Here is a 68,433-nt window from a genome sequence, read left to right as displayed (position 1 = left end):
CAGACATGGAGAATGAATTTGTCCTCATCAAGAAGGTGAGGGAACACTCCTCCCCGACCAGACATGGGACGCGGGGCTTAGAGACTCGGATTAGGAGGTTTTCCGGGTCCTGTCCCTAAATGTGTCCAAGTAATGGGGCATTTGGGTGCCTCCCAGCCTAGAAAGATAGACAAGGACTGAGGGATACTTAGGTACATTGGGACAGAACTCTGAACATTGATGTTAGGACGTGGTTAAGAAAACGGAGGTCTGGCCATGGAAGGGCCTCTTCGTGGAGGAGGAGGAGGGCTGCAGAAACTGAGGTAAACGTGTTTGGGCTGGGGATACAGGTTGATGGGGCTGAGGCTGGAGAATCGGGCCATGGAGTGAGGTGGCAAAGTCAGTTGGCTAGAGGTTCTGTGTCTGGGCCATTGAGTGTCCCTGGTTGGGGTTGTGTGTGGACACTCAGCTCAGGCTGCCCCTCCCCTACCACCCAGGATGTGGACGAAGCTTACATGAACAAGGTAGAGCTGGAGTCCCGCTTGGAAGGGCTGACCGACGAGATCAACTTCTTAAGGCAGCTGTACGAAGAGGTATGTTCTTGGGGGCTGAGGACTGAGGGTCCCCCGCCCTGTCAGAGGCTCCTCCCAGCCCCCAGTGCATCAGCAGACAGCATATCACCAACGGAACGATTACAATTATTGACATAACCCAGCATGATGGTTCTATATGTTTTGCCCCCCCCTGCACGAGGGTGAGGGAGGCTTTATTACCCCATTTCGTAGGTGAGAAAACCGGCTCGGGAGTGAAGTATCTCGTCCAAGGTCTTCATACAGAGTGGTGACCCAGCTACACCTTGAACCTGCTCTGTCCCCAGAGCCTTTGTTCTGAATCTTTGGGCCTTCTAGAAAGCTCTTCAGGGGCTTACTATTGGTAGCTGAGTGTGGAAGGGCGCTGCTGCTCAGGTTACTCACCTGAAGCCAGGTTGCCTTATTAGCCTTATCTTCTTTCACCTGTACTTCCCCCCAGGTTTCAGGTCTTTGACATGTCTTCCTTCTTCAGGAACGTGGCCCTCTCCCCAGCTCTAACTCCACCTGCTTCTCTCCTCTGTTGCTGGCCTCCTTGTTTTGTCCCTAAAGAAGTCCTTTCTGCCAGAGGGGACTTCTTGGGTGCAGGCACAGGGCCTTACCCCCCCCCCCCCCCCACCCCACCTGGCCCCTACAGGAGATCCGTGAGCTGCAGTCCCAGATCTCGGACACGTCTGTGGTGCTGTCCATGGACAACAGCCGCTCCCTGGATCTGGATGGCATCATTGCCGAAGTCAAGGCCCAGTACGAGGAAATCGCCAACCGCAGCCGGGCTGAGGCTGAGACCATGTACCAGATCAAGGTGAAGAGTGGGGTCCCTAAGTTGGCCCTCCCCTCTGGCTGGTTCTGTGCCCTAGTACTTAAGGAGGGAGCAGGATTTCAAAGTTGACCTTGCCTGCTGTGAGCTGGGCCTGTTGAGTGGGTACTGTGGAGACAGGGATATACGTGTGCCTGGAGGTCTGGAAGAAGGCCGGCAGCGGTGTGTGCGTGCGTGTGTGTGTGTGTGTGTGTGTGTGGTGGGGCAGGGGTGAGGTGAGATGAGCAGGGCACTTGCCTCACTCCTGCCTCATACCTGCAGTACGAGGAGCTGCAGACATTGGCCGGGAAGCATGGGGATGACCTCCGTCGCACGAAGACGGAGATTTCCGAGATGAACCGGAACATTAACCGACTCCAGGCTGAGATTGAGGGCCTCAAAAACCAGGTATGGGCTGGGCTGGCGGTGGGAGAGGATCCCTGGACATGTGTGGGTGACAGCGAGCAATGCAGCAGGGAGTGAGGGGCCTGGGAAAGAATCCTAGACCGGACTTCCAGGTTCTCAGGCTGCTCCTGGGAGGCTGAAGGGTGCGGAAGAGGTTCCTGGGGCCGTCGCAGGGGCCAGAGGGGGTGCGACAGACAGGTTGGGGTCCAGAATGGATTCTCCCAAGCCTGCTTTATTTTATTGTCTTGTAAATCAGGGTGAGGTCAGGCTCTGCTGCTTTTAACACAGTCTGGATGGGGCGCCTGGGTGGCGCAGTCGGTTAAGCGTCCGACTTCAGCCAGGTCACGATCTCGTGGTCCGTGAGTTTGAGCCCCGCGTCGGGCTCTGGGCTGATGGCTCAGAGCCTGGAGCCTGTTTCCGATTCTGTGTCTCCCTCTCTCTCTGCCCCTCCCCCGTTCATGCTCTGTCTCTCTCTGTCCCCCAAAAAATAAATAAAACGTTGAAAAAGAAAAAACAAACAAACAAACAAACAAACAAACAAAAAAAAACACAGTCTGGAAAGCAGAGAGCTGGCCTAGTTAGGGCGGGGATGAGGCTTCATGGCGTCCCAGGTGAGAAGTTTGTTCAAGGGAGAGTCTGGGAACTGCTTGGATTTCCCTATTCTGGTTCCTTTTTTTTTTTTTTTTTTAAATTTATTTATTATAAGTAAACTCTGTACCCAACGTGGGGCTTGAACTCATGACCCTGGGATCAAGAGTCACATGCTCCACCACCGCCAGCCACTGCCCCGCCCCACTCTATTTGGGTTCCTGAAGCTCATTGGTAGCATTTTCTTGGTGCTAGGTGGAGTTGGTTAATCTAGGTCAGGGAGAGGCTCTGGTCCCTAAAAAAGGGAAAGGGAAGGTGGGTGCAGGGGGAGGAGATAACCAGGCTCTGCCCTGACCTGCTTACCTTCTCCCTGCCCCCACAGAGGGCTTCCCTGGAGGCCGCCGTAGCTGATGCCGAGCAGCGTGGGGAGCTGGCCGTGAAGGACGCCAATGCTAAGGTGGCCGAGCTGGAGGCCGCCCTGCAGCGGGCCAAGCAGGACATGGCCCGGCAGCTGCGGGAGTACCAGGAGCTCATGAACGTCAAGCTGGCTCTGGACATCGAGATCGCCACCTACCGCAAGCTGCTGGAGGGCGAGGAGAGCAGGTGGGTGTTGGGGTCTCTGAGCGGCCCTGGCGCCCCAGCCCTGGGACCTGGCATGGGGAGGGGTGGGAATTGAGTCCCGTGGTCCTGGAACAAGGGCCAGGAGTTGGGTCTGATGTTCCGTGTGTCCTCTGGGTCCAGGCTGGAGTCCGGGATGCAGAACATGAGTATCCACACTAAGACCTCCACCGGCTACTCAGGTGAGTGTCCTGGCCCTGGGGTGCAGGGCAGGAGGGTGGGGCCTTTTCAGCCAGCTCCTATACGTCTCCCTCTTGTACAGGTGAGGAAACTGGGGTGCAGTCAGATGTCTTGTCCAAGGTCACGTAACTAATTCAAAGCTCTGTCCTACCCTGCTCCTGGTTTCCCCCCAGTAATCCTAAAATAATGAAGCAGGGTGATTTCCCAGGCCTGCGGACTATGTAGGGAGTGACAGGGAACGGGGGACACGGAGGCTGATGTGTACATGGCCTTGTGCGCTCATGTGACGGCTTCTATCCCTGACCAGGTGGGCTGGTCTCAGCCTACGGGGGCCTCATGAGCCCTGGCCTCAGCTATGCCATGCAGTCTGGCTTCGGCTCTGGTGGGAGCTCTGCTTCCTCCAGCCGTGTCAGCTCCTCCAAGGCTGTGGTGGTGAAGAAGATCGAGACCCGTGATGGGAAGCTGGTGTCCGAGTCGTCTGACGTCCTGTCCAAGTGAACAACCACTGTGGTCTCTCCCAGCCTCCCCGCTCCAGTGGCTGCCATAGAGCCTGTGGGGGAAGGAGCTGTGCAGGGGAGCATCGGGAACGGGAGGCCCACCTAAGCCTCGCCCCAGTCCTCGGCCTACCCTTAGGGGGAGTCCACTGCCCTGGGTACCCCCTCTTGCCCCCAGCTAAAAGCCAATTCAAGAGTCTTTTCCCAAATAAAGCCTCAGATGGCTCTGCCAATCCCACTTGGCTGTGTGCAGCCCGTGTTAAGGGGTGGGATGGGGTGAGGTGGGGGAGAGGTGGTCGGGAGGCCTCTCTTGCGACTCAGAAGCTGGGGGGAGGGGGTCCTGGAAAGTAGGGCGCACCGGGGAGGAAAGTCTGGCCTTCTCTAGGCTGTTCCCAGAGAGACTTCTTTGCCGAAAGCCAGATGACGCCTTGCCCATTAACGTACTCTTAAATACCCGTTTCATTTTATCTGTGCAACAAACCCTTCGAGGCCAGCAGAGCAGGTTTTGGGTGGAATTATCAGGAGAGAGTTCAGTTTCCTTTCTATAGCATCACAGGACCCCTTGCACATAGGGCCAAGTAACTGGCCCAGCTAGAAAGAGGAGGCTCTGGCATTGGAACCCAGTTCAGTTCCCAAGCCTCTCCTCTTCCTCCTCAGCCAGGCACATGGCATTTTCTTGGTGGCCACAGATGTCTTTTTACCATCGTGATTCCTTTGCAGCTGAGGACCAAGGAGTCCTGGTTTTCCCATCCCTTCAGAAGCCCAGAGTCCATTTCTAGTAACTGGGTGTGTGTCACACCTGCAATTTCTAGAAGCCAAGATCGTATAGGACTTGGCATCGGTAAGTGGGCTCTTCCCTGTTCCACTCACGGTTGCACCCACCCTACAGTGGTCTTTGCCCCCCCCCCCCGCTTTCCACCCTTTTAAATGCACTTTTTATATTATAGATACAGCTGAGTATGCGAAGGGCGTGTGCGTTCTGTGTTTGCATGTGGAGGGTGTGCTGTGTGTATATGGGTGTGGATATATTCTGTGGAATGTGTAAAGGGGTTTGCCTGTTTTTGCTGAAATGCAGCCTCCAAGGTCTAGGGCAGGACCAGAGGTTTAGGACACAGCGAGGTGGGGCAGCGCATCCCTGGCCTGTGGTTTCACTGCCACGACCAGGGAGTTCTAGGCTGATATGTTGGCCCCCTAGACTAAGTGTGGACAGGCCCTTATTTACTTTCCGAAACACCAAGGGAGGATAAACAAGACAATATAGAAGTGTGGACAGCTGGCACTGGAAGTTCAAGTTCTGGTCCTGCTTGTGGGTCTCCAAGTTTCTGTCCCCAGACCTTGGTTTTCCAGCCTCTGGACTCTATCTTGCTACCTCCCTAGCCACCCACCTCAGTGAAGCTGCTTCCAGACTGATTCCCCTCATTCTACTGCCCCACCCCCTCCCGGGGCCAGGGTTCTGGACTCTGTTGCAATAAAGGACTTCCCTCTTCAATGATAAAACTAAGCACCATTATTTAGAACAGCATTGGGGGTGCCTGGGTGGCTCAGTCTGTTGAGTGACTTGGGCTCAGGTCATAACCTCATGGTTCGTGAGTTCGAGCTCTGCGCCGGGCTCTGTGCTGACAGCTCAGAGCCTGGAGCCTGCTTTGGATTCTGTGTCTCCCTCTCTCTCTGCCCCTCGCCCGCTCATGCTCTGTCTCTTTCTCCCTCTCAAAACTAAAGAAACGTAACCAAAAAATTTAGAACAGCATCATCTCTCTAATTATTGTGGCAGCAGCTTGAAGTAAGAAATTCATTTTTGTCGCAACTTGCAAATGTATATATGCAACGCTAACCAGCTTTCTGCTCCCAGAAAAGCTGGGACTTTTCCCAGCTGGGACTGGGAAAAGTCCCACAGTCCCACAGTCCCAGCTGGGACTGACTCCCAGGTCCCAGGAGGTGGCAGGGTAGTGTTAGAGCCCAGAGCAGGCCCACCACGAAGTGAAAGGGACCTCTTGCCCACTGAGGCCCCGAGTCAATATTTTCTATTGTGCACCCCCCAATCCTTCTTGAAGCTAGCCACCTGTCTTATTAGGCCCTGCCCCCCGGGACAGTGGGCATGCAGGGGGCAGCCAAGGGTCCCACCAGTAGCCTCCTAGAATTTCCTTCTACACCCCAGGTGTTTGTTTGTTCAGGGAAAGACAGAAAAGCTTCGGGGAGAATTCCTTTTCCCTCCCTCCCCCTCCTTCCTGTCCCAGTTGCTGTGTACTTACTATGTGATCAAGGTCACTCAGGAGATAACAAAATACCAGAGCTTAGACAAGGACACTGAGGAAGGATGGAAATTTCAATACCCACTTGAGGGCAGAGCTTGTCCATCACATTCCAGCCCTCCGAGGGGCCTGGGTATTAAAACCCCCATTTTATGCACAGACTTTGCATAAGGTTACCCTGTAAGTGATGGAAGTGATGTCTGATGCTTGGACCAGCGGGCGCTTTTTTGACGATACTCGATTTTTATCATATGTACGCGTGTCACGCGCAGCTAAAAAAATTTAAGCTTGTTTTTGTTTTTGAGTAGATCTAAAGGTCCCCCATACACAATTCTAAGTACAAACGGCCTCCTTCCTCACCAGCCACCCGGTTTCTCGCCCAGAGGGTAACTAACATGACCTGTTCCTTGTAATTCATCTCAGCTAGAGTTTATGTACATATTAATTCCTTAGGTACATACATATATACAGGTGTACTTTTCTTTCACAAAGGGTTTTACACTATATGTAGTATTGTATGTCGTGCTTTGACATTCAGTCAGTGCCTGTTCTTCCGTATCAGCATGCAAATTGTTGTCTTATGCTTTTTCAAAGCTGCATAATATTCCGCCTATGGATGCTATGTATGTATTAGTGTCAGGAAGTAAGTAAGTAAGCAAGCAAGCTCTATGCCCAATGTGGGGCTTGAACTCACGACTCTGAGATCAAGAGTTCCGTGCGCTACCGATCGAGCCAGCCAGGTGCCCCATATTACAAAAATTTTTTTAATTGAGTTTTTAATTTTAATTCCAGGATAAAGTCTCATATTTTATTTAACCAATCCTCAAATTGTGGGTCTTTTCAATCTTCTGCTATGACAGCAAAGTTGCAGTTAATGACCTTGGATACATGGCATACTGTACATGATGAGGGTATCTGAATAATTCCCGGAGTTGCTGAGTCAAAGTAAATGTACATTAAAAAATTTTTTTAAGCTTTTATTTTTAAGTAATCTCTACACCCAGCATGGGGCTTGAACTCACAACCTCAAGATCGAGAGTTGCATGCCCCACCGACTGAGCCAGCTAGGCACCCCTGTACGTTTAAATCTTCCATAGATATTAGAAAAGAAGCTTGTGTTCTTATAGGACTGAATTTTAGTTTTCTAGAAAATCTATGGGTATAGAAGGCCCATGTTTGACTATCCCAGGGAAATCAGACATTGCTCCTCAACTCTCACCCCTCCAGGAATAAAAGAATGAATCTTCCAAGCATTTGTGGGCCATTCTTCATACATTGTTGTTTCAAGGTTTGCCCCGCCCTCCAAAGGTGATCTGGGCTAAGATGGCCCGTGATCACCTTAGGTGATCTAAAGCAGGCTCAGGAGGAGGTCCGGACGGAACTAGGGTGCAAGGTGGTGGGAAGGGAGGAGGCCACTGGGAGAAGTACCCCGTGAGGAAGAGAAGAGGGGGCTGGAGATAAGCTGGCCAGTGGGCCAGCCACAGGCTGCTTCTTTGCATATCCTGGTCAGTGTTAGCTGCTTTGCCTATCCGGCACCCCTTCTCCTGTTCTGGTACAGAACAAACACTCCGCCCACCTGGCCACTCCCACTGTATCCCCCTTCTTTTCAGGAACTGTCCTTTCCAGCTCTAGCCTGTGGTTCTGGTGGGCCTGCCAATCACAGTACCTCTTCTCTGGGCCCACGGAGGGCTGGAGTCAGCCTGGCCAATCAGAGAACAAAGCCTTTGTTCCTTTTTTGCTGAAGTGTAACATAGATGTAATAAAGGGCAGAAAGGGCTTGATGGATTTCTGCTTATCTTCCCACGTACAACATAGAACATTTCTTGTATCATAGAAGATTTCCTTGGACTCCTTGCCAGAGTGCGCTTTTTTTCTTTTCTTTTTTTAATGTTTATTTATTTATTTTGGAGAGAGAGCACAAGCAGGGGAGGAGCAGAGAGAGAGGGAGACACAGAATCCAAAGCAGGCTTCAGACCCCGGGCTGCCAGCACAGAGCGGGACAGTGCGGGACTCGAACGCACGAACTGCGAGATCAAGACCTGAGCCGAAGTCGGACACTTAATCCACTGAGCCACCCAGGCGCCCCCAGAGTGCGCTTTTAAAAGTACAGATGAGGGGCGCCTGGGTGGCGCAGTCGGTTAAGCGTCCGACTTCAGCCAGGTCACGATCTCGCGGTCCGTGAGTTCGAGCCCCGCGTCGGGCTCTGGGCGATGGCTCAGAGCCTGGAGCCTGTTTCCAAATCTGTGTCTCCCTCTCTCTCTGCCCCTCCCCCGTTCATGCTCTCTCTCTGTCCCAAAAATAAATAAACGTTGAAAAAAAAAATTAAAAAAAAAAAAATAAAAAAATAAAAGTACAAATGAGGGGCACCTGGGTGGCTCAGTCAGTTGAGCATCTGACTTCAGCTCAGGTCGTGATCTCATGGCTCATGAGTTTGAGCCCCGCATCAGGTTCTGTGCTGACAGCTCAGAGCCTAAAGCTTCCTTCTGATTCTGTCTCTCTCTCTCTCTGCCCTTCCCCTCTAGGGTTCTGTCTCTCTCTTTCTCTCAAAAATAAATAAACGTTAAAAAAATTTTAAAAAAAGTACAAATGAAAAATAAAAGTACAGATCAGACTTGGTTACTCTCTTACTTAGAACCCTCTAATGTCGGGGTGCCTGGGTGGCTCAGTGGGTTAAGTGTCCAACTCTTGATCTCGGCTCAGGTCATGATCTCATGGTTCGTGGGATCGAGTCCTGCGTCAGGCTCTGTGCGGAGAGCGTGAAGCCTGCTTGGAATTCTTCTCTCTCTGCCTCTCTACGTGCACACACGCACTTATGTGTGTGCCTTTCTCTCTCTCTCTCTCTCTCTCTCCCTCAAAATAAATAAACATAAAAAAAAGAACTCCTTGAGGTCGACACCCCCCACGTCCTGCCTCGGCCCACAGTTTGGGCCTGCTCGGCCTCTGCCTACTCCTCAGGCCTCCTCCTGGCCACTGTCTCCTGTGTTCTCGTTGACTCAGTGATGTGGGCTTTTTGGTGCTTGGTCACACTTCCTTCTGCCCAGGGCCCTTGCACATGCTGTTCTGTCTTTTTGGGGACATGTTGCTTTTCTATGCACACATAGCAGTTTCCTATTCTTTTTTCATGGTGCAGCACAATGCAGCTTCTGCAGGAAAGCCTTCTAGACACGTGGGCTGGGTGGGCTATTTCTTTAAAAAACAATTTTTTAATTAATTAATTAATTTTTTTTTCAACGTTTATTTATTTTTGGGACAGAGAGAGACAGAGCATGAACGGGGGAGGGGCAGAGAGAGAGGGAGACACAGAATCGGAAACAGGCTCCAGGCTCTGAGCCATCAGCCCAGAGCCTGACGCGGGGCTCGAACTCACGCGCCGCGAGATCGTGACCTGGCTGAAGTCGGACGCTTCACCGACTGCGCCACCCAGGCGCCCCACAATTTTTTTTTTTTTAATGCTGATTTATTATGGAGAGACAGAGAGACAGAGCATGAGCATGGGAGGGGCAGAGCGAGAGGGAGACACAGAATCCGAAGCAGGCTCCAGGCTCCGAGCTGTCAACACAGAGACGCACGCGGGGCTGGAACTCACAAACCGCGAGATCATGACCTGAGCCAAAGTGGGACGCTTAACCTCCTGAGCCACCCAGGCGCCCCGGGGCTATTTCTATAATAAGTTCTCAAAGTATCCTGTACTTTGTCCTTGTAGACTATCACCCTCTGCTCCTCTGTAGTGATGCCTTACTCATGTCAGCCGTGCCTGATAGACTGGAAGCTCCATTGGGGCAGGGACCACATCACATCTGCCCAGTTTTTCCTTATCTTCGGTACCTAGCAGAGTGTCTGGCATAATGTAGGTGATCAAGAAAAAAAATTATTACATAAAAGAATAAGTGAGCCATTTCCCTATTGATGGTCATCTGTTTTTTATTTGTTTTCTGCTATTTTAATCCTTTAAAAGTCCTTCCTGAGGGCTGCCTATCTGGCTCAGTCAGCTGAGCATGTGACTCTTGATCTCAGGGTTGTGAATTCAAGCTCCCTGTTAGGCATGGAGCCTACTTAAAAAAAAACAATGTCAGGGCACCTGAGTGGCTCAGTCGGTTGAGTGTCTGACTTTTGATTTCGGCACAGGTCATGATCCTAGGGGTCGTGAGATTGAGCCCTGCACCTGCTTGAGATTCTCTCCCTCTGCCTCTCTCCCCCACTCATGTGCTCTCTCTCTCTTTCTTAAAAAAAAAAGAAAAAGGTTGAAAAAAAAGGGTGCTTGGCTGGCTCAGTTGGTGAAGCACGTGGCTCTTGATTTTGGGGTTGTGAGTTCAGGCCCCCACTGGGTGCAGAGATTACTTAAAACTAAAACCTTAAAAAAAAAAAAAAAAAACAAAACAAAAAATCTCTCCTTCTTTTAGGGGAAAAATGATCAATTTGCTCATACCTCGTCCAGAAACTGCTGATGTAGTGGTCTTTTTTTTTTTTTAAGTTTATTTATTTATTTTTGAGAGACAGCGCGAGAGAGAGAGATAGAGCAAGAGTGGAGAAGGGACAGAGAGATAGGGAAAGAGAATCCCAAGCAGCCTCCCCCCACTGTCAGTGCAAAGCCCTACTCGGGGCCTGAACTCATGAACTGTGAGATCATGACCTGAGCCGAAATCAAGAGTCAGATGCTGAACCAACTGAGCCACCCAGGTGCCCCTGATGTATTGGTCTTTTAAAGCATGTCCCTGCAAAGTGGCCTCGGCCCCACATCAGCAACTGTGGCCTTCGGTAAGTGCCTGGGAAGGAGTGGGAAAGCAGGCTTGGGACCAAACTTGGCCCAAATGTGCCTAGCTAGCTAGCAGTGTGTGCCTGGGGCCTGGAGGGTGGGGACGAGGATGGCAGAACTGAATCCAAAGACACCTACGACGATGACAGGGTCCTTGGCTTCAAACGACTTCCAGCTTACCCGGGAAGACAATACACCACCCAGAAAAGTCAACTTCACTTGCTCATTCAGCAAGCCGTTGGTCACCTGGGAGGAGGCGGACGGTCAGGCACAGGGTGGAAGAGGGCTGGACGTTTGGCACGTGGCAAGGTGAGAAGTCGCTGTGCATGATGGACTCAGCGATGATTTAGGGAGCACGGACCACGGGTGGGCCCCCAATTCGCGTTCTCTCCCCCTTTCCTCAGTAGTTTGAATGCCATTTTTAGGTGGGCACATAAAGACTGCATACTTCTGCCTTCCCTGCAGTTAGCTGTGGCCACGTGACAAAAGGATAGAAGTGGAGGGTGCAACTTCTGGGAAGTATCCTAGAAGGGAGGGAGTGTGAACTGCTCCCTTCACCCCTCCCTTCTGCTGGTGGGAATGCATACGGAATGGCTGCAGTTCAGCAGCTATCTTGGACCATGAGGTGACCTGGGGAATGAAAGCCATCCTTAGCAGAGCAAAGGAGAGATGAGACCTGGGTCCATGGCACCATGGGATGCCATACTAGCCTTGGACAGATTATTTCCATGTCTGGACATCGGGAGAGAAATAGACTTCCATCTGCACTGAGGCATTGTTATTCTTTTCTTTCTTTTTTTTTTTTTTTTCTGTTACGCTTACCTGAAGCCAATCTTTTTTTTTTTTTTTTTTAATTTTTTTTTTCAACGTTTATTTATTTTTGGGACAGAGAGAGACAGAGCATGAACGGGGGAGGGGCAGAGAGAGAGGGAGACACAGAATCGGAAACAGGCTCCGGGCTCTGAGCCATCAGCCCAGAGCCCGACGCGGGGCTCGAACTCCCGGACCGCGAGATCGTGACCTGGCTGAAGTCGGACGCTTAACCGACTGCGCCACCCAGGCGCCCCTGAAGCCAATCTTAATACAGTGAGCATATTAGCCTGACTCAGGGGTATAGCTGCCAGAGGAGCCTAGAAGATGATCAGAGAGGGGGCTGGCTGCGGTAAGCAAACTGGCTTCCAGCCCCGTCCTGCCTTTGACCTGCTCTGGAAGGTTTGGAAAATCTCTGTCTTCTCTAGGCCTCAGTCCGCTCTTCTTGAACGGGGTTGTTGGACTCTTTGGCTGCTAAGATCTCTTCTTCCCCTGCCATTTTAATCTTCTGGCTATTTCGGTGAGCCCTGGAGGCCCAGAATGCTGCGCTGGGGAAGTTGTACTTGATCTGAGAAGCAGTGGGGGTCACTGGGGATTTTTCCCCGTGGGGGGGGGGGGTGGGCAAAGAAGTGAAGTGAAGGAGGAAGTGCTTTAGGAACATGAACCTGGCAGCTCCTGGCAGGGACGCGTGGTGACATGGGGTGGGCACTGGGTGAGCATCAGAAGGCCGGCTCTCCCCCTCACAGGGTCTGTGGACACCCTGCCTGCCCTCTCCGAATGCCAGTTTGCCGCCGGTGACATGGGAATGATCGACACCGTCCCCGGGGGGGTTGGGGCTGGAACTCGGTAATGAACGTGAAGGTGTTCTGTGAGCCATACATGGTGGTGCCTGCTCTTTCCCTCAGGAGCCCTTTCAGGATGAGTCCTCTCTCTGCCTTCCCTTCTGTGACCCACTCCCCAATAAGACCGGGGAGCCCCACGAAGCATGGCGCTGGCATTATGGCCGAGGGGCCCTCAGGCAACTGCCCACTCCAGTCCCCTCTCCACCTCCACGCCCCAGTTTCGCCCTCTCCTGTGTCGGGCTTCTTCGCAGATGTCAGAGAGCTTACGAAGGCTTCACTGGGTCTGGTTCTCACATGTTCTCTGTGAGGAAGGGTCACGTCTCATTTTACAGGCGAGGGACGGGGTCTGAAGCCAGGGAGGGAAAGTCATTTCCTCAGGGTTGCCCGGCTGTTTGGTGGCACAGAGTGGGTTGGAAAAAGGAGCGCTAAATCTGGATTATTATTTGACCTGTCCAGACCCTTCTAACCTGGGGGGGATCTTGTGGGTTAAGAGGAGAGGACTGTGGAGTAGGCCAGGCTGGTGGGCCGCCGCGGGGCTGGGGCAGGGGCAGCTGGGCTTCTGTGACCTTGAGGCCCGTGCGTCACTTCGGGCAGGCTTCAGGTGCCCCCTGGCGGGCACTTTGGGGAGTGCGCAGCCGATCCGTTTCCTCGCTGTAGCCTGCTTCTGGCTTCTGGATGGTTCCCCTGACGCTACCTTTCCTTCCAGCTGCTGGTCTACCTGTGGGACTTATTGCAACAGTGAGAACGTGAGCAACTTGGAGGATTTTTTTGGTGGAGGGGGTTAAAAATTCAAATGCCAATGGGGGCCAGACAGCTAAGGTAAAAGAGGCAAGTTGGTCTGGGGTGAGAAATTGTGGATGGTCACAGGTTGTTTGCACATAAAAATTGCTAGGGTAGGGGCGCCTGGGTGGCTCAGTTGGGTTAAATGGCCGACCGTGGCTCAGTTGGTTAAGCAGCCGACTTTGGCTCAGGTCATCATCTCACAGTTTGTGAGTTCCAGTGTCGCATCGGGCTCTCAGCTGTCAGTGCGGAGCCTGCTTCGGATCCTCTGCCTGCCCCCCGCCCCCCGCCCCTCCTCTGCTTGTGCTGTCTCTCTCTCTCTCTCCCTCAAAAATAAATACTAAAAAAATTGTTGGAGGTATTCTTCACATTCACAAAGAACTATGCTTTCCCACTGTCTTTTTGGAAACATCCGGCTGTTCATCCTCCCACTGTAGACTGAAAGATAAGCATAGGATGGGTTCCTTTTCTTTCTCTATCTCATCTTTTCTCATTTTCTCATTCTTTTCTCTATTTCGTCTTTACTCTAAGATGGCCGAAGTATAGACATGACATTGGACACTCGGCTTCAATATGGGGACAGCAAAAGGGCATGGTGAGGACTGTGGCAAACCAGAATTACTTACAGTACCTGAGCCAGAGGCACCCCTTGCCAGGCGTTTTGACAGCCCTGCCCTGTTATCCTCTGCCTGTGCCCCTGCATCCCTGGTGGTGAGTCCGAGGGGCCAAGGGAGTGTGCCCACCCACAAAGCCTGGGTCTCCCCATCCTGTCCACATGGCCTTAAGCTCACTTCCAGGAACTGCTTGGGCTTCTTCCCTGGGTCCTGCTCCCTTTGCACCTAGTCCTGGCGAGGGGATGGCTGATTTGGGGGTGGGGGAGTCTCTAGAACTGCCCTGTCCCACCAGGCAGCCGCCAGCCACGTGTGGCCAAGAACTTTGAATGTGGCTAGTCTGCATTGAGATGTGCTGTAACTATAAGATACACACCAGCTCTTGAAGACAGTGTGAGGAAAGATGAATATAAGATATGAATAATTTTACATATCGATTACATGTTGAAATCATATTTTGCATATATTGGGTTAAATAAATACACCATTCAAGTTAATTCTACCTATTTCTTTTTACTTTACGAATGCGGCTACTAGAAAACTAAAAATTCAGGGGAGCCTGGACGGCTCAGTCGGTTAAACGTCTGACTTCGGCTCAGCTCATGATCTCAGGGCTGGTGGGTTTGAGCCCCACGTCGGGCTCTGTGCTGACAGCTCAGAGCCTGGAGCCTGCTTCGGATTCTGTGTCTCCCTCTCTCACTGCCTCTCCCCTGCTCGCACTCTGTCTCTCTGTCTCCTTCTCTCAAAAATAAACACACACACACACACACACACACACACACAAAGAAAACTAAAAATTCGTATGCAGCTTGCATTTGTAGTTCACACTGTATTCCTGTTGGGTTGGTACAGCCAGCCCTTGGAAGAGTTGTCCTGGTGACCCCTCCAAATGTGGGGTGAGGTACGGGATGGACCTGGGTTGGAAGGGGAGGGGAGCTGCAGGCCTCCTTTTGTCCCCTTTGGTGCCTGCCCAAGTGTTGGTGCCAGGCCCTGGGCAGCATCTTTACTCAGCCCCTGCCTGCTGTAGACATGCAGGGTCTAGAACTTTTATCCAGAATTTTCAGAACTTACAACTTTGCAACAGAAATTGGAAATCGGAATTTTTGCATGAAATCTGATTTTAAAAAGTTTTTATTTTATTTTATATATATAGAGAGAGCACAAGTGGGGGAGAGGGGCAGAGGGGGAGAGAGAGAATCTCAAACAGGCTCCCCACTCAGCACAGCCCGACGAGGGGCTTCATCCCACAACCCTGAGATCATGACCTGGGCCGAAATCAAGAGTCGGTATGCTCAACTGGCTGAGTCACCCAGGCGCCCCATGGAATCTGATTTTTCAATGTTGACAGCTAATTCAAATGTTTAGGAAAAAACAGTCTAAGAGCACACAAGCCAGGGAAAACACAAGCCAGGCTCTGGTTCAAAGAGGGGAGACTGAGGTCAGAGGGACAAAGTTGGAATTGGTTCCCACAGCAAAGGAGCCCACACCACCATTCAAGGGACTGTGGGAAGCATAGAAAAGGAGCTGGAAAATCTCCAATACCGGTCTCCACCCCCATTTGCCACACTCTGAGTCCAGTATTGATGTTAGGGGCCAGTGCAATGGTGGGGACCCAAGGGACGCAGAAAACCTTGGATTTTCATCGTTCCCTGAAGCCCACTGCTTAGCCCGTCTGGACCTTGGAAGACTGGGCACTAACACTGGGCCATAGTCTGAGGGAAGGTTGAATTTGAGCGAATAGAAGGTACCTCAGATGTCCACTGGGGGGCAGCAGAGGAGTAGGGAAGAAGCCCGTCTACCCGCTCCTTAGAGCTGAGTTGGCAGGACGGCCCCGCCCTCCCCACTCCAGGAGCCAGACGCGGGGCGGGGGGAGGGGGGGGGCGGGGGGAGGGAGGCCCCTGGGTTGCAGGGGTGGGGGGCGGGGGGAGGGAGGCCCCTGGGTTGCAGTCCACCACAATCCCACAAGGTGCTCTCCTGCAAATCAGAGGACGTTCCCATCCTCCTGGGGGATTCAGCCCTGGGCACGGCTTGGTGAGTGGAGCTTGGGGAGGATTTCAGTCCCCACTTACCTATGTCTTACACACCTGACAACCTAGGGGCCAATGCTGTGGTGGTGGGGAGCTGGGGGACGAGGGCCCCCAGGAGCTGAGTGGGGTGTGTCCCCTGCTACAGGGCACTGGAAGGTTGAGTTCCATGAGAGAGGTGGCACGGGCTCCCCTAGAGGGCGCCATACTGCCAGGTGCCAGTCCACTGGGTCCCGCCTCTCCAGCAGGTGGCAGGCTCCAGGCTCTGTCAGCAAAGCCCGCGGAAGCCAGGGTGGGAGGGCTATGCTGAGGAAGAAGGGCTGGCTGGTGAAGCTGGGGACAGGACCCAGGAGGATGTGCACAGCAGGCGTAGCGGGGGCGGGTCTTGGTTCTGGAAGAAGGGACATCTACCCCATCAGAACGTGGCTGCCCCCCCGGCCTGGTCAGCAGCACAGAGCCCTGGTACTCTTGTTTTGGAGGCTCAGAGAGGGGAGTCACTGAGTGTCTCAGCAGAGCCAGGGTGAGGACTTGAGTGTCCGTGCTCCCAGGCAGTGCTCCTGTCTCCACAGCATTCCTTTGGGTTGATTCTGATCATGTCGCCCCCTGGCCAAATCCCTTCATTGAAGCCAACCGAGCCCCTGAGCTTGGCACCCAAGGCCCTGCCTGCCCTGGCTGAAGACCATCCCTGCAGCCACAACCCCTGCCATTCCCCATCCCCACCATTGCAGGTTCCTGGAGGAAGGCTCCTGGCGCCTCTCAGTCTTTGTGTGTGCTCTCCCCCTGTCCGCGATGTACATCTCCTGTCCGGCCCCTCTGAGGCTGGGCTCCCTCGCTGCCCTGCACTCCACCACGTGGCCTGTGCACTGGGTTGCAGCTTCCCCAACAGACGGTGACGTTGGTGAGGGCCGAGTCGGCCTGGAATGCATCCTGTGTCCCCGTGCCTGGCACAGAGCGAGTGATCGTAAATATCTGTTGTTTCAATGAAAGGGAGGCCTCGCCCTGCCGGCTGCAGCCTCGCCGTCACGGAGAGAAAACAGGCGTGTGCGTGCATGCGTGTGCACGTGTGTATGTGTGTGTGTGTGTGCACTTGTGAGCACACATGTATGGGGTGCAGCGCACACACAGAGGGCCTCGGGCAGCAGAGATAGGGAATAATTCATGGGGGAGGCTGTACGTGCACAGGCACAGACAGGCACAGACAGATGGCATTGACCCAGGAAGACACAGCGCTCTGTACGCGGTGGGGGATTTGCTTTTTAACCAATATTGTCCTTGTTGTATACCATACACACAGGGGCGCTCATGCCATGAGTATATAGCTTGATGGGTTTTCACAAACTGGGCACCCTGATCGCGAAAGAGCAAGGCAGACCCCCAAAGCCCCCAGTGGGGGCTTTGAAAATGCCTGTTGCTTGACTCTCAAGCCAAGAGAGGGAGGCAGAGAGGAGCGTGGAGAGGAGAGAGTCTGGGCCTTCAGATCGCCGCCTCTCCCGCTTGCAGGCTCTGGGCCCCCCAATTTTGCCAGAGGAGCTTTACTGCCTTTTGGACGCAGGCCCCGTCCCTGATGCCTCTGCCACCATTTTGTCACTGTCCCTCTTCCGTCAGCACCCGGCCTGCTGGGCCCTTGCGGGGCCCCCTCCCAGAGCCTACTCCTTTTCCTTGTCCACCTCAGGTACCAGAGGGTGTCTATGCTCACATCAGCCCCCTGGCCAGTTTTGCTTCTCTTCCTCATGCCTGGGCGGTGGCGGGGGGGGGGGGGCGGTCTGTGAGAGGCCATGGCTTCTGGGATGACATCCCCCAGCCCTCTGCCCTGGCCTGACTGATCAGAGCTGCAGAACAGGAATAAGACAGGGATCACACGAAGCCCACCCTGACGTCTCGGAAGTGCAAACACAAGGGGTGTGTGTGCGCGGAGCCCTGCGCCCCCAGAACCAGCTGTCTCAGGGCACAGCTGGCATGACCGTTCGGGACGATTATAAACACCCAGCGGTCTGCGCACGTCTGTGTGACGGGCCACGCGCAGGGCACTGTTTTCGACCGTGTATATTTCCCGAAGGCTGCCTGAAACTCTGTGTCTGTGATGGGGCTCTGGGTGACTGGCAGTGCCGGGGCCCCGGCTGTGATGGGCTGGGAGCAGACGACTGAGTGGTCGCGTGTGCGCGGCTGCATGTCGTGGGGTCATGAGACAGAGTGCTGGTTGTGTGTGTGCTTGAAAGCCCGTGAGTATGGACAGATGCCCGCGGGCTAGGGGACAGTGTGATGGAGCTGTGGCTCTGGGTGTGTTTGCTCACTGCAGTCGGGAAGTCACTGGTTGCTGGGGGACCCAGGATTGGTGAGGGTCAATCGGGGGCACCTGATCATCTTCAGGTCAGTCTGAAGCAGAAGGGAGCAGGGCGTTGTGGTGGGGACTCTGGAAGGGCTGTCCCTTTCCCCTAGGGTCTTGCCAGCAGGCCCTTCCTTGTAGCCACCCCCCCACCCCCCACCGGCTCTGGAGATCAGGCGCTGTGCCGACTGCCTGAAGAAATGGGCTAGGTGGAGCTCAGGCTGGGGCCCAGATGCTGAGGTGGCAGGCCTAGGAGGAGGAGGTGGGGCCAGCGACATGCCAGAGCGGCAGCCGGGAGCTAGGGCGCCCTGCCCTGTGCTGAGCTGGCAGCTGGCGCTGGGAGCGGGCGGGGCCCCACCCGTGCAGGCCAGGGCAGGCCAGGCAGGGTCTGTCTCAGGCCAGGGAGGAGAGACAGCTAATGGGGCAAGCCTGGGCCTTGTTTGGTCAAGATGCAAGCTTGAGGGGCAGTGGTCCCTGCTGGGGGAATTAATTCCTTGTGTGAGGGGGGCGGTGTGCCTGCACCCTCACTCCTATTGTATGTGTGTTTGATTCGCGTTATGTATTTGTGTGTCTGTCTCGCTGGGTGCGTGTATCCGTGGGCCGTGGGCGGTGGTGTGTGTGTGTGTGTGTGTGTGTGTGTGTGTGGCTGGCACCCAGGCATGTGTGCGTGAGGGTCTTGCTCGGATGTGTCTGTGGACAGGCCGTGTGCCCGCACGACTGCTTATGTCATGCTTGTGGAAGACATCTGTGTACGGCAGGGCAAGCTTTCTCCAAGGCCTGTGTGTGCACGCACATGATTCACGAAGGTTCTAGGTGCAGATTGCCGAGGGGCGGTGGTTGGCAGTGGCCTGTCCCCGGTGAGTGGGCACAGAGAGTGCAGGGGGCTGGGCTTCCTGGGTTGTTTGTCCAGGACCTGGAACCTGCTTGTTTCTGCAACAAATCCACACGTTCTTCCTGTTCCCCCATCACCCCCTTTGTGGGAGTTCTGACGGCGTGTGTGTGTGTGTGTGTGTGTGTGTGTGTGTGTAATGACCTACAAACCATTTACCATTCTGTGTAACCACTCCACTGGTTATATGTGTTTGTAGCAATCCTAAAAACCACGTGTGCCGTGTGCAGCGTGTGAAATATACGTGTGTAAGTGTGACACATACCCCTGTGTGTCCATGTGCAACAGCCCCCACAAAACATCGGGTATGTGCATGTGTGTGTGTGTGGCTTCTGTGCAGTATAAGGATCTAGCTGACCGTGTCCCTCAGCCTTCTCTCTGCTGGGAACCTGGCACATACATTCTGTTGCTCCTCCAAAGCCCACATGCCCTGACACTCAGCTTCTTTCTGTTCCGCTCCCTGGTCCCCACCCCACTCCCTCTCACAGCCCTCAGGGATCCTTCCCTGGGATAGGAAATTCTGGGCCCTTCTGTGGAGTCAGTGGTTTCCCCCAAGTGTGCCATGGTACAATGGGGCCAAGTGGAGGCTGCCGCCAGCTCAGGGGTTTAGGGAGCAGCCACAGCCAGCGGCAAGAGCGTACGTTTTGCCGCCAGACAGACCTGGGGTCAAATTCAGACTCTCACAAACTATACGTGTGTGACTCTCTATGCCTCAGTTTCTCCGAGGCTTATCTTTAGAGTTGCTGTGAGAAGCAACGGATGAGAGGAGAGTGAAACTTCTAGCATAGGGCTTGGCATGCAGTAGTCTCTGGACATGGGTCCTTTTCTTGTCAAGGGATGGCTTTTTTTTTTTTTAATGTTTATTTATTTTTGAGAGAGAGAGAGAGAGAGAGTGCAAGTAGGGCAGGGGCAGAAAGAGAGAGGGAGACACAGAATCCGAAGCAGGCTCCAGGCTCTGAGCTGGCAGCACAGAGCCCGACGCGGGGCTCGAACTCACGAACCATGAGATTATGACCTGAGCTGAAGTGTGATGCTTAACCGACTGAGCCACCCAGGCGCCCCTCAAGGGATGGCTTTAAAAGCACTGTGAGATCTTGCAAGTAAGGCCCAGGGGATGGAAGGATGCTTTGAGCCTCATGTGCAAGGTAGCATCTGGTCTCTGACCTCCAGGGGCCCTGTAGCATGGAGGTGGGCAGAGCCGGAGCCGGAGAACTCTCCCAAGGTAGCCTCTGACAGACTGGTCTGGGCCTCTCTGAACCCAGGCCTCAAAGAGGCATGGAGGTGGTGTCCAGGATGTGTTTGGAGGGCCTTGTGTGTGTGTGTGTGTGGGGGGGGGGGCGGTGCAGAGATGATCTTGAAAGGGTGGTCAGGGAATGACACTCCAAATGGAGACTCAAAAGAGTACCATAAACATCGGCGGGACCCACAAAGATCCGGGAGAGGGAGACACAGACACTTCCAGAAGGATAAGCACGGCTTCCCGTTTCAGAAGGACAGAAGTCCCCACCACCCCAAGGGTAGACACTCGGATCACCCAGAAAACCAGTCACCAGACTGTGCGCCCTACAAAGGACCCAGTTTAGATGTCCCGTGCGCTCTCCCTGCTGAGTCAGGCGGTCCTAGCTTAGCAGCGGGCAGGTGTTGGCTGGAAGCTACTGGGCATTCGTCCAACTCCAGGGGTGGGGGATGGGGGGTTAGGGTGAGTCACCGAGAGGTGCCCCGCCGCCGCCCGCGGGAGCCGCCCTGGGCCCTGGGGCCGCCGTGGGAGCGCTGGGGCCCAGCCAATCACCGGCTGCCACCCGGCCTGGCGCTCTGGCCCCGCCCCCGCGGGGGTGGGGAGTGCGCTGGCTTCCCAGCTCCCAGGGTCCTTTGCCGCCCAAGGGACCTCTGATGAGACACCTGGCCCGATCCTATGGTCAGTGCTTCCGGAGGGAGGCTGTAGGAGACAGCACTGGGCTCTCAGGAAAAAAGAGCTCCCAGCCGGAGTCAGCTCCTGTCCCAGAAGCCCCCTTCCTGTCTTCGCAGGGGTTGGTTAGGGAACCGGCCAGGGGTGGGATTGCCCCCTTCTTGCTCTGAGTCCTTCCCAGGTTGTCTCTGCAGGGCACTCAGCCTCTCTGGGGAGGGGACAGACTGCCCTCGTTTCCCAGGCTAAGGGGCTGTGCACTGGCATTTCCTCCAACAGTCTCCACGGCACTAGTCCTTGGCCCGCAGTCAGGCACACGGCTGTATTCCGAAAACACAGGCATTATTTTCTAGAGGGTCATTGTTCCTGAGGTTCTGGTGGCCCCAGCTACTGAGCCTGGCTTGGCTGGGGCCTGGGCCTTGACACAGACCCACGTGCAGACATGCATAGACTCCCTGAGCAGGTATGACTGTGCAGATACATGGACACATACAGACAGACGTGCAGATGTCATGTCTCCTATATCTGAGAAAACACACACACACACACACACACGCACACTTTGAGCATGAGAGGCAGGCATCCCAGCTCTGTCCCTTACTAGGGACTTTGGGTCAGTTATCAAATCTCTCTGTTTCCCTACCTGTGAAATAGACATTGCTAGAATACCTTCCTTAAGGGTCGTTGAGAGAATTAAAGGCAATAAGAGGTGGACAGTGCCCGGCGCATTGTAATAGTTCCATAATGGCAGCTATGATGATCACTGAGGCCCACACGAATATACCCACACAAACACGCTTAAGGACACATACCAAGGCACGCAGACACAGCAAACCTCAGACATCGATACATACATAAGGACCAGGTGTGTTTGCACATAGATACACAGACACAAACAGCACCCCCAAGGAAAACAGCAACCCCCACGACAACCATAAAAGCAAGTTTTACTGCTCTGGGTGTGATGGGAACAGTCAGCCCAGCTGGGTGGGGGGCGGAGGCCTCCGCGTCGGGCGGTGCCTGCCTGCTGAGCTCCTGCTCCCACTCAGCCCCAGGGAGAGGACGCTTTCATTCTTCCAACACGCCCCTCTCTGTCCCCCTAGAGCAGTCACCCCATGCTCTCTCCACTGTCACCTGAAATCAAACCCCACCTTCTCCTAACAGCCTGAGTCCCAGGGTGGGGCCCCCAAGGATTTGGGCTCCGGGTGGTTAGTGGTCGGGCATGATGGCCTGGCTTCCTGGGGAGGGCTTGGGGGTTGTCAGCGGTAGCCCTGTCCCCACCACGTCTCTGGGCCGGGGGGTTCTGGAGGGTAGTGGTTGTGGGGATTTGGCTGCTGGGTCCTGGAAGCAGCCAGAAGTGGACCACCTGCAGCGGGGGACACCCCTCTGGACTCAGGTCCCCTTGGGCTCTGGACAGGATTCGGATAGCTTCTCTCTACTTTTTAATTTTCTTTCTATTATGGTAAGAACTCTTACCATGAGATCTACCCTCCTAACCTTTACATGTTCAGTACGGTATTGCTAACCAAAGGCAGAGCTGTGTGTGACAACTCTCTAGAACTTACTCGGGGGCCCAACTGAGCCACCCTCTACTTTGCCTTGTGCCCCCCCTGTCCCCAGCTCTTGCCTGTCCTCAACCCTCCCCAGGGCCGAGGACATTGGAAAATGGGTCTTTAGTCTCAGGGAAAGCTAGAAGGAATCCCTGACCCCGGCTTTGGGAGTGAGAGTCCTTCCCTGTGGAGTCATGGCCGCCCCAGCCTGGTTTTCCAGTTAGTGCTTTGCTGTTTCACTGGAGTCCCCTCTCCTCATGGATGCATTAGGATTCTGGATAATTTTAGTACCCCAGGCTGTCGGAGCTGGAAGGAACTCCCAAGGTTACTGAGTCAAAACCGGAGATGCAGGGCCTCATGTCTGAGGTCACACAGTGATTCTGTAAGGGCAGCAGTGGGATCATCCAGAGGAACCCCACTTCTAAGTGCTTCTGTCTCCCCTGCCCCTCTAGTCCATTTTCACAACGAGCAGGTCTGAGCTCCTTCCCTGGCCCCTTGGTCCTAGGAGCTGTGGTTGGAGACTAGAGCAATGGGGGACTCAGACCCTGTTCTCTGGAGCTCCAGCCTGATGGCGGAGGAGGGTGTCAGATCCAGGGAACAGAGGCACGTGCCATAGCTGGGACTTGAACATAAACACACACCAGACTGGAAGGGTCTCACAGCCTCTGGGAGGTTTATCAAGCAGTTGCCTGGAGGAGGGTTTTGGGGGGCATGGACAAGTCCAGGGGATGGCCTCCAGACAGTGGGGTTGGGGGTCTTGAGGGAAGATGGATGAGGCTTGTTCTAGCCACTTAAGGAGTAAATCTCTGCTGCTTCTACCCTGGGGACTAGAATCCGGGGATTGACTGGGTGACTCTTTGCTTCAAATGTTTGGCGCAACTAAAATGGCCAGAGAGAGGCTTGTATGTCTTACCCAGGCCTGGACCTGGGCGTAATGCCCTGTAGTGTAGGACACTGGAAACGTTCAGGGATTGGTCTCACTGGCGGAGCTGGGAGCAAGGAGATGATGGTTCCACCAATTCCTTGCCAACTGCCACTCGCCTGCTCCAGAAAAAGCCAATCTGAACTTCCCGGAGGCATGCTGGCCCTTGGTTGTGGCCCTGTCCTGCTGAGGGGTCTTCAGAGGACCGAGAAAGCCTTTCAAACACCCAGGCGTTCAACAGACCCCTTCCTTCCCTGCTCTCAGATTTCCTGCCCCTTTCTGCCCCCAGGGCCTGGATGAGCCAGAAGGGTGGGGCTCCCAGTTGGCAAGACTCAATTTTGCTGGCTGGGAGTTTTTCAGGGTGCTAATTAAAAGGAGCCACCCAGAGAGAATGACTTCACTTGTTCACACACACACCCTTCTGCCCTGCCCTCTCCTCTGCCCCCATTCACACGCCCAGCCAAGGCAGGGGCGGCAGGCAGAGGGAGCCCAGCGGCGAAAGCAAGGGTTGTGAGTATGTGTAGATGTCAACAAGCAAACTGCAGGCTCAGAGCATTTTTGACATTTTTTTTGAGAGTCAAATGTTGCAGGCACTGCATTTCTCCGTGGCTCCCCTCCCATCGGAACTGAACAGGCAGAACTGACCTGGACGGTCAGTTCTGGGTGTCTCCCAGAGGCCCCCAAAGAGCCCCATTGCTGTGGGGGAAATCCTCCCCTGGCTTGACCTCAATGCAGCCAGCTGCTGCCCCTCCCTAGTGGTTTCATCCCCCATGGGCTGAGGCCTGGGCTGGAGAGACCTCGGCCTTGGCTGTGTGAGGCTCTCCCCACTTCCTCAATCTTCTCTGTATTCCCTAAATTCTTCCAACAGTAAAACCACGACCCCTTCTGTGGCCGGGGCCGCAGGATGGGAGCGTGGGTGCCCAGGTGGCCACTGGTGCAGATCCAGGGGTATCTGGGGCCACGGGTGATGCCGACAGCTCAGAACTCCCAGTGTTTCTGCTTTGGTGCTTGCTACAACCCCGCTGAGCCCTTGGTCTTGGCTCGTCGGGGGCGAGATGTGAGTTTCCAGATTCTATAAAGATCTAGTGGGGGACGACCCTCAGTCTCCATGGGGCCGGGGAGCATTGGAGCGCCCGGGAGGCTTAGGGGCTGGGCGGCTGCGCCCACGTGGGGCCTGGAGGGGAGGAGCGGCCGCTCGCTCTCCTTCCTCCCCCTCCATTCTGGGAATGCCCTGCAGGGGTCGCCCTAAGCCAGGCTTCCTGTCGGCGGCCGGCGGTCAGGCCCTGTTGAGAGGCGGGGTCCCGTCTCAGCCCCCTGCAGCCAGCACCGGCTCTCTTCTCCCGCTGGGGTCCTCCAGCAGTGTAAGAAGGGCCAGAGGCACCACGGGGCCCAGGGACTCTGAAGCGACGGGAGTGACAAATGTCTGGGGTGGCCAGACAGAGAGCTTGCAAAGGACATGCAAATGAGCCTGGCTAGCGCGCCCAGGCCTGAGCCAGCGGGTGTTTGGGCCCAGGCCCCTCTTCCCTATCGGAGGGGTGTGGAGAGAAGTTGGCGGCCTGCTGCCTGCCGGCCCCCGTGGGTGTTAGGATCCCATCCTGGCTGCTTGCGCCTCCGAGAAACTGTGCCAGGCACGCGCTGGGTGCTTTAGATGCTGTGCTTACTTGTCACGATAACCCACTGGCAGGGAACGTCACCCTCATTTACACCCGTGGGCTTGGCATGAGGTTTCCCAGTCTCTCCCTTTTTCCTCACAAATCAGCAGATACCGAATGGGCTGGAAAAGAATGTGACGCGGCCCCACCCCCCACCCTCTGGAGAGCTGGGTCCTCCTGGGAGGTCCCTGAGAAAGGGGGCTTCCGTTTGCCCTTTGCCACAAAAAGATTCCTGGGGGTCAAGCCTGGGAGAGGACTCTAAGGAGGTCATCTGAGCATTCCCCTGCCTCTGTGGGGCAGCCTCTCCCGGCCTGATTCGGGTCTCCCAGCCCCCTCTCCCAATGCTCCTTGACTCTGACCTTTCCTCATTGTCAGCTGTCTGCCCCCAGGCACCCTTGCTGCAGCACTAGCCCTTTACCCTGGCCGGGCCAGGCTTGCCAAGGAACTTTGAAAAGGGGTTTGTATTTCTTTTATTTCTTTATTTTTTTTTAATTTTTTTTTTCGACGTTTACTTATTTTTGGGACAGAGAGAGACAGAGCATGAACGGGGGAGGGGCAGAGAGAGAGGGAGACACAGAATCAGAAACAGGCTCCAGGCTCTGAGCCATCAGCCCAGAGCCCGACGCGGGGCTCGAACTCACGGACCGCGAGATCATGACCTGGCTGAAGTCGGACGCTTAACTGACTGCGCCACCCAGGCGCCCCATTTCTTTTATTTTTTAATTTTATGTTTTGAATTTGCAGCCAGTGGGAGGGGGCTAAATGGGAAAAGGGATTTTGATACAGTTTCTCTGCTTCCTACTTGCAAAGCGCCTTCGTGAGGCACGGGTCGCTTTCCGGGAGTAGAGTCCCAGAGAGGGAGGGCCGAGTGGAACTGATGCTCTGGCTCCCTGGGTTTCTGACACGGGTTCTCCCTGGCACTTGGCTGGGCCTGGACAAGCTGGAAGGGGGCTGGGGTGGGGCCAGGGGAGGTGTGCCCTCCCCCCTCCCCCCACAGTGCTTTGCCTCAGCCCCACCTCAGCAAGGATCCTGTCCAAGGCTTTCTTGGCACCGCTCCCCCCATGTTCTCTTCCCTTCACCGTGCCTTCCTGTCCCTCTCCCTCCGGCCCCTGTGGATCCCCTCTCTCCTGAATCTTTCCCTGGGCAACCCCTCCTCCAGGCCTGCCTCTCTGGGCACTTTGGATCGTTACTCTGGAGTCCCACTGAGTTCTCCTCCCCACAAGCCCAGGGGCTCCGGTGCTCCTCCCTGTTGCTGGGAACGAGGCAGCTCGAGGAATGAAGCTCTGGCACATTCCAGAATTTGAAGGTGCTCAGTGGCTCAGCGCCTGGGCTCCCTGGGGTCTGAGACCCCTGGCTCGGGAGGGGTCAAGAGGCAGATGGCCCAGGCCTCCTTAGGGGTAGTGATGACACAGGGAGACGGGTACTTTGGGGGCTCAGCCACCTGGCCTCGATTCTTACCTTCTCTGTTCCCCCCTGTCCTCCACCCTGCATGCAGCCATGTGCCCACCCTCCCCAGCCAGGTGTCACAGAGGCCAGAGTCCTTCTCATCCCTGCTTCCCTCCACTCACCAACCTTTCCCCCTTGCTTCCTGAGCTCCCACCACGCTCCCATCCTCTGCAAGTCTTTGCCAACAGCCCAGCCCCCCATTCCCCCTAGTTGTTCTGTCTGGTCTGAGCATGTTTCTGTCTGTCTTTGGGTACCCCCCCCCCACCCCCATCCCCTTGGAGGAGGAGGAAGAACGGAGGTGCCCATTCTGGCTGAGAACAGACAGGAAGATGAGAACAGGGCCTAAGAAAGGGTCCAGACTTTACAGACAGACCTGGGTTCTAATCCGGACTCTGTCACCACTGATTGTGTGATCTGGGACAGGTTATTTAACCTGACCGAGCTTTAGTTTCCCCGTCTATAAAATGGGGTTAATTAGAGGTCCTATATGCAAAGCACTTGGCATTAGTAGTTGTGCATTAAGTGATGATTACTGTTAATGCGTATAACACCGTGAACTATCGAGACGACTTCCTGGAAGAGAGGTCTTCTCTGGAACCCCGAAATGAAGGGAAGGACCCCTCTTGATGTCTGGCCCCTGCATCCAAGTGACCCTTCTCTCTGCGATGTCCTCCCCACCCACTCCTGTATTGTGGTTTTGCCTTCTTAGGAGATGCAGGGTTGGGTGGGGTGCCTGCCTCCTGGGAGGGGGTTGGTTGTGGGCTCTGAAGTTGTTCCCCCCACCCCAGGCCCCAGTTCCCCTCTGGCAGGGAGTTGCCAGCCCCCCTGCCCCCCATAAGGACGGCTGGGGCAGGGAGGCAACGTGTTCTCAAAGCCTGGAGAAGGGCTTAAGCTTTCTGTCCATGGCTGGGAGCTGCCCCAGGTACCCTCAGAGGGGCTGCAGTTTGGTTCACAGGGAGAGGGTGTGGGTCCAGCAGAGCAGCGAGTGCGAAGTGGGGGGCGAGGTGTGGGTCCTGTGCTGCCAGGAGCATTCCACAACAGGGGTGGGGGTGCAGGGTGGAGATGGCTGGCGCTGGTTTTCTTCCCGAGTTTCGATCAGTGGGGCGGGGTTTAAGGCTGGGCTCTGTTGAGCTAGCAGCTTTTCTCTAGGAAACGAGAAGAGAGAAAAACAACGAAGGCTGTTCCCCGATCAGGTCAGGGGCACTGTCCCCTCAGCATGGGGAATTTGTGTCTCTGGTGGCCCCCTCCCCAAGAGCTGTGTGCTGGGGGTGGGGCTGGGGAGCATGGACATTCACACACAGCCTTCGCACACACACATACCCTTACGCGCTCACAATATACAACCTGGTACACCCCCTTACATGCTGATTGTGCACGAGTATCTTCTATGATGTTCACAGAGCTACGTGTGCACGCTCCCACCCTTATACATGCACGGCTAGCTTCCACAGTCGCGTGTGAACCATATATGCTTCCAAGGCCCCTACACTTTGACTTGTGCACACACATATTTAGTCCTACGTGGTCATCTGATCTCTGCCCATTCACACTCGTTGTCCTGCATTCAGTTAAAAGCTCCCCCCGATGCACTCCCCACAGGTTCCCCCCCCCCACATGTCCCCATTCTCTCTCTCTCTTGCCCCAGGTTGTCCTCAGAGAACGTGAGAGCAGGAGGAGTCCCGGGAAAGGCAGCCTTTAGTAGGCCAGGGCCTGGCTGGCGAGTGGGGGCTGAGAAGATAATAATCAAAGCTAATAGTTGATAGACACCACCCTGTGCTTGGTGCTGTTCTGGGCACTACGTGTATCATCTTGTTTGACGTACACAGCAACCCTATGAAATAGGAATTATTATTCCCTTATTATAGTTGTGAACATGGAGGCACAGAGAGGTTAGGTCACTTGCCTGAGGCCACAGAGCTAGTCAGTAGTGGAGACAGAACCTGAACCCAGGCAGTCTGACTGATGCTCTTAACCATCAGCCTATAGGTCCTCTCTTCCTGATCCTGACCCTCAGGTCACTCTTGGGCTCTGCCCAAGGTACCCCGAGGACCCCAGGAGCTAGCTTCCGGGGAGTCCGCGTACTGTGTGAGTTTCCCCAGGGCCAGCTGGGACTTCACCGTGTCCAGAAAAACACCCAGGAGTCCCTGGTGGTTTACGTTCCCATTTGGGGGCCTGTTTGGGGGCTCTCACCTTATAACCCCATCAGGCACCACAGAAGTGGTGGCAGGGAAGGCACTTCAGGGAGGTCCTGATCAGCCCCTACTCCTGTTTCACGAATTGCTGCGGGGCTGGCTTCTGCCTGGCTCCCAGACCCTGTTCTAGCTGTGAGAGCCCCGGCTTCCTGCAGGGGGAGTGAAGAGCAGGAGAAGCCAGGCCTGCTTCTGCTCCTGCCTGGAAGGGAATACCAGGAACGGGTCTGAGCCCTGGAAAATCCTGCAAAGATGTCTGGGACCAGGACTGGATTAGCCTGCCCTGTCCAGTGACTTGCTGGCTGGCCCCCGCGGGAGACAGTGTATGCATGCATGCTCGTGTATGTGCGTACGTGCGTTCAGACGGGGCTCTCAGAGGTTCACGTGTCCTCTGGGAAAGAAATCACACAGTGGACCCGGTGGAAAGCCCCGAGGATCCCTGCAAAGGAGTACCCAACCATGTACAATACTCTGATCTACATTTATTGATACAGACAGGGTGAAACAAACTGGCCACAAATCCATATGTGTAATCTGAACCCACCTCTGGGAAATACATATTTATATGAAAAAATGGTGCTTTCGCTAGAGTAGCATACAGCACTATGCTAGAAACACGCATATACACATATGCATTCAGATTTATGCATATCTATAATTATAACACACAAACTCCATAAGGGCATGGATTTTGATCTGTTTCGTTGGCTACTTTATCGCTAGATAGTACTAGAACAGTACCTGGCACCGAGAAAGTGTCCAATAAATATGGGTTGAAGGAATAATGACAGTTATTTACATGTGGAAAAAGTCTGGAAGGTTAGGCACCAAAATGTTGACAGCGACTACCTCTAGGTTGTAGTTTTTGGAAGAGTTTTATTTTTCCTAACTTTATTTCATTATCTGTCGTTCTAAAATTTTCCGTGATGAACTTGTATCATTTGTATAAAGAAAAGGAAGTGCCACAAGCCTTACAATCCGGAAAGCAACAAGTGTCTGGGCAGGGCAGGAGGGGGTCACAGAGCCAGTCTCCCTTCCTGGAGGACAGCATTCTTAGCTGGATGGGATTATTTGTTGTATCTGAAACACCTAGCACGGTGCTTGGTGGTGAAAAGTGGCTGGGTAAATGTGATGGGTGGAGGATAGCCTTCATGAGCTTGCTGGGGTGGTGGGAGTGGGTAGGTGACTGGGGGCTTGGGGTGCTCCTCCGTGGGTCTCTATCCTAGACTCACGGCTCTCTATAACGCGGGATGAAATGAGTCCTGGCTTAGTGGGTTCTAGTCCTATCCTTGCTGTGTGCCCTGGGTAGGCTGCTTTCCCTCCCTGAGCCTCAGTTTCTTGTAAACTCAGTTTCTGTAGAACAAGGGTATTGAACAAGATGACCTCTTAGATCTCTCTGCTCTGACATTTTACAACTGGCAGGTGTTATATGGGGTATTTTTGTTGTTGGGTCACTCTCTGGTTGTGCGTTATTGTGGTCTTTTATTTTTTTAATGTTTATTTATTTTGAGAGAGAGAGAGAACACAAGCAAGGGAGGGGCAGAGAGAGAATCCCAAGCAGACTCTGTGCTGACAGCGCAGAACTGAATGTGGGCCTGGAACTCACGAACCGTGAGATCATGACCTGAGCCGAAATCAAGAGCTGGACGCTTAACCGCCTGAGCCACCCAGGTGCCCCTGTGGTCTTCTTAACTGGAGTCTACACTCCTCAAGGTCAGGCATACGGTCTGACCCAGTCTGGGTGGCTCACAGCAGGCCCACTGTCAGGCCCCTTGGGCCCTGTCTGTGTTCAGCCTGCTGCTGTCTGCTCTTTCTCCAGCCGGGCCAGCCTTGTTCTCCGTGGACCCAACCAACGGTTCCCGCCCTCACCACTGTCATGACTTACTGGTTCCATGGATGAGGGGGCCATGATTCTTCGCTTTGGGGGGTGGGCGCACTGCAGGGCAGAACATGCATCAGTGGGTTTAGGGATTAGATTAGATATTAGAATTTCCTAACCCTCGGGATAGATTGGGAGAGCCCCTTACCCTCCGCTTTCTGCTGAATGCTTCACCGACGGGGCCACCCAGGCGCCCTGGAAGAAATTCATTTTGTATCACAGTTCTGTACACACTTACACACACACACATGCACACACACACACACAACAAAATTTCGTGGTGCCTCACTGTGATGCACGCTGATAGGCTGGTTGAGACCCATTCAATTGATTTCACAACCTCCTGCTGGGTTGTGACTTGCAGTTTTGAAAATACTGTTCTCTCAGACTGAAGTTCCTTGGGGGGGCGGGGGCAGAAGATTCAACCCCCATCCCCAATCCCTCCCGTGGTCCGGGTACAGCTCTGCAGATGGCCAGGGGAGGGATGCTGGCGAGAGGGATGAGCAGGGCGGGGGGGATGGGGGGGTGGGGGGGAGCTCATCCGGGTAACCCCCCTCCCTTCCCCCACTTCCCAGTCCAGGACTTCCGGTGAGGCCTTACCTTACTTTCCCCAGAGCTGTAGGAATCCTGGGAACTTTCCCCTAGAAATTGCCCCATGGGCCTTTCACCCTCTGGGCTGTTAGGAGGCTGACCTTAGCAACACATCTCACAAATATTTACCACATCAGGGGCACTTGGCTGCTAGCGACAGGGCACCCAACTGGCTGAACCTGATTGGTTCAGAGTGGCGGCGCCTGCGTGCTGAGCCCTGGATGGGCAAGTCTGGACTCCCAGGTTGTCTGGTGTGAACACCTCCCTCTTCCCTCGGTCCGGCCCTGCCCCGTTTCCCTCTCCCAGGCACCACTGGTTTGCTCCCCGATGCCTGGGAGGGTCTCTCTCACCTCCGCTAGTGGCGTGCTGAGCCAGCTTGAGCAAACGCAGGGGAGCTAATTGTGCCCACTTTGTCCCGGCTCTGCAGTCACTGGCCCGAGCGCCATGCCGCGGGCCTCCTGAGAAGACCTGGGTTGGCGTCCTGCCTTGGCGTCTTGCTGTCTTCGAGATCTCAGGCACTTGCTTTTGTGCCTGTAGCGTAAGCAACCATAATGCTCGCTTCTTGGATTCTGGAAACAAGATGAAGGATCTGCCAAGGCCTGGCCCGGGCACAGCGATGGTGCCCAGAGGGTCCTCAACAGGCGTTTGAGGAGTGCCTCATGAAACGTGATCAGGTTTTATGTGTAAAAGGTTATTATTCCAAAGTAGGAGTTGGGGCATTGTCCCTTACTGCCTCTCTGTCTCTCAACCCTGAACTTGGGGACATACATTTAAATTCGGAACTCCCAGGCAAAGCTTTGCAAATCCCTGCTCTCCCAGGCCTCTGTCTTGGGATTGCGCTCCCTGTGGATTTTGGGGCCTCATTACCTGGACTTGGAGGGGTTGCGGGGCTGTGGCTTGGCCCACCCTTGATACAATAAGCCCATTTTCGGGGTGCCTGGGTGGCTCAGTCGTTTGAGTGTCTGACTTCGGCTCAGGACATGATCGCCTGGTTCATCGGTTCCAGCCCCGCGTCAGGCTCTATGCTGGCAGCTCAGAGCCTGGAGCCTGTTTCGGATTCTGTGTCTCCCTCTCTCTCTGCCCCTTTCCCCCCTATCAAAAACAAATGAACAAAAAACTAAGCCCATTCTCTGGATGGTGCCACCTTCCTCCATTGCCAGTGAAGTGAGGAGGACTTGGGCCACCTGTCCCAACCCAGCGGGCAGGAGGGTACTGAGGCAGAGAATGCCGGAGTGTGCTCTGCTTGGCCTGGGGCGGGGCAAGGGACTGCCTCTTTAATCTCCTCCCTCTCCTTTCCTGCCCCACAGGCCACCAGAGATGTTAATTACAGAAACTGGCCACATCTGAAAAAGTGCTGCCCCCTCCTTGTCCTCACTGGCTTTGGGCAGCTTCGAGCCTTCCAGCTTTTTCTTTTTTTTAAAGTTTTTATTTATTTTGAGAGAGAGCGAGAGAGAGAGTGTGCGCATGAGTTGGGGAGGGGCAGGGCGAGAGGGGGAGAGAGAGAATCCCAAGCAGGCTCCTTGCTGTCAGTGCAGAGCCTGATGCAGGGATCTATCCCAGAAACCTGTGAGATCATGACCTGAGCTGAAATCAAGAGCCAGACACTTAACTGATTGAGCCACCCAGGCGCCCTGAGCCTTCCAGCTCTGACGCAGGAAGCAGCTCCAGGTTGAACTGCGTTTCCTGCCTAGGCCATTGGCACATGGATGAACGCGTGACATTTTAATAGCTCTATTTTATTTAAATTTTTTTTAACATTTATTTATTTTTGAGACAGAGAGAGACAGAGCATGAACGGGGGAGGGGCAGAGAGAGAGGGAGACACAGAATCGGAAGCAGGCTCCAGGCTCTGAGCCGTCAGCCCAGAGCCCGACGCGGGGCTCGAACTCACGGACCGCGAGATCGTGACCTGAGCCGAAGTCGGACGCTCAACCGACTTAGCCACCCAGGCGCCCCAGCACTATTTTATTTAAATATGAATTGGAAAAGTTGGAACTACCACACAAAAGCCATGATTTGAAGGACATTACTGGCTAGGGTCAGAATAAGAAACAAAGTGAATTGATTTAGATTTGATTTAAAGAAAACTATTGGGGCGCCTGGGTGGCTCAGTCGGTTAAGCATCTGACTCTTGATTTCAGCTCAGGCCACGACTGAGCCCCTTGTCGGGCTCTTGGCTGACAGTGGGGGGCCTGCTTGTTATTCTCTCCTCTCTCTCTGCCCCTCCCCATTGACGCTTTCTCTCTTTCAAAACAAATAAATAAAGTTAAAAAAAAAAAGAACACTATTAAGTACATGATGGTGAGGATCGCATGTGCGAAAGACTGATGTTCTGGATGTTCTGGGGAAGAATTTGGCGTGTATTTCTCAGCCGTGAAGGCCAAACTGAGGGAACCTTCTGTGACTAACAGAGAGGTCATGGGCTGTGCGTGGTGGGGGGTGGGGAGGCTGGCTGAAGACAAGTGAGGGACACTTTTCTGTCCAGTCCCCCTCAAACGACAGGACAGTAACCAACCCCTTCATTGCCCTGCAAAAGCCAGGAAAACCAGAACAAGCGTGGGCAGCACAGCCTCGCCTTGACCCCAGGAGAGGATTATCTCCTTCCTGAACATGTCAAGAACACGAACACCTGCTGCTGCTTCTAGAAGATCCCGGGCCCCCACGGTATCCTGTACATATAGTACAGCGGCGCCTCCAACACCTCTGTTGCATTTACTGGTTTTCACATAGATTCCCCACCAGACTGCAAATTCCTCTAAGGCAGGGACTTCTCGGTATTCTTTGTTTCATCGAGTCTAGCACCCGGTAGTGCTTAATGAATGTTGATAATTGATGTGGAGGAATGACCTTTACTTTTGCATCTACTGTGTGATCTCAGGCAAATAGTCCTACCTCTCTGGGCTTCAGCTGGATACGGTGTCCTTCAACACGGATATTTCCAGGTCTCTGAGAGCATCATAGCGTGGTGGCCAAGCACAGAGACTCGAGAGCCCAACTACCTCTGTTCACATTCTGGCTCTGTAGCACACTAGCTGCGTGGCCTTGAGCAAATTGTCTGTTGTCTTCCGTGCCTCAGTTCCCCTTTCTGTAAGATGGTGATACTAAGAGTCCCTACTTCATAGAGTTGTTGGGATTAAATGCTTCATATACGTAAAATTCTTAAAACGGGGCTTGGCACGCAGGCCCCATTTGGTGTTTTATTGTTGTTTAAAATAGTTCACTGACAATGTTACCTTGATAGTTTTTTGGGTCAGACAAAGGCTTTCTGGGATTCAGTGAGTTTTTTTTTTTTTTTTTTTTTAAAGTGGCCCCAGCACAGGGCTTGACCTCATGATCCTGAGATCCAAGACCTGAGCTGAGATCAAGAGTCAGACACTTAACCGACTAAACCACGTAGGTGCCCCAATGAGACATCTGATACATTTTCTGATCTTCTTGTAGAGAGACAGGAAAATGGGGTCAGGGTAAAATGGGTGCAGGGAATGGGGACATACAGGCCTCCAGTTATGGAATGAATGTCACAAGAATGAAAGACACAGCACAGGGAATGGAGTCTATGTTATTGTGATAGAGTTACATGGTGACAGATACCTACACTTGTGGTGAGAACGGCACAATGTGTAGAGTTGTGGAATCACTGTGTTGTACACCCGAAACTGACGTTGTATGTCAATTCTACTTCAATGGAAAGAATTGGATGCTGGATTTAAAAAAAAAAATGGGGCCTGGGGCGCCTGGGTGGCGCAGTCGGTTAAGCATCCGACTTCAGCCAGGTCACGATCTCGCGGTCCGTGAGTTCGAGCCCCGCGTCAGGCTCTGGGCTGATGGCTCAGAGCCTGGAGCCTGTTTCCGATTCTGTGTCTCCCTCTCTCTCTGCCCCTCCCCCGTTCATGCTCTGTCTCTCTCTGTCCCAAAAATAAATAAACGTTGAAAAAAAAAATTAAAAAAAAAATGGGGCCTGGAGAAAAGTATGACTGGGTAGATTCCCAAATAGCTGAGCATAAGACCCAAAAGCACAGACCCTGGGAGGATGTAAAGGGAGGGCGTCCAGTGGCATGCTACCTGAGTCTGCCCTTGCTTTCCTCCAAGACCAGGACCCTGGGTCAAGGTTCTTCCAAAAGAGGAATTCCCCACTGTTACGCCAACACACCAACTTACAACCCGGTGCGGCCCCTCTCAGACCACCTCCCATTCTGTATTCATATGTGTATCCTCCGTGGGACTATATATTCCTTCAGAACGGGGATGGGATCCATTTGTTATCTCCTGTATCATGTAGCTCAGTGCTGACCCAAAGCAGGAGTTCAATAAACACACACACACACACACACACACACACACACACAGACACACAGGCACACGACCATGTTTCTCAAATGCATTCATGCCCCCCACCTTCAGTGGTCGGTTGGGGATTGACCAATGCTTCAGAGAATTAAGAGTCGCAAGGACCTCCAGAGGTTGAAAGATGGAAGGAAATCAATGAAACGAAACTGAACGGGGATCCATTCATTCATAAGGTATTTAGTAAGTGCCTCCTGTATGCCAGGCACCATTCTTTTTTTTTTTTTTTTTTTTTAAGTTTATTTTTGTTTATTTTGGGAGAGAGACAGAGAGTGGGTGGGGGAGGGGCAGAGAGAAAGGTAGAGTAAGAATCCCAAGCGGGCTCCGGGCTGTCAGCGCAGAGCCTGATGTGGAGCTTGAGCTCACAAACCACGAGATCGTGACCTGAGCTGAAATCAAGAGTCAGATGCTTAACTGCCTGAGCCACCCAGGCGCCCCTGCCAGGTGCCATTCTAAGTGCAGAAGATACATAAATGAACAAAGGGGCCAAATGCCTGCCCTCATGAGGCTCACAGTCTGCTGTGGGGAGTAAGTAAAGTACATGGAATGTTAGGAAGTGCCAGGAGCTAAGTGGAAAGAAAGCAAGCAGAGAAATGGACGAAAAGTGTCAGAGGAGGGATGGACCCAGGGTTGCAATTTTGGTTTTAAGGCAGCAGAGAAGGTGACTTGTAGGCATGGGTATCGGCGGAGGAGCGTTCCAGGAAGAAGGAACAGCAAATGCAAAGGCTCTGAGGCATGAGTGTTCCTGGCACGCTCAAGGATAAATCAGGGGATCAGCTAGGTTAGGCCTGTTTCATGTTGTATAGTTTTCTTTCCTTATTGTAATTGCAATGAAATACTTGTCTAATTACCTGTTCACTGTGTGTGTCTCCACGAGACTCTAGGCTTTCTTGGTGCGGGGGCTGGGCTTTGCCCTTTGCTGAATTCTTAATCTTCAGAACAGGCTCCCGCACGCAGTCGGTGCTCAATCACATTTTGTTGATACAAAATTGAATAAATGTGAGTAACGAATGGCATTTGGGTCAAGAAATTGCGCAGGCAGGACAGGCTTGAGCCAAAGAGGTTGGGGAATTCTAGCGGTGGCCAGGGGCAAGCTTAGGGTCCCCGGGAGTTTCAAGAAGCGGTGCCAGCCTGGCACTTTCCTGAAGGTGGGCCCAAGTGGTCAGGGGCTACAGAGCAGGAGGTGTGGCTGAGGAGGGTTAACCGGGAGCAGGGAGCCTGAGGACAGCCGTAACCGTGACCACAACCGTGACCCATCAGAGCCTTCACACTCCCGGGTTTGGTGTGAAGTCCGCGATTCGAGCTGTTTGTCCTTCGGCTGCTGCATGAATTGAGACCTCTCCGTGCACCTTTGTGTACCAGAGCAGATCGCTCAGGCCGTGAGGGCCTCGCATTCAAATCTCCAAACTGCGTCAGCATTCTCTCCATCACTGAATGATTGTTTATTTATTTATTTATTTCAAAAAAAAATTTTAATGTTTATTTATTTTTGAGAGAGAGAGAGAGAGAGACAGAGTACGAGTGGGGAAGGGCAGAGAGAGAGTGAGACACAGAATCCGGAGCAGACTCCAGGCTCCGAGCTGTCAGCACAGAGGCCCACGCGGGGCTCAAACCCGCCAACTGCAAGATCATGACCTGAGCTGAAGTCGGACGCTCAACCGACTGAACCACCCAGGCGCCCCTACTTATTTATTTATTTATTTATTTTTGATTTCTTGATTTTGATTTTATTTTTTTAAAATTGTTTTTAATGTTTATTTAATTTTGAGAGAGAGAGAGAGAGAGAGACTGAGTGTGAGTGGGGGAGAGGCAGAGAGAGACATAGAATCCAAAGCAGGCTCCAGGCTCTGAGCTGTCAGCACAGAGCCCGACGTGGCGCTCGAACTCACAGACCATGAGCTCATGACCTGAGCTGAAGTCGGGTGCTTAACCGACTGAGCCATCCAGGCGCCCCTTATTATTATTTTTAATGGAAGGAAACAGCAGCATTTGAGAACCGGGGCGATTCAAGAAGGTCCTTGGGTGTGACAGTCACGGATAAGGACTCATGTCTTAAAACAAATACTTATTGGTGCCTAGCGTATGCCAGACCCTGAGCTGGATAGAGTGGTGGACAAGTTATGACCAAGGGCTTAGTGGGTTGCTCCGTGGGACGGTGGCCTGAGCTGAGTGGTGGTCCTGGCTCCAGCCTGATCAGCTGTGTGGGTGGCCTTGAGCAAAAGTCACTCAGATCACAGAGTGATGGGTCAAAGCAGGCTTAGAGGTCAGCTGGTGCCATCCCTTAGGTTACCCAAGGGTGCACAAGTCTCTGCACCCCGCCCTACACCCTATGGGGCCTCAGTCTTTAAGTGTAAAATGGGGGCATTGGTCAGATGCCCTTGAAGTTCACTCTGGCTTTACTATTCTATAACATTACAAATATGAGGAAGTTCTAGGGAGGTGGATTTGGTGCCATCCCACCGTGATCTCTGTCCTCCACCCTTAATACCGGGGGAGGGGTGGTAGAGTCCAGTTCACAGAGACGTTTCTCAAGCACGTTCACGGAGCCTGGAAGGCAGGCATCTGGCTTTCCTTGTGGCTGCAAGGTGGTCCCCAGGGGGGAGGGTTTGGAGGTGAGTCCTCAGCGGGATTCAGCCCATTTCCCCGATTCTCTTTCTAGACCCCAGAGTTGCTCCACGCTGCCTCCCTCTCCATGGCACACTCGGATTTCCTGCTGGGATCTTTTCGGCTCTTCTTCTCTTCCTCACCTGGCCCCTTAGCGCTTTGATCTCCTTTGTTCTCCCCACCGAAGGCCCCACCGCTTCTTCCCCTTGAGGTCATCTGTGGTTCCGCTTCGTTCAGGGGTGTGCCAAGTGGGGCGAGAAGAAGGAGGAAGGGGCTTCTAATCCTCTGCAGGGAGGGGAGACTTGCTCACTGTTGTCTGGCCTGCGGGTAGGGCAGCCGCAGGATGGTTCACATTGCTAGGACTGACTTCCTCATAGCATGTACCTTGAGTGTCCATTGTGCCGAGTCCCTGCTTATTCTTGCTTTGAGTTGCGTTATCAAAGGCACAGTATCCTAGTATCAGGGGCCATCCGGCTCTAGGAGCAGGCGGGTGGCGGGGAGGAAGAAATTGCCCTCCCACCATATAAAGAAGGAACTTTAGAAATTTCTAAAAATCCGAGCTGTCCAATGCTGCTCACCAGCAGTGGAGGAGCTTCAGGGAGCTTCAGTGGTGGTGGCTGGATGCCCCCTACCAGGCGTCCTGGACCTGGTGGGAGGCTCACAGAATACCAGAGGGCAGACACAGAATCTATCCTGGGGGGAGCTCCGGACTCCCGTGTCTGCTCCCAGTACCCCAAGGGAGGATTTTTCTTTTTCTTCTTATTTTTTTATTTTTTATTAAAAAAAATTTTTTTTTTAACGTTTATTTATTTTTGAGACAGAGAGAGGCAGAGCATGAACGGGGGAGGGGCTGAGAGAGAGGGAGACACAGAATCGGAAGCAGGCTCCAGGCTCCGAGCTGTCAGCCCAGAGCCGTCAGCCCAGAGCCTGACGAGGGGCTCGAACTCACGGACCGTGAGATCATGACCTGAGCCGAAGTCGGACGCTTCACCGACTGAGCCACCCAGGCGCCCCTCTTCTTATTTTTTTAATATGAAATTTATTGTCAAATTGGTTTCCATACAACACCCAGTGCTCATCCCAACGGGTGCCCTCCTCAATGCCCATCACCCACTTTCCCCGGGAGTATTTTTCTAAATGCATATTTTACTTCAGAGCCCAGGTGCCTCTGATCTGTAAGCTGATACACTCAGTGTGTGACCCAAGTGGATGGGCCTGGGCTGCGTGCCTGTGGAAGGAGCGGGGACACAGGCTGGGCTTGGAAATGCGCCACTTGCCCAGATCCTGGATGGAGATGCCTGGTTGGAGTGGGGTGGCGCCTCATGGATGATTGCTGGGTTGAGCAAGAGGAGGGACTTGGACACCCTGTTTTTCGGTTTCATTTCCAAATCCTGGAGCGTCTTTCGGCCAACGATGACAATAACACCTCTATTAACCTCGTAGTTTCTCCTACTGCCACCAAGCGCCTTCCTTCTCCAATTATTGTAGGTAGATTCTCCCTCGAGAAGCTTCACTCTCTTCTGTCCAGTGTCTCCTGGGCACTCAGATGCTCCATCTGAACCCCGTCTCTCCTTTCCCACCCCCCCCATCTCCTTCTCTGGGAAGCCTTCCTTGAATGACCCACAGTGACTGCTCGGAGCCATCGCTCCCACCCCCAGCCCCGGGGTCCAGGTCTCTGGCTGCTTCCTTGTCTTTGGGACGGGCCCAGCTCTCTTGCTGGCCTGGGAGCTCCGAGGGCAGGGTCTGGGCCTCCTTCTCCCTTGGGCTCCGCACGTGTTGGGCCCCTGTTCTCCAGCCGTGTCGGAATAGGTCAGCTGGAGCCAGTGACAGATACAGTCAGGCCAAGAACATCTTGCTCCCCAAGGCCCAGCCCAGGCATGGGAGGGGATAAAAGTCTCGTGCTGGGGCCTCGGGGCAGGAACTCACACACTTCGATTATTGTCCGTCTGTCTGCCTGCAGCTGTGTGACCTTCCGTCTCTACCATGTCTCACCCCTCCTGCCAGGCCCAGAGGGGCTTCAGTGTTCGCTCGGCCTGCTCTCCTCGCTCTGGGGGCTGTGGCAGAGGCAGCTTCAGTAGCAGGAGCTTCGGTTGTTTTGGGGGGCGCAGGGGGGGCTTTCGTGGGAGGGCCTGGGCATCAGGGGGAAGGCTAGGGGTGTGGCTTGGGGAGGGCCGCTGTGGGCCTGGGCTTTCCCTGTGCCCTCCGGGGGGCATCCGGGAAGTGACCATCGACCACAGTCTGCTGACCCCCTTGAAGATTGAGATTGACTCCCAGTTCCAGGCGGTACGGACTCAGGAGACCCAAGAGATCAGGACCCTCAACAACCAGTTTGCTTCCTTCATTGACAAGGTGAGGGTCAACTCGGCTAAGCCCTTCTCTCTGGGCCTCCCTCGGAGGAACTGTCCTCGGTGGGTTTGGGAATGGAGAAGGTTCCTTGGCTACCACTTTTCTAATCACTTCTGCAGTGAGGAAGTCCTTCCAGTGGTTTAACTGCAGTCCTGATTAGGCTGAGGCCCTGCTGTTCTATGGTTGGGGCATAGGGACAGAGAACAGTTGTTCAGCAGTGGGAAGCCCCTCCCCTGTTAGCCATCCTGATCATTTTGATGTGCTCAGAGCCTCATGCGAGGGCGTGAGGCTGCCCCTGCCCAGGCTGGATTTGGGAGGTAGGGGAAAGGTGGGCTAAGTGGTGGTGGTGGGGGTTCCTGGGGCTTGACTTTCCAGAGCCTGTGGCCAGGGAGTCCTACCGGAGCCTCAGGGACCCTCTGTTTGTGCTGCAGGTGCGGTTCCTGGAGCAGCAGAACAAGGTCCTGGAGACTAAGTGGCACTTGCTACAGCAGCAGGGGGTAAGCGACAGTCCCCAGGGCCTGGAGTCTTTCTTCGAGGCCTATGTGGCCCAGCTCAAGAGGTGGCTGGAGCAGCTCCAGAGAGAACGAGGGGCCCTGGATGCCGAGCTGAAGTTTTGCCAGGACCAGGAGGAGGAGTATAAGGCCAAGTAGGCAAACCCCAGTGCCCCCGGGGGCCCGGGTGGGCTCCAGGAGGATTTGGATCGGGGCTGTTGGTTGGAGGGTCTCCCACATGCTGAGTTCCCAGAGACACATGGGTGGCCTCCCTGCGGCATCCCAAGCCCTCTGATTCTCAGGGTGCCCCGCTGTCACAGGTAAGGAGGCCCCACAGTGCCTGATGCCCAGGTCTAGAGAGCCTCAGTTCCAATAGATCCAGCTACAAGGGCCACGTGTCCGGTCAGGGCTGGGAGGGGCCTGTTTAAACAATGCCGCAGTGGGTTTTTCCTCGATCAATCCTGTTGAGCAAGCTGTGGGCTAACATGACTCAGATGTTCTCTGGTCTCGGTAGTGGAAGGGAATCCATTTAGGGGGACCATCCCCAGCCTTGTGGCATGATTCACAGCTGGGCTGTGTTTCTGGGCTCCCCGCCTAGGTCACCTGGTGGTGTGGAGAGAGCCCTGGACTAACCAGAGGCTGGGGTTTGGCGACCGTGAGCAAGGGGTAGCCGTGTGGCCTTTTACCTTTGCCGGCCTCAGTTCCTTACCTGTAGGTTGGGAACACGTCACCTGCTCTTCTCATCTCCCAGAGCCATTGGGAGGATGGCTTGCGAGGCGGGGTGGGTCCTGCAAAGAGCCCAGGATCGGGACCGGGAGAGCTGGTCTTAGATCCGCTCGCGCCACCTAATTATCTACGACTTGGGCAAAGTCACGTGATCTCCCTGACACAATCCAAAATGTCCCCTTCGCGTGACGATTGTGAGTAGTGAGGAGAGGTGTGGGAATGTGCCTTATAGACATGAAGGAAAGTGGCCTCAGGTGGTCAGGTGGACACGGGCTGAAAGAGTGGAGAGGGTCATAGCCAGATTGTGACAATGACCTCCTGATAGGGAAGGTAGGGGAGCTGGCTGGTGATGTGTCCTGCTTGGAAGCATCTAAAGGCAAGAGGGGCCTTTTCTGGGAGGTTGTGCTTGGAGGAGGGGCATGGGTTCTGATCTCACCACCTCAGGCGTCGTCCTTCTGTACGTATTTGACAGGTATGAGCAGGAGGCCTACAGGCACGCCACACTTGAGAATGACTTTGTGGTCCTAAAAAAGGTGAGGGGGGGGGTGTCCAGCTGCTTCCTGCGGATCCTGAGCACCCACCACGCACCTTTAAAGCCCAATTCAGGGCTGGGAGGGCAGGGGGTGGGAATCCTAATGCAGCACATGATCTCATGCAGCCTGTAGGGGACCCCAGGGAAATGAGACATCTATGTAGACAGAGGGACCCCAGGACAAGATCGGATGGAAGCACTGCATGATGAGCTCTGGGTGTCACTGTGGGAGAGGGTGGGGAGGGAGTGGAAGAAGCAGAACTGGTTGAGAGTAATCCGGGAAGGCTTCCTGAAGGCAGTGTGGGTCAGTGTCAGGCAAAAGGGAGAACAGGGCGGGGCGGGGTTGGAGGAGGAAAGAGTGGGTCTGCGGGGAGAGCTGTGGATGAGTGTTGGGCAGTGCGCGACCAGAATTCCTGAGCCAGAGTGGGACCCACAAGCAGGAAGTGGGAGTACATGGCTTCTGTCTTCCTGTCCCCAGGATGCGGATGGGGTTTTCCTGAGCCAGATGGAGCTAGAAGGCACACTGGAGTCTCTGCAAGGGTACTTCTGCTTCTTGAGGCATCTGTATGAAGAAGTGAGGATCCACCAATGCAGGGTGGTGGTCTGCTGAGGGCAGGTGGGAGGGAGGGGAGGGGATGGGGCCGGCAGGCTCCCTGGCCACAGTGGGAGTGGCCAGGAGGCGAAGCCTGGTTAGGGTGACTTGGATCCAGTCATGCAGACATTTGACAAGCAAATACTGAGAATGTACTGTGTGGATTGCTAGGTCCTGGAGATGCACTAGTCAATAACCAGACACAAATCACAACGCCTGCTTTCTGTTGGGAGACAGGCAATAAACAACAGACCTACTAAAGAAGTAAATTGTAGAGTATGTTAGAACGCGATCAGTGCTATGGCCAACAGGAAAAATCAGAGCAGGGAAAGGGGGCTTAAGAAGGTGGGGAGGGGGTAAGGCAGGTGGCAATTTCAGATAGGGTGGTCAGAGTGGCCTTAATTAATTTTTTTTTTTTTTTACGTTTACTTTTTTCGATAGACCGAGAGAGACAGAGCACAGGTGGGGGAGGGGCAGGGAGAGAGGGAGACACAGAATCCGAAACAGGCTCCAGGCTCTGAGCTGTCAGCACAGAGCCCGATGCGGGGCTCAAACTCACAAACCACGAGATCATGACTTGAGCCGAAGTCGGACGTTTACCCGACTGAGCCACCCAGGCACCCTGAGGGGCCTTATTTGGAAGACAAAGTTTGAGAGAAGATTAGAAGGCTGGTGGGGAAGTTAACCAGGCAGGTGGAACCAGGGAATTGCAGGCGGAGCGCAGGGCCCCCAGTGGAGCACTGGTATCTTTGTGGAAATGAAGAGGCTGTGGGGGTTGGAACAGAAGGAGCGAGAGGGAGGCAGGTGTGATAAGAAGTCAGGGCAGTGATGGGGACCAGGCGATTTCGAACTTGCAGGACATTTACCTTTAATGTCCACGCTGCAAGAGTCATCAGACATCACCTCCTACAACCCTCCTTTTCAGGAGAGGAGACAACAGAGGGCATGCTCAGCACCACCCAGGGGAATGAGGGCTGCCCCCTGACGGAGTGTGGGCAGAAGTCAGGCATCCTGACAACCTGCCCGGGACTCCAAGGGGGAAAGGGAGCAAGGGCAGGTGGACACTGAGTCAGTCTTCTCTGCAGGAGCTGAACCAGCTCCAGACCCAGGCCAGCGACACGTCCGTGGTGCTGTCCATGGACAACAACCGCTGCTTGGACTTCAGTGACATCATCGCTGAGGTCCGTGCCCGGTACGAGGAGATTGCCCGGAACAGCAAAGCCGAGGCCGAGATGCTGTACCAGACCAAGGTGCCAAGGCCAGGGGGCAGCACCGGGCTGCAAAGGGCTGTGTCTCCATGCCCATGCCCCAGGGTGGTCGTCCCCCTCGGTCCCCTTGGGGCAGTTCTGATAACCTCCCTGGGGCTCCAGGGCTGGGTGGGCATAGCCACTTCCCCTCTCCAGGAAGGGGACAGTGAGGGAAACCAGGGGACACCAGCCCAGACTGGCGTGGGCTCATCCCACCGTGTCCTGCCTTCAGCGTTTCACCTGCATTCCGAGTGAGGATGCGAGGAGGCGAAGAATTGGGGACACGATGTTTCTCATGGTCTTGGGGTCAAAGGTGAAGGTCCTCTCAACTAATGGTGTCACCTCTGTCCCCCTCAGTACCAGGAGCTTCAGGCGTCTGCCCAGCTTCACGGGGATAGCATGAAGGAAACCAAAGTCCAGATTTCTCAGTTGCAGCAGGCGAGTCAGAGACTGCAAAGTCAGATTGAGAACCTCAAGAAGCAGGTAAGGCTCCCAGAGCTCCCCAGGCCCTCCCGGTACTCTCTTGGTGCCAGGGTCACTGCTAGGTTTGTGTCCAGGTTTGAGTACTGGCTGAAGCTTTGGATAATTTGGGTGGAGAGAACCTCAAGCCCCATTTCCGGAGGAATTTGACCTCCTTCTGAATTCAAGCCTGTGTGTGTTTTGCACTGAACAACTCCAGGGGGCGCTGCTCGCGCTGCCTTTCATGGCCAGGTGTACATTTGGCTTTTGGCTCCTTGGGGGAGAGTGTTAATCCATCTGTTTTCTAGTCTTTTCGTTTGAGTCTTACTCCTCAAGCCCAGCGGAGACTCTAAGGCTAGGTGCTGACTTTCTGGGTCCCACGTTGGGGGAGTGTGAGAGCCAGGAACTCAGGGGGCAGGCGAGATGGGAAGTGGAATGGGGGTGCATGGGGGGGGGGCGAGCCCTCCGTAAGCAGATGCTTTAGATGCTTTGTGTGGGTTGGAGGTGATGCTGTGGGTGCCTGGTGTGGGCTGGCAGGGGGAGAGGGAGAGGGCAGCAAGGAGAGAGACATGGTTACCTGCTAGTCCTGGAGACCTCACTTCTAGACGTGAAGGATTACAGACTCATCAGCTCTCAGTAGCTCTGCACCCACTTTCCCCAAACCTGAAGAATCGGTTTTGGGATCAGCAGAGGGTTGAGAGCCGAGACGGCAGATCAGGCGGGCTCCTCACGCACTTCAGCTCGGCAAGCAGGGCGCGTGTGACCCGTCCACTCCCCGGTGGGGTCCCCCTGGGAAAGCCCTTGGAGCTCAGGCCATTCAAAGCCCAGACGCAGTCTCCACCCATCCTCACCTGCTCTCCTGTGGGATGTGATTCGGGACCCGAGATGAAGGTGACCAGGTCTTATTATTCAATTTGCTGCCAGTGTTTGGTCCATAGATTGGAATTCCTTGCTTGCGAATGCCTCGGCAATGTCTGTTAAAATGCAGATCCCTGGGCCTCTGTCAGACTGAGGGAATCAGTATCTAAGGGCAGAGCCCAGATACTTTCTAAGCTCAGTTCGTTCACCAGGGTGACTGAGGGTGCGGAGCCTCAGCCCAGCAGCCAGTACTTAGGAGTGCTACTCTGTCCCCACATCTGGGACCCACAGCTTCTGCCACACAGCAAGGTGCCTGTCCTGCGAGAATCCCTCTTGGGAATTCTTCCTGCCCGGCCCCATTTTCCTGCACACACATGGTGGACTGGGTATTCTTGTGCCAGACCTAGGGCAGAGCCCCGCGGTCTAGGACCAGACATCAGCTGTCCCGGGTTAGGGTCCCAGTTCTGCCCCTCACCGCTTTTCTGAACCTCCGTTTCTTCATTTGTAGGATAGAGATGATATTTCCCAACAACAAGGTGCTTGTGAATAGAATACAAAAGAAAAGAAAAGAATAGAAAAACATAGAATGGAATAGAATAGGATAGAATAGAATGGAATGAGACTACACTGGGATTAGAATAATGAGAGCCTTTAGGGAATGCCTTCTTTCCTGACCCAAACAGGAAGGTAAACCCACTGGATGGCAGATTAGATAGAGAAGTTGTTCCCCTTCTGGGAGTTTTCTATCAGATCAGAGAGGTAAGCTCAGAGAGTATATTTCTCAACCCCCAAACCGATGCACATGGTTTGATATATAGTAAAACCTTGGCTTGCAAGGAACTTGTTCTGCGAGCGTTCCGCAAGGCGAGCAAACATTTCTAACATATTTTGACTTGACAAACGCGCGATGTCTGGCAATACGAGTAGTATGTGACACTGAATGTCACATGATCACAACTGAGCCAATGGTTCTTGAAATTCGCTTTGATATAGGAGTGCTTTGGATTACAAGCATGGTTCCGGAATGAATTACACTCCCATACCAAGGTTTTACTGTACTTTGATAACAGGACAAAGTGTTTGAAATGGGGCTGTTCTCAAACCATCAAGGATGGTGGTCACCCTCAAAATGAGACTTGTAGATACTGCTCCATACAGGACAGGAAGGGCATTAAGTGCCTGGGTAGAGGTAAAGTGCCTCGGGTAAGGAGCTAAGGGCAGGAGTGGGAAGAAATAGGGGAAGATCATCGGAGGAGGTGAGACAGGAAGCAGATGAGTTTGCTGTGGCTGCCATAACAAAGTACCACCAACTTGGAGGCTTGAAAACACCAGACCGTGTATTCTCTCAGTTCTGGAGACTAGAGGCATGCCATCGGGTGTTAGCAGGTGCGCTCCCTCTGAAGGAGCTGGGCGGGGGAATCCTTCCTCGCCTTTTCCTAGCCTTTGGCGGCCCTGGGACTCCTGGGCATTCCTTGTCTTACGGTTGCATCACTCCAGTCCCTGCTTCCGTTGTCACATGGCGTCATCTCTCTGTGCTTGTCTCCGTGTTCTCTTGTCTTTTTCTAGGGACACAACTCATTGGATTTAGGGCTCATCTTGCATGCAGGATGCTATCATCTTGTGGTCCTTAATGCATTACGTTTGCAAAGACCCTCTTTCCAAATAAGACCACAGTCTGAAGTTCTGGGTGGACGTCACATTTTTGGGGACACTATTTGACCCACTCGGGGAGTTAAGGAAGCAGAAGAGGCAATGCGTTCCCTTAGGATGAGAGCAACGGGGAAGTGGGGGTGACCATCGATATTTTGAGCTCATGAGATTGTGGTCTACCCTGGGCTTTCAGCTCCATCCACAGCAGGTGACTTGGGAGGCTGTATTGGGCTTGCAGCCACTTTCTCCCTCATTTCTACACCCATCCCAGAATGCCGACCTGCAGGCCACCATCGCTGATGCTGAGCAGCGTGGGGACCTGGCCCTGAAGGACGCCCAGGCCAAGCTGGAGGAGCTGGAGGCTGCTCTGAGAGCGGCCAAGCAGGACCTGGCCCGGATGCTGCGGGAGTACCAGGAGCTCATGGGCACGAAGCTGGCCCTTGATGTGGAGATCGCCACCTACCGCAGGCTGCTGGAGGCCGAGGAGTGCAGGTGGGGGGCCTGGGAACTCAGCTGAGGGGGCAGAGGGCGATGGACTGTCACTGCAGTGCTCTCCTTGCTGAGGGGGATTCTGAGATTTCCTGGCACTCCGAGCCACTAAGGGCAACCCATTCTGCTGGGGGGGCGGGGAGGCAGAGATTTAAAATCGGGACTGTGGGTTTTATCTGCTGATTGGGTATGGGAGCTGCTCCAAGAAGCTAAAAAGCATAGAGAATGCATTCTTTGCAGCCCTTCTTAGCATTTCCTTCTCTTGTCCTTTCTCCATCAGGATGTCTGGGGAATGCACCAGCCAGGTCACTGTCTGTGAGTATCAGGGGACTTGGGGAGAGGGGTCCCCGTGGGGAGCTGAGGACCCTGCAGTGACTCTGGCGCATTTCTTGGCAGCTGTAGGGGGAGGCAGCACCATTGTGTCTGGAGGAGCTGGTGGTGACCTGGGGGGCGCTTGTGGACTCAGAGGCGGGAAAGGCAGCTTCGGGTCTGGCTGCTCCAGCATCGTGACCGGAGGCTCCAGCGTCACCCTGGGCTCTGGGCAGGGCCCGGTTTGGGGCCCCTGCTCTGTGTCCGGCTCCGGCTTCAGCTCTGGCTCCAGCTCCGGCGGCCACACCATCCTGAAGAAGACGGTGGAGTCAAGTCTGAAGACGTCCGTCACATACTGAGTGACCGGGCAGCCGCTTGCTCCCCTTGCCTTCCAGAACCTTCTTAGCCCAGTTCCCACCTCCACCGCCCTTCCTGGCCAGCTCTGTGTCCCTTGCCCACCGCCCTTCCTGGCCAGCTCTGTGTCCCTTGCCCACAACCTGAGCCAGCTCACAGGGGACTCTGCACAAGTCAATAAAATCATGCCTGCCCGCTGTTCCGAGTGTTTGCCCAGTCTCCCTTGCTCTGCATACTGCCCACATCTCCTTTGCCTGCTGTCCACCCCAGGCCAAGTCCACAGCACCCTGTCCTCTAGCCAACCAGCCTCGTCCTCTCCTCCCCGCAGCCCTCAGGAGGAGCTGGGACACCCCTGATGGGCTTGGCCAGCCAAATATTGTCCTTTGTGGGGAGGGGAGAGGCCTGAGGCCCACTGACCAGAGCCTGCGGGCTGGAATCACGGGCCAACCTGCCTACTCCTCTTCCCCTGTCTCTGGACCATTTCTCTAGCTCTTCTGTGACATGAAACAGCACCCACTTCTCCCTGAGGGGGCATCTTCCCTTCTCTCTCTCCCCTCTCCCACTCTTTCCCTTTCACGAATTCTACTGAGTGCAAACCATACTTGAGGCACTGTGCCAGGACTGGGCTATGCTGGCAGGCTGGATCAATCCCAGCCTGCCCTCCTAATGGGTTCAGTCTCTCTTTCTCTCTCTTTGAGTAAATTCTATGTCCAATGTGGGGCTCAAACTCATGACCCCAAGATCAAGAGTCACATGCTCCATAGACAGAGCCAGCCAGGTGCCCCCGGGGTTCAGCATCTTCCCCGTCCCCTTCAGTTTCTGGGTTCTCCAACATAACCCCTTCCCACCCATGAGAGCCAGATCGTCCTTCCAGAGGCCTTGGTTACCAGGGCCAGAGGCCAGCCTCCTGTAGCTAATTCAGACAGCCTCTGTTGGGGGATGGGAGTTTCTGGTGAAGTTCCCTCTGTGTCCTGCCCCTTTGTACAGTCTCCTCCAGGGACATGCTGGCTCCAGCTCCATCCGAGGTAGCAAGCTGGGTCCTGTTGCCTCAGCCCCACCTCATCTCTGACCTTTAACCTGGCCCTTCTCCTGGACAGCAGTGTCCCCAGGAGATTAACAATTCAGCAGTGATGCTAAGCACTAGCTTTAAACAGGTGATCCAAGGGCATTTAGAGGGGAGGCTGAAGGGCAGAGATGAAGGTGCCCTGTGGCGGTGTGCAGTCTCTCTGCCACTCCCTCTGGCAATTCAGCTCGGCCCCCAGGCTTGCACCTCACCCAGTAAAACAGAAGCAGGCCTGCTGCCCAGCCCACGCTCTCCGCAGAAGGCAACCTGGAAATTACCGATCAGTGTTTGGGAATATCCAACGGGCATCCCACCCCTCATCCCAATCAGCTCATCGGGGGGCTTCTTCCAGCCCTCTGCTCTGCTCCCTGGGATGTCCTTCATTCCCTCCATCTCTGCTGATGTTTCAGTATCTCTTCTAGCTTGTTCCCTGGTAAATTGGCTGTACTCCTGACTGAGCACAGCCCCTCATCCCTGTTCTTCCTTCTTCCCATGTCTGCACTGGATTTTTCTCCTCCTGGAAACCTTCTCTAATTCCCTCGGTCTGAATGCGCCAGACCCTTTCTGTCCCCGGCCCAGCCTGGCTGTACCCGTAGCTATCCTTGGCTCTGTCTCTGTCTGGTTCTTGCCTGGGACCCAGGTTTTTCCCATTAGCCTGGGACCCATGGGCAAGTTCTTCTCCTGCACCCAGGATGGGGACCAGCTGCTCGGCTTGTGCAGGGGGGCTCTGGTGGGCACTTGGGACTGAAACTCCAGCCCATCCCCTTACCTCTTGACTCTCATCCCACCACTGGGATGAGACTGTCTGAACATCCTGTCTGAACATGAGACTGGAAAAGTCTTCTTCCCTCCTCAGTGGGAAGCTCTGAAGGAGGCCAGGAGTGTGGGCATCAGGGCCAGATGCTAAGAGGGTGGGGAGGGTCACCTTCTCCACCCGGGCCCCTACCCGAGCAGCCCGTTGGCTCCTGCACGGCTCCTCTTGTCTCCTCCCTCCCCATGTGGCTAACACCAAACTCCATGGTCTTGGCCACAGGAAGTCAGGCCGTTCCCCACCCCCCGTCCCAGTTTTAAGGGGAGGTCAGCCCTTTTCTCAGACCTGTGGATCTCTCCACCAAAAATGTCTGAGAAGGAAGCTTTTGAGCCTTCTTTAAGGGAGACAGGGGTTGGGGGTACACGGCTCAGGAGCCAGGATTCCTGGGCTTGCGTCCCAGCTCTGCCACTTACTAGTGGTGTGACTTTGATCAAGCTGTGGAACCTCTCCAGTTTCCTCATCCGTGGAAAGAGATTAATAACAGCGCTTACCTCACAGGGCTGGCGGAGGGGCATGCCATTTGGCGTCCCAGCAGGAAACGAAATTCACCCGAAAGGTCGGCTAACTGGACTTTAATGAAAGGAGTACCTATGGAGGTGTGGGCGTGGCTAAGGACACAGAAAGGATGGAGGGGCCAGAGGCTGGGAGCAGTGGGAAGCCACTGCCATCCCCAGAGGTAGCGAGGCTAGTGGTTTGTCCAGGACTGAGCCTTTTTCCAAGACGTGGGGCTTTCAGTGCTAAATAAGGACAATCCTGGAAGAACCAGGGTGAGGAGGCCACCCTGCGTACAGCCGAAAGACAGGAGGAAGGAGTGACAGATGAGACAGGAGCAGGGACTCTTGGGGGGATCACTTGGAAGAAGCCGTAATCATGGAAGAGGCTGGGGAGAAACACCAGTCCTCCCTTCCTCTCTCCCAGATCTCCTACTGACCCCGCCTCCCGCCCCCCATCCCCTCTGCCTTGGCCAACCCACCTGGAAGCCGGAGAGCAAGGGAGCAACCTACAAGGGTCTAGAAGGTAGATGACTGATCTGGGGCAGGAAGGAGGTGGACGGAGCCTACCCCTCATGGACGTGAGATGTGTTACTGCACTGATGTGTCTGCCACGTAGGAAGTGCTCAGTAAATGCTGATTATAAGAACCATTGCTGTTAGTTTAGAAAGTCCTATCCCTGTATGAGGGCTCCCAAGGGCAGCAAGTATTTTCTTTACCCCGTATCTTTCCCTTTTTTTTTTCTTTTTAAAGTTTGTTTATTTATTTTGAGGGGCACCTGGGTAGCTCGGTCGGTTAAGTGTCCGACTTCGTTTCAGATCATGATCTCGCGGTCCATGGGTTCCAGTCCCGCATTGGGCCCTGTGCTGACAGCTCAGAGCCTGGAGCCTGCTTCGGATTCTGTGTCTCCTTCCTTGTCTGCCCCTCCCCGGCTCACGCTGTCTCTCTCTCTCTCTCAGAAATAAACATTAAAAAAATTTTTTTAAAAAGTTTATTTATTTTGAGGGGGGAGGGGCTGAGAGAAGGAGAGAGAGAATCTGAAGCAGGTTCCCCACTATCAGCCCAGAGCCCAGCCCCACGAACCATGAAATCATGACCTGAGCCAAAATCAAGAGTCAGACACTTAATGGACTGAGCCACGCAGGTGCCTGGCACCCGTATCTTCCCTACCGCTCTGTCCCCAGCCTGGCCTATGTTGGGTGCTCAGCTGACACCATCAGCCATCTTACCTTGTCCCTCCTGCGGCAGCCTGCCATCCCCTCTGCTCTTGTGCCCTGCCACAGCGGGGGGACCCCAGGCAGGTGACAGTCTGCAGACACAGAAGCCCTTGGTTGGAGCGGCAGCAGAGGGGAGGAAGCGATTCCTAAGCCACAGAAAGAAGGTCTAAGCTTGGGTGTTCGGTATGAAGGCAGAGAGGACAGTCAAGGCCCCAAGAAGAAGGTCCCAACGGTGGCTGGGTTGGGACCCGTGAGCCCCCCATCCCCCCCACTGGAGCATGTCTCCAAGCAGTAACTCAGAGAACAAGCCCTGGGCGGCCTGTGCCGCTGTCTGTCACCAGCTTTCAGCACAAAGCCTGGCTCAGCGTGCCAGGTCAATGACATGAGGCTGTCGTTCCTGGGGAGCGGTGGAATGTTTGTTTGTAGCCGACGCTACTCCCACCTCCCCGGCTGCCCTGACTCAGACGGCTGACATCACTCCCTTCCCCACCTTCCCCAGAAGCCCCACTCCCCGCATCCCCTCCCGCCTTCCCCCTCCCACACCCCTGCAGGGAGAGATAAAGGAGGCTGAGAAAGTGATCACAGCCTCCGGGACTGCAGGCAAAGGTCAGTGGGAAGTAATGGCTCAGTCCTGGGATGGCTGGCCGAGGCTTTTTGGAAGGATTTCCCCTGCGGGCTCTGCTTATAGGCAGAGGCAAAGGAGGCCCAGAGAGGTTGAGAGAGCAGCCCCAAGACACACAGCTCAGCGGGGATTCCGTCCCATCCTGGCTTGCCCCAGTGCCTTGTATCCGAGCTCCCAGCAGGGAGGAAGAGCCTCTCTTGGGCAGTAAGGGTCTAGTTCTCTGAGTGCCCTTCACCCCATCCCTCCTGGGTGTTAGGTTTGACCTAACTTGCAGCCTCTCACAGTGGTCCTGGGAAAGAGTCCCACAGCCTCCCCTGGGCCTGGAGTGGGCCCGCTCTCCGCCTGACTTCCTTGGGCTGTGGAGCAGGCCATGTCCTTTCCTTTGGGATCCTGGGGACACAAGTGGCCACAGCCCCAGCTCCCTGCCCAGCCACTGTGGGAGGAGCTCGGCAAGCACTGGTCTGCTCCTTCCCTCAGGCGAGTTTCTCTCACCTCTCTGGGCCCATTTTCCAGTTGTCCAGCTAAAAGCTCAAGGGGGGGAGGAGGGACATCTCTGAAGTCACCTCCTCAACGTTGTGTCAGTCCTAACGGCTGACACCTCCAAGTCTTCCTTTGGGGCTGTGCCTGGGACTGTGTGAAGTGATTGAAAAGCCTCCGGCCCTTGGGATTCAAGCATCAGGGTCCTTGGGGGCTGGGAAGATGAGAATGTTGGGACGCTCCGTGGGCCTCTTGTGGTCTTTGTTGAACACATACTTCTCAGATCTGTACTTATGTCCAGTCCGAATGGGGCCTCCAGCCCCCTCCAAAGTGGCTGGGCCCTTCTGGGGATGCTCAGCTGCAGGGCAGAGGGTTGGGGGTCTCAGGTGATGGTCAAAGCCCTCCATCTCTCTTCGATGCCTAGAAGAATGTGCTTTTCCCCACTCATCTCCCTGGTCTCGGGGACCCCACCCAGCAGACCATCTGCCCGTGTATGACTGAAGAACAGACTGCTCCCGCCCCCGCTCGGTCACCTGTGCCCCCCACCCTGGACCTGCCAGGAGGCAGTGAGGCCGTGGGTTGGGAGGCTGGGACTGGAGCAGGCCTGGGCACCCTCTCCCCAGCCCATTGCTCAATGTTCCTTCCCTTACCGCCTGTGCAGCCATGGGCCCTGGGGCCTTGGCTTACGACAGGGGCCTGGGCCAAATCCCACAGAACAGAGCCCCATTGATGGCGGCCATCAGGGCTGAGTAGGAGGAGACCAAGCCAGCCACTGGGTGGTGGGGGTGGCCGTGGGAGACTGTATCATCCTGTTCCAAGTCAGGAGAGCCCTGGGGGGAGAAGGTGGCATCCTGCCCCACACAGTCTCGGCTCAGCCCCAGCTCTGGAGCACAGGTGATAACTGGGCAGCCCCTCCCTCCCACTGGGGGAGAGGGGACTCCCCTGGCCCCCGGGGCCCCTCCCTCTCTTCCTGGGGCAATGGGGCAGGAGTGTCTGTGGAGCCCAGGAGCCAGCCCAACCGGGAAAAGATAAAAAGCCCTTCAGCGTCACAGAAGCTCACTGCGTTCCCTCACAGCTCTCTCAGCCTGTGCTCCGGCCCCTCTGACAGCCATGAGGTCCTCTATGTCTCGGCAGACATACTCCACTAAAGGAGGCTTTAGCTCTAACTCTGCAGGTGGAGGAGGCGGGTCCCGGGCCCACACCAGCTTCAGCTCGGTGACGGTGTCCCGGAGCAGTGGCAGTGCTGGGGGAACCCGCTGTGGCCCCAGCAAGGGGGGCTTTGGCAGCCGAAGCCTCTATAACTTGGGGGGCAGCAAAAGCATCTCGGTCAGTGTGGCTGGAGGGGCCTCCTCAGGGAGGGCCGTGGGGGGCTTCGGCTTTGGCGGTGGGGCCTATGGGGGCCTGGGCGCCGGCAGGCAGACATTCGGGCCTGCCTGTCCTCCCGGAGGCATCCAGGAGGTCACTGTCAACCAGAGCCTGCTAACCCCTCTCAACGTGGAGATAGACCCGGAGATCCAGCGGGTTCGTACCCAGGAGCGGGAGCAGATCAAGACCCTCAACAACAAGTTCGCCTCCTTCATTGACAAGGTGAGCCTGGGTGGAAGGAGGCGGGGAGGGGCCCTTGGAGTAGAAGCAGAGTCCCTAAGAGAGGGTGGGCTGGGCAGAGGCTGATGTAGCCCATGTGCAGTGTGGTGGGGTTGATGGAATGACTTTTAGAGCTCTCCCGCCTGCGCCTGGGATGCCCAGACGTGGATGGCTGGAGACAGTCTTCTGGATCTTACTGTCATTGCTCAGGTGAATCTCAATTCTGCTCAGGAGGTCTGCGGCCAAGCCCACCTTGACCGTGGTGCAGCCTTTTCTCTGGCCATCATTAACACGGTCACACAGCAGCCTATCCCACAGTGAAGGGGCAGACTGTCCTCACTGCTCCTCTTAACAGGGTGGTCCTTATCACCTCTTGTCATTTCACCGCTGGGAAAACTGGCTCAAAGGTCACACATGTTATCCAAGGAGCCCCTTCCGTTTCCTGTTCTCTCAGTTTTGGAGAAGGCCACACAAAGATGTGATTGGGCGCGATAGAAGGGGTTGCCTTGGAGAAGTCACCTTTCTCTTCTATTCCTACTTGCTCTTCTGGCCAAGAAGCTCAAGTGGGGATGGACGGTGAAGAGGGTGGTCACCAGAGCTAGGGGGATAGAGTTTGGTCTGTTGCAGATCGGGGGCGTCCTGACTCTTTCCCTGGCCTCCAGGCTGACCGCGTGGCTCTTGTCCTGCCCTCCGGCATTTTCAGGTCCATTTCACTGCATCGTCTACTTCTACCCCAACCCCCCAGGTAGAGGGACCATGATGGGGAAAACCCTGGCGGATGACCACACCTTGGTTCAGTGATGCGTGGGTTCCCAGAGAACATTCATGTCCTTTTCTGACGTGAAACCTACAGTGTCCCATGAGGAATCAGAATAGGTGATATTGTGTCTATTTTAAAGAAGAGAAAACAGAAGTCTAGAGGGGTCAAGAGATTTTCCCAGGCTCACACGGATAATTGGAGGCAGAGGTGGGCCTGAAACTCAGGTTCATGGGCCCTATGGTCCTTGGCATTAGGAGGCCCTGTCACCACTCATGGCAGGTGCACCCGATGCATGGTTCCCAGGCCATGTGATTTAGGGCCTGGGGTGCTGTGGAGGTGGGACCTGGAGAAACCAGATGGTGGAAGGTGAAGCAAGCTATTCCGCCCACCTCCTCACCTTCTCCCCTAGTGACTTTTGGTCCTCCTGTGGGACTGTCCCAGAGGTCAGACAAGCAAAAACCTCTCCCAGGCTCTCCGCATCACAGTCTAGGACGTGGTCTGTGTGGTTGTCCTTGCCGGCCGGGCAGAGAAGCCCCCCAGAGCCCACCCCTGAGCTCCCTTCTAAGTCTTTAGAGATAGGACTGGGCATCTAGAGTTATAATTAAAAAAAAAAAAAATGTCAAATTTACAGAAAAGTTACAAGCACAGTACAACATATTTCTAACTATTTTTTCACCCAGATGCACCCAATTTTAAAATTTAATTTAATTGTAATTCCAATACAGTTAACCTACAGTGTTACATTAGCTTCAGGTGAACAGTATAGTGATTCAACAGCTCTATACATCACCCTGTGCTCATCATGACAAGTGCCCTCCTCAGACCCTGTCCCCTACTTCACCCGCCTCCTCTCTGGTAACCATCGGCTTGTTCTCTCGAGTTAAGAGTCTGTTTCTTGGTTTCTCTCTCTCTCTCTCTCTCTATTTTCTTTTCTCGTTTGTTTTTTTTCTTAAATTCCACACATGAGTGAAATCATATGGTCTTGTCTTTCTCTGACGGACTTATTTTGCTTTAGATTCGCCAATGTTTACATTTTGTCACATTTGCTTTCTCTGTATATGTGTGCGTGTCCACACGTCTATACATACATGTTTGTATATATGCATACATACATTCACATACAGTATATATGCATTTGCATTAAAAAATTTTTTTTAATGTTTATTTTTGAGAAAGAAAGAGACAGAGTGCAAGCGGGGGAGGGGCAGAGAGAAAGGGAGACACAGAATCCGAAACAGGCTCCAGGCTCTGAGCTTGTTAGCACAGAGCCTGATGCGGGGCTTGAACTCACGGACCGCGAGATCACGACCTGAGCCGAAGTCGGACACTTAACTGCCTGAGCCACCCAGGTGCCCCCATCATCTGCATTTTTAACAATTGATTTTGATGCAGAACGAGGGTTCACAAACGTTGATCTAGTCCAGTGTAATCAGTGTAAGTAGGAAAGGGAGATGCAGAGAGAAGTGACTTGACCATCACCAACCACCAAATGACTGAGCTGGGGCTTTGATGGTTTATTAACTCTTTAGAGTCTTGTCATTGGATTGGACTGTCTTTTTCCAGCAAAGAATGTTTTCTCAGGAACTCCTCCCCTTGGCAATGTGTAGTCTGCCCTGGCCCTGTGACGTCCTGGTCGGGGATGGGTGGTGGTGATGGGCCCAGTCCTGGCATCCCTCCTGGAGCCAGAGGAGTGGTACCAGCCCACCACCCTTCTTGCTCTGGCTCAGGTGCGGTTTCTGGAGCAGCAGAATAAGGTGCTGGAGACCAAGTGGGCACTGCTGCAGGAGCAGGGCCAGAACACGGGTGTCACCAGGAACAACCTGGAGCCCCTCTTTGAGAGCTACTTGGGCAACCTGCGGAGGCAGCTGGACAGCCTCCAGAGCGATCGGGGGAGGCTGGACTCAGAGCTGAGAAATGTGCAGGATCTCCTTGAGGACTTCAAGAGCAAGTAAGGACGACTGGACAGGCTGGGAGCTTGTGGGGGTGGGGAGGGGACAGCGTGGGAAATCACCCCATTCCCAGGCTCCTGGGACCCACCCGGGGCAGTGCCCAGACAGAGCTACTCCCCTTGGGTGTCCAGGCTCTGGACCCATTGCGTCCTGGAGAATTGTCCCACTTACTTGTGTATTGTTCCTCGTTTTAAAAACTCTAAGGTAGGGAGGACAGTGCAATGAACATTTATGTCCTCATTACTCAGCTTTAATAATTCTTAACTCGTAGCCCATCTTGTTTTATTTCTACATCTACTTGATTTTTCCCTTACCTTATTGTCTTGAAGCAAATCCCAGCCATCGTGTGATTCCATTCACAATAATTTGCTGGCTATATTCATAGAGCCTATCTGCATAACTTGACTTAATAAAACATAAACACAATGCCATAATCACACCTAAAACTTTAAAATTAAAAAAAAAATTTTAATGTTTGTTTTATTTTTGAGAGAGAGAAAGGGACAGAGTGCCAGCAGGGGAGGGGCAGAGAGAGAGAGAGAGAGAGAGAGGGAGAGAATCCAAAGCAGGCTCCAGGCTCTGAGCTGTCAGCACAGAGCCCGACATGGGGCTCGAAATCATGAACCGCGGGATCCTGACCTAAGCTGAAGTAGGATGCTTAGCCGATTGAGCCACCCAGGCACCTCACACACCTAAAACTTTCAAAAGAGTAATTCTTCAATATCATCGACTGTCCGTTCATTATGAATTTCCAATTGTCCATACATGTCCTAAGTTTTAAAAATACAGTTTGTTTGAATCAGGACCCAAATAAAGTTCACATATTATGATCAGTTGATATGTATATTTGTCATTTTAAGGCCCAATCTTTCATAACTTTTCCAATAACTCGATATTGGCAATTTCTAACCCTTCAAGTCTCAGCAAAAGCAGTTGGAGAGAAGTTAGTTGTTTTAAAAGATGTCCCGTCTGTTGAAAGTGAAAGCTAAGATGAGCCACTGTGGACACATCTTTGCCTGTTCTTATAAAAGCCTCCTCAGGGCTCTGATCCAAAGAGATAGTTGCTCTTGGCCGCCATGTTATTGCACAAATTCTGTGTCCATTTCCTCAAAGCGGGGTGGGGCAGGAATATTTAAAGACTGTACCCCAAGTTTCTTCACTGGTGAGCTGTATTACAGAACTCCTTCTCAAAGGTGTTCTTAGATAACGTGGGACCCAACGGGGCTTCAAGCCGAGTGGGTTAAATGTCCCAAAAGGCAGAACCTGGCTGAGCCTGGCCTGAGTCTTCCTGTGTAACAGGTATGAGGATGAAATCAACAAGCGCACTGCAGCGGAGAACGAGTTTGTGGTGCTCAAGAAGGTGAGCAGGGTGGCAGGGAGTGGGGGAGGTGGTTTTTGGGCTTGCCAGGGTGCTGGGCTAACTCAGAGTGAGGTGAGAGTCCAGGGGGCTGAGGCACCTGCCCTGCTGTCTCTCTTGCCCCCAGGATGTGGATGCTGCGTACATGAGCCGGATGGATCTACACGGCAAAGTAGGCACCTTGACCGAGGAACTCGACTTCCTAAACCACCTCTATGAACTGGTGAGATGGCAATGGACAGAGACAATTACATTTACATATGGCATTGGGGATTCCCCCGCAGGTCTGATCTGAATTCACCAGTTCAATTTAATTGAGGGAATATAGAACCTGGGCCTTTAATTAATACAGGCTTCCATGTATCAGGGGCTAAGGATGGGTCAGACACTGGGTTAAGCCTTATATGATCCTCTCAACAAACCCACAATATAGATACCATTATCGTTTCCATTTTATAGTCAGGGACACTGAGGCTCAGAGTAGCTTCCTCATGGTTACATAGCTAGTTAGATGCAGTGCTGGAAATAAAGCCTGGTTCTTGGACTTCTTCAAAATCTGACTCTTATTCCTGTGTTAGACCGTTTTCCTTCTAGACCATTTGTAATGGAGCAAGGGTTGGAGGAGCAGAGATGGACAGAGAGGGGATGGAGATTCCAGGTTGGCTCGGGAGTTGAGGTATGGGTAGTGGGTAGATTGTAGAATCCAGGCCAGGTCCCAGGAAACAAGGGGCTTTGAAGACCAGGCTAAGAGGGCTGAAGTTAACCCGAGTTGATCCTAGCATCTCAGACTCAGACTTGGAAGGTACCTCGTGGCCCCTCTTCCCCTCCATGCTGGAGCCCTTCCTCAAACATCGCTGATAGGAGTCATGTAGTCTCGACTTGAATGCTTTTAGTGTCAGGGAACTCACTATTTTTTAGGGCAGGCATTTTCATTGTTGACCAAATTAGAAAGCTGACTTCAATCTTCTTCCCGTGACTTCTGTTCTTGATTGGGCCTGCTTCTGCCCTCCAGGCTGCACACATCCGTGTGGCATGTGCTTTCCTATGGCAGCACTTTAGAGGTCAGGATGCTTAGGTGACTGCCATCTGTGGCATATGAAGAAGCTGAGGAAATAGGGTTCTGATCTCAGACTTTGGAAAACAGGGGAGGTAGGGAGGGCGGCTACAGACTTGCATTCCTGCAGCCTAATGTCGCGCTAGTTTACGTGTCATCTTTAGAAGTCACTTCACGATATTTGATCCTTCATGAAAACCCTGGAGTTTTTCACATGAGTGCCTTCAAGTGAGGTATGTATCTGTTTGCTTCCAGCTTCCAAAGATAGGAAGTTGGCCGTTGAATTTTTGTAACCGAAGAGTTAATGAGTCCCATTTCTCCTGTGAAATGTCATTGTGGTTTCATCCCATTGTCTGGGCAACTAGACGCTCTTGGGCACTTTGAAACTTGATTTCCCCCATCCATATGTTGGAGATACCCAGTTGGGTAATTGGATATATTTATTGATGATGCCCCAGCTTTGGGTTCTCTGTGGACCTGGTCAACTTTCAGTTCAGTGGGGGTGATAACATTTCAGTGTAAGTGACTGGGAAGCACATTAAAGCAGACGGGGCCAAGAACGGAGTCCTAGTGCAAGACCTAGGCCTTCAGTGGTGCCTTTCTCCCAGGCTGACCTCACTCCACCAATCAATAATTTATGGTTCAAGTGGCTCAGCTACTGTAAAATCTAGGTGACCACATCATTATCTGGCCCACATCTTTCTGTCTTGTGTTCAAGAAGTTGTTGGTCAAGCAATATCTGTGACGGTCCCTTAGCATTTTAGTAAGACAACCATAGTAGAAAGTGAAATCCATTTGGCTTGGCCTTTCCTTAGGGAAGTCTTGCTGGCTCCTTGCCTCTTACTTATATTTTGTATTTCTAGAGGTTCATAGGAAGTTGACATCAAGTTTAAGTTGAAAAAGTCTAAATATCATCCCCTCAAAGATGAGGACATTTGCTGTGTCTGGGGTTCTGGAACCTGTCCTACTCTCCATATTTCTCATGGGTCTCTGGGAGTGTTCATCCCCTTGGCAATGCCATGGCCTTCTATGATATGCTCCTTTGGCCTGGACCCCTGAGATCCCCAACAAGGCCAAGGCCTCTCATACTCTCTGTGTCTGTCTTGGTTTTCCATTTCTTCTCCAGCATGCTGCTCTTTCTAGGTTGATGATTGTTCTCTTTGATGGGAAAGAGGCAAATGACATAGCAGTTGAGTTATTGGTGTTTTGGGTTAGTCGAATGCTGCCTCTCTGTTCTTTTCACCTAGAGCTTACCTACAGCCTTGTCTACTGGCCTCAGCATTTCCCCTAGCTCATCCATGGCTGTGTTTTTCTCCTTCCAACATCTCCATCTGCCCTGTCAGAATGAACTTGTTGGGGAGTGTTCTGTGCCATCATGATGATTTCCTAGGTGCCTCCCCACTTTTTTCCTTGCTGGACCACTGATGGTCATTCATTGCTTGCGGATTCCTCATTCTCCTCTCTTAGATTCTTTTTGCTTTTGGGCCAGGTCAACGGTGCCCACCCCCTCTTCTCTGAATGGACAACAATTGGCTTTCTTACTGTCTAAGACCCATGTCTGCATGCTCAGTGTTTCTTTCCTTTGTGGTCCCTTATTCATTTAACACATATTACTGAGTAGCTTCCACATGGCACCAGAAGGACAAAGTCCCTGCTTTGGGGGCCCCGTATCTCCAGTTACCATGTGGTGAGGCCGTGCTGGGACAGAGACAAGGTATATGGAGCAGGTTGAGCCTGATTCTTCCTGGGAGAGCTGTGGGAGCTTCAGAAGAGATGGGATTTGAGACGAATTTTGAGGGAAGGGCAGGAACTCTAAAGGAAGAGCAGGAAGGGCCTGCTAGCCAGGGTCCAGCCTGCACAGTGACACGGAGGCAGCATAGAGCGCCTTGTGTTTGGGGAGCAGCATGGATGTTCACCCCTTCCTCTTCACCCATCCCACATTTTTTTTTAATTTTAGAGAGAGAGATAGAGTGAGTGGGGAAGAAGAGAAGAGGGAGAGAGAGAGAGAGAGAGAGAGAGAGAGAGAGAGAGAACCTCAAGCAGGCTCCACACTCAGTGCAGAGCCTGATATGGGGCTTGATCTCATGACCCTGGGGTCATGACCTGAGCCAAAAGCAAGAGTCAGATGCTCAACCTACTAAACCACCCTGGCGCCTCTGGATGAGATATTTGATTGGCACTGGGGTTTGGGCAGTTTGTTGGCAGCCCAGGACAGGAAGGACCATGGGAGAGACGGAGGCAGAGCTCAGCTGGGAGCCAATGCACATGGCGTAGCGATAGAGCTGAACCCAAAGCCAGAACACAGAAACTAAGCTGCTGTTCATGACATCTTTAAATGCTTGTTTATATGTCAAAGTTGATGGTCCTAGAAACTCAGGAAGGGTCCAAGAATATCACCATGGTCTATCAATGTCAGTATATTCTAGAGGAAACGATTTGGGATTTGTCGCTCAACTGACTGGTTCCAGTTGGGCTCCAGGACAGGACTGGATGACCTTGGATGTGTCACTTCTCTTCTCCAAGACTCTTTCCTCACCAACCTCTGTCAGGACCACCGTGAATGATGCTGCAGGTTGTTAACTGGCTGAGTGGAGAGTGGGGTTCGAATCAGGCCCACGGTCAGCTCCCTGGGCCCCACCAGCTGCTTCCACTCAGAGGGGAGACTTTTCCCAATTTGATAAAAGCACCCTGTGCGCCAGTCATGGCCTTGCCTGCCTCCCAGGGCTTTCTGATGATGAAAGGGACTGGTGGACGTGCTGGCCGAATGCCTGGCACCAGGGTTGAGGGCAGTAAGTATGCATTCTTTCCCCTTCTTTAATCTCTTGGAAACTTGTAAACGCACAAAAAGAAATGATATTTACCAAAATGAGAGCGCCATTTCACAGCCGGGGAGAATGATGCTTTTCCTTCCAGGCTGGAGCCTGGGGCAGAGCACAGGCCTCCTGATGCCACCTGGGGACCCCATCCTTCACCCTTCAGCTGTCTCCTGGGGGCCTGGAGCAGGGGCACCGCTGGCAGCTCTCTCTTCTTCCGCAGGAGCTGAGCCAAGTGCAGACCCACGTGTCTGACACCAATGTCATCCTTTCCATGGACAACAATCGCAGACTTGACCTGGATAGCATCATTGCTGAGGTCAAGGCCCAGTATGAGCTGATTGCCCAGAGGAGCAGGGCTGAGGCTGAGGCTTGGTACCAGACCAAGGTGAGGAGAATGGCCGGTCAGGTGTATGGGCTGGGACTGGACACAGAACATCCCCCATCGTGAGAGGCCTGGGGCCAGACACACCCAGCCTCCGCAGGGCCCCTAGTCACCCAGGAGGGCCAGGAACTGACAGCTCACAACAGCCACCTTTTTGGCCTCTAGTATGAAGAGCTGCAGGTGACAGCTGGGAAGCATGGGGACAACCTGCGGGACACTAAGAACGAGATTGCTGAGCTCACCCGCACTGTCCAGAGGCTGCAGGGTGAGGTGGATGCAGTTAAGAAGCAGGTGAGCCTTTGGCTGGGAGCCTGGGGGTCAGGCCTGGGTTGGCGGAGGTGGGGACCTTCCCACTGTCATGCTGAGGGGATCAGAGCTGCTCTTTTCCTGATGGATGGGACACACTCAAACGTTGGATCAATGTACTCCTTTTACAAGATAGGAAACTGAGGCCTGGGGAAGGTCACATGACATATTAGTGGTAGAGCAGTTGGGGCAATGTCCTCCAAGGAGGTTGGTCCCATCTCCAGGGGGTCAGAGCAGGAGGCTGAGGGTTCACGTGTTCAGGTCCTAGATGCTCATTCCATTTAGGGCGTGGCTAAAAAAGCAAGGACTTTTCCCCGTATCAGCGTGAAGCACCTGGTGAACGGTGAGGTTATATTATTTATTTTATCTCTTTTGAGGCACTGGGTTGAGTTGCAGCAGGAAAGGCTAAGGTTAGACTTCAGTAAGGACTTCCCCAGTGGTGCTACAAGACCCTGCTTGTGTAATAGTATCTCTTCTCTCAGAGGAATATTTCCGCTTTCCTTCCAGCTCAGTTAGTCAGGGTGGGTGGGGTGGGTGGGGGATGGTGACGTCTGGTTTGAGGGCAGAGAGGTGGATGTGATGACCCTAGAGGGTGTCCCCAACCCCTCTCATCCCCTGGGCAGTGCCAGCAACTGCAGACTGCCATCGCAGAAGCGGAACAGCGTGGGGATCTGGCGCTGAAGGATGCTCAGAAGAAGCTTGGGGACCTGGACACAGCCCTGCACCAGGCCAAGGAGGACCTAGCCCGGCTGCTGCGTGACTACCAGGCCCTCATGAATGTCAAGCTGGCCCTGGATGTGGAGATCGCCACCTACCGCAAGTTGCTGGAGAGCGAGGAGAGCAGGTGGGGGCCCCTCCTGCTTCAGAGGGCTTCCCAGCCCTGCCCTGGGGGAGAGCTTGACCGCCTCTGCCATGCGTTTCCTCGGTTGGCACAGCCATCGATAATCCTTAGGGTGTCTGGAATCCCTGTAAGAGTGAGCCTTCTCTTTCCCAAACCAGGTGCCACCACCTTTGGAGCTTCGAGAAAAAATGAATCATCTCTGTCCTTGGGAAGGCACGAGATGTAAAGAAATTCCCCTCAGCCAGAAACTGGGTGTCTTTTGGCATGGGCTGTTTGCTGTCCGTGGTGTGTGTGCAGAGGGAAGTGAGGATAGCGCAGGACGGGGCCACTTGGCTTGCCCTGGGTCTGCTTTCTCTGCAGCAGCGGCTGGAAGGGCCACAATGTGTTTCTCGTGTCTCCTGGTCTTGTCTTGCGGGCCTTGGCTCGAGAGATGACCCACTGAGTTGACCCATTGTAAAGGCAGAGAGTGGGAAGGAGGGAGTCGGGGAGACAGAGGGTTTTCGCTTGGGCTCCGGGGACCCCTGACCCTTCTCCTTGTCTTTCTGTTTCTGCAGGATGTCTGGAGAGTGCCCCAGTGCAGTCAGCATTTGTGAGTATTTTGCTGCCTTCCCCTGCCCCAGGCCCAGCCCCGACCTCTGCTCAGTCCACTCAATCTATCCTTGGCCGGGAGCCCATGTTCCCCCTGCCTGAGCCCCTGGAGACCAGTTGGGGGGTTCCCAAAGAATGAGCTTCCCGCCCCACCTTCTCCATCAGTGTTCCATGGCTCCACGGCCTGCGTTTGTTGCTGTCCCTCACTGGTTTCTCCAAGTCCCCGGCCCTCCTCCAGCACGGCTGCCCTACCTCACCCAGACCCTTTGTCTTGCAGCGGTGACTGGCAACTCCACCACTGTGTGCGGAAGCGGTGCCGCCGGCTTCGGGGGTGGCATGTCCCTGGGCGGGAGTGGGGGTGCTGGCAAGGGCGGGTTCAGCACCAGTGTGGGCTACAGCACCAAGGGAGGGCCCGTCTCTGGGGGTACCTCCATCCTGCGGAAGACCACCACGGTCAAGACGTCCAGCCGGAGGTATTAGCTGCCCAGCCTCGCAAGCGGGGCTCCTGCCGTTTCCTCCTTGCTCTACTCACCCCACCTCTGCTGCCCTCCCTGCCTACCTCCATAGGAGCGGGAACAGCCCCCGGACCACAGGTCCAGTGTTACTTGCATGCCAGACTCTTTGCACGTGATCTGCATTTTGGGAAGGCTCAAATCTGCCCAGGTTTTCTCCTTGCTTCTGCAGTGTGATGGGAGGGGGGCGGGGGTTAAGGCTACCATCTTGAGTGATGTATTTGAGTGCTTTGGGAGTGATCTTTTGACAACCGAGAGGAGGCTAGATTTCCCTCTGTTCCTCTGCTCGTCTGCTCTGCACTCGGGGCAGGCTGGGGGAGGAAGGAGGGAAGTTGGGAATGGTCCCCGAAGGACTTTCAACCTCCCCGGGCTCCCACCAACCCCCAATCCCTTTCCAAGTTTACCCACCCCACCTCCCCTGTCTGTGCCTGTGATGTATCTCAATAAATGGTAACTGCAGCTAGATGTCTGTGGCTCCGGTCTCCTACCCTGGGGGAGCTGAAATTGTCAATCACATGTTCATTATGCCCCATGCTAATTACCATGTTAAAACCACATCCACTGATAACCATCACCAATGTAGGCCTGGCTCTTACTCTCTCCCTTGTGGAATTCACAGGGGGAGACTTGAGGGAATATCTAAGTTGTTCAAGGCAGAACCCAGCCACTGAGCATCTGCCTATTACCAGCCCATCCCCTGATGCTGTTGAGCCCTCTGTTAAGGGGCTCAACTTGGCCTTCAGAACTGGGCCGACTTGGGTTCAAATCCCAGTTCTGCCACTTACTGTGTGACCTTGGGCAAGTCACTTAACCGCTGAGCCCCAGTTTCCTCCTTCATAAAAGCAAGGTGTGATGAGAACATGTGTAAATCACCTGGCTAATGAGGGTCTTAACAGGAACCAGTTCTCTTCACTTGCTTTCCCTCTGGCTCCTGGTTTCCCAAGTAATTCATCTTCGTGGCGTCAGATAGCTTCTCTCTCAGCCCTCATATCTGGTCATTAAGAAAAATCCACGGTTTTCCAACAACAGCAGAATACACATTTTTCTCAAGCACACACAGGACAATTTTCTAAGGTAGATCATATGTCAGGCCACAAAACAAGTCTTGGTAAATTCGGGAAGATTGAAATCATACCAAGTGTCTTCTCTGGCCACAATGGTATGAAACTACAAGTCAGTAATAGGAGGAGAACTGAGAAATTCACAAACACATGGAAATTAAACAGTAGTTTCCTCAACAACTAATGGATCATAAAAGAAATTCAAAGGAAAATAAAAAAGTATCTTGAGACAAATAATAATAGGAAAAATAATGTACTAAAACTTATGGGATACTGCAGAAGTAGTTCTCAGAGGAAATTTTATAGCTATAAACACATATGTCAAGGAAATAAGAGGGGCTCATGAGTGGCTCAGTTGGTTAAGCATCTGACTTCGGGCCAGGTCATGATCTTACGGTTCATGAGTTTGAGCCCCACGTTGGGCTCTGTGCTGACAGCTCAGAGCCTGGAGCCTGCTTCAGATTCTGTGTCTCCCTCTCTCTCTGCCCCTCCCCTGCTCATGCTCCATCTCTCTCCCTCAACATTAAAATAAACCTTAAAGAAAAAAAAGAACATAGAAAGACCTTAACTAAACCACCTAACTTTACACCTTAAGTAACTAGAAAAAGAAGAACAAACTAAGCCCAAAGTCAGCAGAAGGAAGAAAACGATAAAGATTAGAGTAGAAACAAATGAAATAAAGAATAGGAAAACAATAGAAAAGACTAACCAAACTAAGAGTTCTATCTTTGACCCTTCAAACAAAATTGACAAACCTTTAGCTGGACTTCCCAAGGAAAAGAGAGAGAGGATCCAAATTAACAAAATTATAAGTGAAAAAGGAGGTACAATAACGGATCCCATGGAAACGCAAAGGATCATAAGAGGCTCCTCTGAACACTCATATGACAAAAAACTGGACACCCTGGAAGAAATGGCTGCATTCCTAGAAACATACAACCTACCAAGACCAAATCAGAAAGAAATACAAAATCTGAACAGACCAATTACTAAGTACGGAGATTGAATCAGTAATCAAAAGTCTCCTAACAAAAAAAAGTCCAGGACCAGATGGCCTCACTGGTGAATCAAACATTTAAAGAAGAATGAATGCCAATCTTTCTCAAACTCTTACAAAAAATAGAAGAGGAGGGAACACTCCCTACTATTCTACCAGGCCAGCCTACCCTGATACCAAAGGCAGACAAGGGCACTACGAGAAAAGAAAAATACAGGCCAATATCCCTGATAAACATAGATGCCAACATTCTCAAGAAAATTCTAGCAAACTGAACTCAGCAGCACATTAAAAGGACGCTACACTATTGGGCTCCTAGGTGGCTCAGTTGGTTAAGTGTTCGACTCTTGATTTTGGCTCAGGTCATGATCTCTTGGTTCAGAAGATCAAGTCCTGGGTTGGGTTCTGCACTGACAGCATGGGGCCTGCTTGGGATTCTCTCTCTCTTCTTCTTCCCTGCTTGTGCACATGTGCTGTCTCTCAAAATAAATAAATAAGCTTAAAAAAAAGGGCCTTACACTGTGATCAAGTGGGATTTATCTCTGGCATACAAGATTGGTTCAAAATACACAAATCAATAAATGTGATACATCACATTAATATAATGAAAGATAAGGACGCTCGGGTGGCTCAGTCAGTTAAGCGTCTGTCTTTGGCTCGGGTAGTGATCTCACAGTTTGTGAGTTCGAGCCCCACGTTGGGCTCTGTGCTGACAGCTCAGAGCCGGGATCCTGCTTCAGGTTCTACCTCTGTTCTCTCTGCCCCTCCCCTGCTCATGCTCTGTCTCTCTTTCTATCTCAAAAACAAATAAACCTTAAAAAACTAAAAAAATATATAATGTAAGATAAAAATCATATGATCATCTCAATGAATGTAGGAAAAGCTTTTGAAAAAACTCAACACCCATTCATAGTAAAAACTGTCAGCAAACAGGGCCACATATAACAAGCCCATGGGTAGCATCATACTCAATGGTGAAGAATTAAAAGTTTTTCTTCTTGGATCAGGATCAACACAAGGGTGCCCTCTCTTACCATTCCTATTCAACAAAGTACTAGAAGTCCTAGCCTGAGACATCAGGCAACAAAAAGAAATAGAAGCTGTCAGAATTGGAAAAGGAAGAAGTAAAATGGTCTCTCTTTGCAGATGACATGATTTTATATATAGAAAATCTTAAAGACTCCACCAAATAACCATTAGATCTAATCAATGCATTCTGTAAAGTTGCAGGACACAAAATCAACATACAAAAGTCAGTAGTGTTTCTACACACTAATGATGAATTATCTGAAAGAGAAATTATGAAAATGATCTCACTTACAATAGCATCAAAACCAATAAAATACTTAGGAAGAAACTTAAGCAAGGCAGCGAAAGATCTGTACACTGGAAACTGTAAGACATTGATGAAAGAAATTGGATAAGACATAAATACATGGAAAGATATCTGTGTTCATGGATTGGAAGAATTTAATATTGTTAGA

The 68,433-nt window shown here is 53.4% G+C and overlaps 3 protein-coding genes and 1 long non-coding RNA gene across 6 annotated transcripts in view; 3 read left to right on the top strand and 1 right to left on the bottom strand.

The window, feature by feature from the left end:
• The window catches only part of KRT8 (keratin 8), a 7,894-nt gene extending 4,009 nt beyond the window's left edge, over positions 1–3,885 (top strand). Inside the window, exons 3-9 of the mRNA XM_045463118.1 lie at positions 1–35; positions 477–572; positions 1,204–1,368; positions 1,645–1,770; positions 2,738–2,958; positions 3,097–3,155; positions 3,461–3,885. The exon at positions 1–35 is cut by the window's left edge and continues 26 nt beyond it. Coding sequence (XP_045319074.1) covers positions 1–35; positions 477–572; positions 1,204–1,368; positions 1,645–1,770; positions 2,738–2,958; positions 3,097–3,155; positions 3,461–3,651 — 893 coding nt within the window. The 3' untranslated portion in view covers positions 3,652–3,885. The remainder of the gene's footprint in view (positions 36–476; positions 573–1,203; positions 1,369–1,644; positions 1,771–2,737; positions 2,959–3,096; positions 3,156–3,460) is intronic.
• A 21,775-nt stretch (positions 3,886–25,660) lies between these two features.
• On the bottom strand, positions 25,661–31,607 carry LOC123590213. Its single transcript, XR_006708671.1, has 2 exons — positions 31,070–31,607; positions 25,661–27,546 (listed from the first exon to the last, which is right to left on the bottom strand). It is a non-coding gene; the product is annotated as an uncharacterized LOC123590213 (long non-coding RNA).
• Positions 31,608–39,880: 8,273 nt separating this feature from the next.
• KRT78 (keratin 78) lies at positions 39,881–48,263 on the top strand. Its single transcript, XM_045463117.1, has 10 exons — positions 39,881–40,357; positions 40,786–41,000; positions 42,044–42,104; positions 42,582–42,677; positions 43,781–43,945; positions 44,300–44,425; positions 47,181–47,401; positions 47,679–47,713; positions 47,795–48,157; positions 48,193–48,263. Exons 1-9 carry the CDS (start codon positions 39,992–39,994, stop codon positions 48,064–48,066), a joined length of 1,557 nt encoding a protein of 518 aa, XP_045319073.1. The 5' UTR covers positions 39,881–39,991; the 3' UTR covers positions 48,067–48,157; positions 48,193–48,263.
• Positions 48,264–53,709: 5,446 nt separating this feature from the next.
• Positions 53,710–65,356, top strand: KRT79 (keratin 79). Of its 3 annotated transcripts, XM_045463114.1 has the most exons (9): positions 53,718–54,329; positions 56,814–57,034; positions 58,335–58,395; positions 58,520–58,615; positions 62,483–62,647; positions 62,810–62,935; positions 63,574–63,794; positions 64,346–64,380; positions 64,657–65,356. In XM_045463114.1, exons 1-9 carry the CDS (start codon positions 53,853–53,855, stop codon positions 64,857–64,859), a joined length of 1,605 nt encoding a protein of 534 aa, XP_045319070.1. In that variant the 5' UTR covers positions 53,718–53,852; the 3' UTR covers positions 64,860–65,356. The 3 variants fall into 3 exon arrangements, with proteins under 3 accessions (XP_045319072.1, XP_045319071.1, XP_045319070.1); XM_045463115.1 differs by lacking the exons at positions 64,346–64,380; positions 64,657–65,356 and adding an exon at positions 63,903–64,258 and having other exon boundaries at positions 53,711–54,329; XM_045463116.1 differs by lacking the exons at positions 56,814–57,034; positions 58,335–58,395 and having other exon boundaries at positions 53,710–54,329.
• The last annotated feature ends 3,077 nt before the right edge of the window (positions 65,357–68,433 follow it).

Source organism: Leopardus geoffroyi, chromosome B4, assembly GCF_018350155.1.
Source record: "Leopardus geoffroyi isolate Oge1 chromosome B4, O.geoffroyi_Oge1_pat1.0, whole genome shotgun sequence".
Taxonomy (NCBI): Eukaryota; Metazoa; Chordata; class Mammalia; order Carnivora; family Felidae; genus Leopardus; species Leopardus geoffroyi.
This window is presented reverse-complemented; position numbering and strand designations above follow the sequence as displayed.

Excerpts from the sequence above, each read along its gene's own strand:
- KRT79 (XM_045463114.1), top strand. The coding sequence starts at position 53,853 with ATGAGGTCCTCTATGTCTCGGCAGACATACTCCACTAAAGGAGGCTTT. Across the intron at positions 63,795-64,345 it reads CTGGAGAGCGAGGAGAGCAG|GATGTCTGGAGAGTGCCCCA; the intron begins GTGGGGGCCCCT and ends CTGTTTCTGCAG. Across the intron at positions 64,381-64,656 it reads CCCCAGTGCAGTCAGCATTT|CGGTGACTGGCAACTCCACC; the intron begins GTGAGTATTTTG and ends TTTGTCTTGCAG.
- KRT78 (XM_045463117.1), top strand. The coding sequence starts at position 39,992 with ATGTCTCACCCCTCCTGCCAGGCCCAGAGGGGCTTCAGTGTTCGCTCG. Across the intron at positions 41,001-42,043 it reads GAGGAGGAGTATAAGGCCAA|GTATGAGCAGGAGGCCTACA; the intron begins GTAGGCAAACCC and ends CGTATTTGACAG. Across the intron at positions 47,714-47,794 it reads CACCAGCCAGGTCACTGTCT|CTGTAGGGGGAGGCAGCACC; the intron begins GTGAGTATCAGG and ends ATTTCTTGGCAG.